This window comes from Lactuca virosa, chromosome 4 (genome assembly GCF_052849685.1).
Source record: "Lactuca virosa cultivar CGN04683 chromosome 4, Lactuca_virosa_CGN04683_v6, whole genome shotgun sequence".
Classification (NCBI taxonomy): Eukaryota; Viridiplantae; Streptophyta; class Magnoliopsida; order Asterales; family Asteraceae; genus Lactuca; species Lactuca virosa.
The window spans coordinates 35,257,917-35,330,005 of NC_136429.1; the positions used below are offsets into that span (position 1 = coordinate 35,257,917).

The 72,089-nt window shown below is 36.5% G+C and overlaps 4 protein-coding genes and 1 long non-coding RNA gene across 9 annotated transcripts; 4 read left to right on the plus strand and 1 right to left on the minus strand.

The window, feature by feature from the left end:
- Positions 1-33,592: 33,592 nt before the first annotated feature.
- LOC145103884 (Endosomal targeting BRO1-like domain-containing protein) lies at positions 33,593-35,889 on the plus strand. 2 transcript variants are annotated; one of them, XM_079041156.1, is made up of 7 exons: positions 33,593-33,796; positions 33,922-33,995; positions 34,242-34,406; positions 34,500-34,761; positions 34,830-34,996; positions 35,084-35,233; positions 35,316-35,889. In XM_079041156.1, the coding sequence occupies exons 2-7, from the start codon at positions 33,954-33,956 to the stop codon at positions 35,667-35,669; spliced, it is 1,140 nt and encodes a 379-aa protein (XP_078897282.1). In that variant the 5' UTR covers positions 33,593-33,796; positions 33,922-33,953; the 3' UTR covers positions 35,670-35,889. The 2 variants fall into 2 exon arrangements, with proteins under 2 accessions (XP_078897282.1, XP_078897283.1); XM_079041157.1 differs by having other exon boundaries at positions 33,593-33,727.
- A 247-nt stretch (positions 35,890-36,136) lies between these two features.
- On the plus strand, positions 36,137-38,312 carry LOC145103886 (uncharacterized). The gene is made up of 8 exons (XM_079041158.1): positions 36,137-36,486; positions 36,688-36,784; positions 36,890-37,015; positions 37,109-37,267; positions 37,349-37,467; positions 37,555-37,746; positions 37,969-38,059; positions 38,154-38,312. Exons 1-8 carry the CDS (start codon positions 36,323-36,325, stop codon positions 38,232-38,234), a joined length of 1,029 nt encoding a protein of 342 aa, XP_078897284.1. The 5' UTR covers positions 36,137-36,322; the 3' UTR covers positions 38,235-38,312.
- Positions 38,313-41,382: 3,070 nt separating this feature from the next.
- LOC145104283 (uncharacterized) lies at positions 41,383-43,255 on the plus strand (the record flags this gene model as incomplete). The annotated part of the gene is made up of 8 exons (XM_079041547.1): positions 41,383-41,429; positions 41,631-41,727; positions 41,833-41,958; positions 42,052-42,210; positions 42,292-42,410; positions 42,498-42,689; positions 42,912-43,002; positions 43,097-43,255. Coding segments are annotated over 8 exons (912 nt in total), but the record flags the coding sequence as incomplete, so codon positions are not given.
- Positions 43,256-46,328: 3,073 nt separating this feature from the next.
- Positions 46,329-48,201, plus strand: LOC145104284 (uncharacterized; the record flags this gene model as incomplete). The annotated part of the gene is made up of 8 exons (XM_079041548.1): positions 46,329-46,375; positions 46,577-46,673; positions 46,779-46,904; positions 46,998-47,156; positions 47,238-47,356; positions 47,444-47,635; positions 47,858-47,948; positions 48,043-48,201. Coding segments are annotated over 8 exons (912 nt in total), but the record flags the coding sequence as incomplete, so codon positions are not given.
- A 21,162-nt stretch (positions 48,202-69,363) lies between these two features.
- Positions 69,364-71,418, minus strand: LOC145109671 (uncharacterized). 4 transcript variants are annotated; one of them, XR_013709129.1, is made up of 7 exons: positions 71,146-71,418; positions 70,980-71,083; positions 70,634-70,697; positions 70,364-70,529; positions 70,095-70,213; positions 69,954-69,993; positions 69,364-69,846 (listed from the first exon to the last, which is right to left on the minus strand). It is a non-coding gene; the product is annotated as an uncharacterized LOC145109671 (long non-coding RNA). The 4 variants fall into 4 exon arrangements; XR_013709131.1 differs by lacking the exons at positions 70,980-71,083; positions 71,146-71,418 and having other exon boundaries at positions 70,095-70,196; positions 70,634-70,967; XR_013709130.1 differs by lacking the exons at positions 70,980-71,083; positions 71,146-71,418 and having other exon boundaries at positions 69,364-69,723; positions 70,634-70,967.
- Between the last annotated feature and the right edge of the window lie 671 nt (positions 71,419-72,089).

Sequence of the window (72,089 nt, forward strand, 5' to 3'; positions counted from 1 at the left end):
GATTGGTCAATTGAGCTCAGGAACCTGTAATGCTCTGCTCACGAAGTGTATTGTAAATTGCTTCTTTTCTCTCTAAACGACTAGCACTGATGATATGGCTTCGCCGGATGCTGCCAAGTATATCTGCAAAGTTTCTCCTGGCAGGGGGCTCGCCATGGCCGAGAGCTGGTGCAAAGCTTCTTTCAGATGTTGTAGGGCATTTTCGGCCTCTGATGTCAATTTGAATTGGTTTTTATCTATACATCCTTTCAAATTTTGGAAGAGTGTGAGAGCTTTCTCGGCCGACTTAGTGATAAATATGTCGAGTGTTGTTAACCTTCCATTGATCTCTTACACTCCCTTGAGGCTGTGAGAGGTTTTAAAGTTGAGAAACTCCTATATTTTTTCCTGGTTTGGCAATATTCCTTCATTGGTTATTTGATAACCTAGGAACTGGCCTTCCTCCACCCCTAAAGTGCACTTGCCTAGGTTTAGCTTCGTCTACGCCCTCATCAAAGTTTGAAAGGTTTCTTCGATGTCGTGGAGCAACATTGCCTCGCCATGGCTTTTGATGACCATATCATCGACATATACCTCGACATTCCTATCGATCTTGTTTGCAAACACTTTGTCCATCAGGCGTTGGTATGTTGCTCCGACGTTCTTGAGACTGAATGGCATCTTCCGGTAGCAATAGGTACCACGATCGATATGAAAGGCCGTTTTATCCTCATCTTCTTTTCTCATATGGACCTGGTGATAGCCCTTGTAGGCATCAAGAGAGCACTTGGACTGAAATCCTTCCAAGGACTCGACCTTTTGATCTATCTTTGGGAGGGGCTAATGATCCTTTGGGCAAGCATTGTTCAAATCGAAGTAGTCAATGCACATCCACCATGATCCATCGTGCTTTTTCACCATCACTGAGTTCTCTATCCAAGTAGGGAAAATTGCCTCCCGAAGGATGCCTGCATCTACCAGCTTTTCCACCTCTGTATTAATTGCCTTGTTTCTATCACCAGCTCCCCTCCCCCCCTCTTTTTTTGCTTATTAGGGGTGCTCCCCAGGATAATGTTCAAGCTATGCTTAATGACCTCGCGGTAGACCTTTGTTATATATGCAGGTTTCCATATGAAGACCTTGGAGTGTTGCATCAAGAGGGAAACTAACTTTAGTTTTGGTTCTTCCAATAGGTTGTCGCATATTCGGATTGTTTACTCTGGGTCATGTAGATGAATGATGTGCTTTTCTGTGTGACAATCTTCCTTTGACTTTTTTGATGCTCGCACCAGCTCTGGTGCGGCAATGACTTGATGGCAGTGGTGTGCTCGTAGGTTAATGACAACTATAGCGGCTGACCTAGCGCGTGTGCTAAACTTGACAATACCATGGATTGTTAATGGTATGGTCTATAGCTGAAAGAGTGTCTGTCGCCCGATCATGATATTATGCTCTGTTGGGAGACACATCACTGAGAATTCGATCGTTCGTGTGATATTATCCCTCCCATCATGACTGAACAAGGTGAGCAACAGATGTATGGTGCCCGGTGGCCATAGGCTATGCCCTGTAAATCCTATTAACAGCCCACCTATAGGAGGCTTTAGTCCCTCCTTCTAAGAGGTGGGCAACTGCCTAAAGCAATATTCATACAGTATGTCAGTACTGCTACCATTGTCTATGTGGGCACGATAAACTTGCGTTTGGTGTATGTAGGCAGTGATCAGGAGTGGATCCCTGGGATCCCAATTTGGTGGCCTTGGGTCATCTATCGAGAATCTTATATGGAGTATGTTGCTAGATAATACCTTATTGCCATCCTTTGCTTTTTGGGGTTCGGCTCTTTTGCGGGGGGCGACGATGGCGAAGATGCCGCTCTCTTTGTCTTGGCGTTTGCTCGCGTCTTTTTGAGCTCGGTCGTTTTTCTGATCGGCATCGAACTTGGATCTCAGGTCCTTGGCGATATCAGAGAGGTTTTCCCTTTAGCTGTTTTTCTTCAATTTCTTTCTTCAGCACCGTGTACTCGCCAGTATCGTGAGTTTTGCTTTTGTGAAACTCACATTACTTGCCCTTTTCTTTTTCCGCCTTCGAAGGGCTTTTCTCGATGGCGTGGACATTGCTTCGGTGGTTCCAGTGTTCGTCTTTGCCAAATAGATGGTATCTCCGGGATAAATGTTGTGAGTGTCGGTTATCCTAGTCATGGCCCCCGTCCTGGCACTCTCGATGGCCAGTGTTGGGCGAGAAAGTGCTTCTTCCTGTTTTATGTATGCATTATCTCTTCACCTTCGATATGTCTAAGATATTTTTTGACTTTGTGCTTGAGCTCGTCCCTCGACTGGAGTACCGTCCCCTACATCTTCTTCGATAGAGGGCCATGGAGTAATACTTGGGCGAAGGCGTCAATGACAAGGAATTCCTCATGGCCCGAGACGTTTAGCATTGCCAGAGTGAATCTGTCGTAATAAGATCTTATCTACTTTCCCTCCTTTTTTGTCATGTCATTATTGAGTTCGCATATCCCTTACCTTTCTTTAATTGCATGAAATTATTGAGGAAAAGGTCATAACTTCTCAAACTCGAGATGCTGCTAGGTCATAGTGCCTTGAACCATTTTCCCGCATTTCTTGATAGTGTAACAGGTAAATACGTGCATGTGAACCGTTTATCCATCCTCAATGACGTCATCGTCCATTCATAATGTAACACCGTAAATTTTCAAGTAAATTTTTCGTTTCAAATAACACTAAAACACATGTCACATTTTCTCAAAATCATAAGTAACAATTTAACAACACATTTTAAAACTGTTTATTCACAAAACCAGGACCCTCTAAGATAACTCTTTCTCTTGTGTGTACATCGAGTCGGCGCCTTCCCGTGATCCTAAGAACAATCTGAAACACATAACACATAACACGGTAAGCACGAAGCTTAGTGAGTTTCCCAAAATACCACATACAATATATTAGCCACTCGAGGCTATACTCTGTAAGACCTTCTGGTCAATGTGTCTCAGTGGGACCCTCCAGTCCCACAGCTCGTTGGACCCTCCGGTCCGGTCTAAGTGAGAACCTTCCGGTCTCACTACTCGTTGGACCCTCCGGTCCGGTCTAAGTGAGGACCCTCCGGTCTCGTACTCTGATGGACCCTCCGGTCCTAACTCTGATGGCTCTGAGTAATATACAACATAAATCACAAAGAAATAATGCAGGATATCACAATACATAATATAACACATAAGACATCTCAGTCACACAAAATACCACTCATGGTAAGTATAGTGAGAAGACTCACCTTGAAGCAAGAAAGCACTAATCCTCGTACTCAAATCTCGAACCATCCACCGCCTAACACATAGGGCAAACATCTCTCATTAATACGCTACTCATACTAAAATATACCAAAGGTTGCTCTTCCTCTCTCTATAATCTCCTGGAATGGTAAAAGACCATTTTACCTCTCCAGGGTCTCTATTTCTCATGTTGACCAAACCCTAAAGTCAACAGAATCAAACTCGATTCAACAGCCCATATTTGACTTGACTCGCCGAGTGCACCCGTGTGACTCGTCGAGTCCCACCGATTTCCTCCGAAGTCTCATGAAGGTTGACTCAGCTCTTCGAGTTGACTCCCAACTCATCGAGTTATTACATGGCCATACACATCGGGACAAACCCTAGCTGACTCGTCGAGTCAGCTCATGGACTCGGCGAGTTCACTCGACCTAATTTCTCATTCACACATCCAAGGTCAGATCTACCACACCAGACTCTAGATCCAGCCCTTAAAGGCACAAAAGTCACATAAAGTCTCGACCTTCACGTTCATGCATGGCATATATGCCCAAAAATGTCAATTCAAGGTCTTATAAAGGGTTAGGTGCTCAAAGTCTACTCTTTAGCTCAACAAAGCTCAGGTCCTTGGGCTCACAAGACCTCTTACACTCCAGATCTGAGGTTTCAACCTCAAATCGTACACATAAGGCTCAATAACTCTAAACAATGGGAGAAAACCCAAGAAAACTCCGATATCAAGATCTCCTTAGAAGATGAGCAAATCAGCATGTTTACCTCAAGCAAGCACTGCTGAATTTGTGGATTCAAAGCCTCCTCTTGTCCCAATCCTCAATACTCTTCTCTTCTTCTTCAAAGAATGCACCAACAACCACCATTTTAGCTCCTCACTCATCCTCTAGCTCTAATGGCGATTAGGGTTTGCTCTCAGGGGTGTAGGGTAACAAGTGAGGCGGAAAATGGGGCATAAGCTCCCTTAAATAGGCCACAGACCCGAAGGTTTAGGGTTTCCTTTAGCAGCGCTGACTCGGCGAGTCGACTCACAGACTCGTCGAGTCAGCTCATTAATCCACGTCACCCAACGCGACCCTACTCGACGAGTTGAGGCACCAACTCGTCGAGTCACCCATGCAAACTCATTATTACATATAGAAATGGGATATCCTGGAACCAGGATGTTACAATTCTCCCCCACTCAATTTGGTTTCGCCCTCGAAATCATTCTTTAGAATCACACAGATCAAAACCCAATTGTCCGGGAAGCACCACCAAAGAGGATTTCATACCACACAACTATCTTCCTCCATAGACATCTGAATTCAGACTCCCAAACACAGAAAAGGACAGACCCATCTGCCGCTACGATACCCCTTCTGGCTCTCCAGAATCTGGAAACTCTAGTGGCTTGCCTCACTGCCAGACCGCCTTCTCAAGATATCACCATGTTATTCGCTGCTCAAATAATAGACCCCTAACTTACTGCCCCTATGACTCTCTCGTTGCGACTGATAGAAACAAGTCGAAGCCCCAAAAAAAATTGCCACCGATCACTCACACCACACATACTAAGCGTTCCATATCATACTCCAAGGAGCGAAAGGGTCACATTACACCAGAGACCCATCTATTGTACTGCAATCGAAATGCTATCTGAACAAAGAACTCTTAACACCCTGTCCTCAGTCCCAAGAAAATGATCATGCTCGCTCAGAAGTGTCCTCTGACATCTAAAATCATAAGCCCCAACTTCCTGTCCAATATCCCTTTCAGCACTGAGTACCAGGTCAACCCCCGACCCCATAGTTGAACCCCCAAAGGTTACCCATTACATGTCCCACCATGTCTCAGTGAATTTCTTTTCTCAATAACTATTTCGACCCATTGACACACACCAGTCACGAAGTTCGCTTTACCCAGGCGAATACTACAATCCCAACTGAAATCGTCTCACCCTCGACCTCTGCCGTCAACTACCCATTAGTTTCATGTGTCTCGTGGTTTTCCCATACCAACGTACTGACCCACTCAGGTCTAATACACCAGATGAGAAACAATACCCCTCCCATAATGAAATCCATTTCTAAATCCGGAATCTCATTCTGCCAACTCAAAACCCCACTAGAATCAAACTCAACTCGAGAGTCTAGTCCAGCACATAATTGGAACCAATCGTCCCAACGAAATACTCAACTCGCGACCCATGACACGCAACCCACGCGTACATCACTTCTCTGATTCCTTCCGATTGCCTAACTCAGAATAAAATGATCCCCGACCATTTTGGAGACCTCCGTATCTTTCCCGGTCTGGCCACCGGGTTCCCGAAAACCCAATCCAATAAGGCTACTCAAGCATAAGAACTCTCCTGCGTCATGATCTGACTAACGAATAACACGGCTCCCCGCAGCCCACGATACTTTCTAACTGGCTATTGAGTGCTACGGCTCCCCGCAGTACCACAACACCCTCTCGCTGACTAGTGAGTACCACGGCTCCCCGCTACTCATAACACCCTCTCGCTGACTAGTGAGTACTACGGCTCCCCGCAGTATCACAACACCCTCTCGCTGACTAGTGAGTACAACGGCTCCTCGCAGTATCACAACACCCTCTCGCTGACTAGTGAGTACTATGGCTCTCCGCAGTATCACAACACCCTCTCTCATATCCCCACAATCTCATCCTCAGGTCATTACTTCACTGCGTTGACTAATTCACGCTTCGCGGCCCAATCATAGATAGGTACACACACCCACCCAGGCTAAGCATCACTACTCCTGACAACCACCATCGGGACAAACACTTTTTCCCGCTGCAATTTGCATTCTCAGATAATCTCGCTTGATGTCAATTAGCTGAAAGGGCTCCCACTAGAACCGTAGACACCTGATACACCACTCGCCATCTCGTAACTCAAGTCTCAAAATAATCCGAAATTCAGGGCATTATACTCGGATACCTCGGTAATCCATCGCAGAACCTCACGATGTCTTGCCTCAGCAACTGATCTCCTACTTACGGCGTCATACTCAGATATAGCCACACATCCTTTCAGAATCTCACACAACTCGAAACTTCGGAGTATCCCAACTCTCAATTGAAACACGGAGGAATCGTCAATGACTCAGAACACGTTGACGACCATCCGAAACTCCCTCCTCTATTGCCCAAAACCCATGCAAGAATACACATACCGACCCTGAAGTTGGTTGCCCAGTCAACTTCTACCCTTCCCAGAGTGCATATAACAACCCATACATTGAACCAAAAATTCTCAACCACCGGGACTATCCTTACGAGCCAACCACCTCGAATTTGCCATTACGACCTCGAAGAATTCGTATCCACCACAAGGTCTCTGACCAACGCCCACCTGCCGTGAGGACACTCGTCCCTTCCTGAACACGTACAACATGCGCTATCTCGCTCTGCACCTCGCCTCGACCACCAATAATCCTGGTCTCATGTAACCGTACTGCAGGTCACCATATCCAGTCCTCTAACCGCTGTTGAACAAATCTCCGATATCCTCAATAAAATACCCAATTCTCCCCCACTCAGGGCTCGAACCATCTCCATTTGGCACACCAGCCATCCATTCTACAGACTGTTTCACCCGATACATCACACCTACTCTTGGAAAATACCACAAAACACCCGATGATCTTCCCGATAGGGACAAAGCAACTCCAAACATCCCGGATCTCAGATAAAATCCTCGAAAACTTCCCAATGTGATTGCCCCTAGTCATGTTGAATGCTTCAGACCGACACACCGCCGGATACTCCGACTGTCCCGACACAGTCCTGACTCTCACTCTGGAAATAATGCACTATTACACACCTCGTTCTGATTCCTCGACCAGTCTCCCAACGTCATTCAAATCTCATACTAACACACTACCAGACATCTCAACTGTCATGTAGTAGTCATAACTCTTAGTCTGAAATTTAATGAACTATCACACTCCTCATCTTCGACACCCCATCCAACGCACCATCATGAGAATTATTAAGAGAGCAGAAACCTTACTCGCACACTCAATATCCATCATAGAAAATGAGGGTCACCGCCCCAATATACTCCTCTTGATCACCCGACACTTTTGCTAACATATGCCCTACTATCCTCAAATAAGGTATATCCTTGACCTTGGCCATCTTAGTCATCACTAATGACCCTCTCATACTATAATATTACCTTGCGGCAGACATACTGCCCAGATACTCGGGTGAAAGATCACAACCCATGCTACCCCACAGGGTTACGTCCAAGCTCAAAAACCAAAAGTCCCAATATCTCTTCTGCTTCTCACGGAAAAAGGAAATAGCACAACTCTGGTCACAGAAAGTGACATCTCCTCTATCGGCCGATTGCTCAATTCATACCGGAATCCTCCATAAATCACCATCTTCTACTCACCCCTGAGTCTTGTGACTCCAACTGGCAATCTCACCAAAACTCCCTCGGAAACTAACTCGATTTCCCTCTCAAGGTAAGCTCCATTGAAACTCGTTCAACATGGCCCTCTGGCCTCATACTTTTTCATATCCGATCTCAGTCTAACCAATCACATCAGAATAACTGGTAAAACCATAAGCACTAACCGCCACGAGTAATGGTATTCGAACCATGTGGCCACCTCTCGATCTGCTATGAATCATGGTACCCGACCCATGTTATCTCTTCTCATTCCGCTACGAATTATGGTACTCGAACCATGTTCTCTCTTCTCAATCCGCTACGAATCATGGTACTCGAACCATGTTCTCTCTTCTCAGTCCGCTACTTAGAACTTCTAGAATTCTCCCTGTTTCGAGTATGGGTCCCCTTCTTTCAGTAGTACGTGCCCATACTACCTGCCACATCTACCCATACTTTCCACACAGATCGTCCCAGATTTCCTAAGTAGTTGTTCCACCTTCTCGATCACCAATCCTGATATGAAAGTTCGCCCTTCAGCGAATACTCTCCTCCGTCAGCATACTCATCTGACTAAGTTCACTCCCTAGGCTCTTCCTAGGTTCTCTCACTTCTCTGCCATCAGCTGCTGATGAACCCCTTATGATGCCAGCCATCTACCTTCTGAATATCGTCATATCCACTTAGTAGCTGACTCCCGTCATCAAGAGTTCCACAAAGCACGAAGCAAGCAACATTCGGGCATCGAATGATCTCTACCAACACGTACAACCACTCTAGGTTACAACTCCACTTGCTATGCTCATACTCAAAAGGATATCACCGAACTCAAGCAACTTTACCCCACGCAGCATCTGACTACTCTCTCAGTAGACTCCTCAAATGCTCATCTAGGTATCTCTCCTAGATTACTCCTCTACTCCAATCCCTCTCTAAAAAGGATTCATGTTGGATACTCTTACTCCGCACATACTCAAAAGCAAATCACAGATAGCACCATTCCTAGGCTAAGGCATCACAAATCAGGCCACTCTAGTCCTAAATTATGAAATACCGAGCCCACCTCTAGCATGCATAACATCTCATAAAATATCTCATAAATATCTCATAACACAAAGATAAGGGTATTTTGGGAAATCACCGTTCGGGCTCTGGCTGATTGTACACACTGCTCCAACTTGTTTTCTCTTAAACTCTTTCTCATTTTTAGAAAAATTTATCTCTTTTGAAAATCCTTCTCAAATCCTCAGTTTGAATTCAAACACACTCGGAGGTGCATCCAAATCCCTCAAACCAAGGCTCTGATACCAACTTGTAGCACCGTAAATTTTCAAGTAAATTTTTCGTTTCAAATCACACTAAAACACATGTCACATTTTCTCAAAATCATAAGTAACAATTTGACAACACATTTCCAGGATCCTCCAAGATAACTCTTTCTCTTGAGTGTACAATCGAGTGGGCGCCTTCCCGTGATCCTAAGAACAACCTGAAACACATAACACATAACACGGTAAGCACGAAGCTTAGTGAGTTCCCCAAAATACCACATACAACATATTAGCCACTCGAGGCTATAACTCTGTAAGACCTTCCGGTCAATGTGTCTCAGTGGGACCCTCCAGTCCCACAGCTCGTTGGACCCTCCGGTCCGGTCTAAGTGAGAACCTTCCGGTCTCACTACTCGTTGGACCCCCCGTTCCGGTCTAAGTGAGGACCCTCCGGTCTCGTACTCTGATGGACCCTCCAGTCCTAACTCTGATGGCTCTGAGTAATATACAACATAAATCACAAAGAAATAATGCAGGATATCACAATACATAATATAACACATAAGACATCTCAGTCACACAAAATACCACTCATGGTAAGTATAGTGAGAAGACTCACCTTGAAGCAAGCAAGCACTAATCCTCGTACTCAAATCTCGAACCAGCTACCGCCTAACACATAGGGCAAACATCTCTCATAAATACTCTACGCATACTAAAATATACCAAAGGTTGCTCTTCCTCTCTCTATAATCTCCTGGAATGGTAAAAGACCATTTTACCTCTCCAGGGTCTCCATTTCTCATGTTGACCAAACCCTAAAGTCAACAGAATCAAACTCGATTCAACAGCCCATATTTGACCTGACTCGCCGAGTGCACCCGTGTGACTCGTCGAGTCCCACCGATTTCCTCCGAAGTCTCATGAAGGTTGACTCAGCTCGTCGAGTTGACTCCCAACTCGTCGAGTTATTGCATGGTCATACACATCGGGATAAACCCTAGCTGACTCGTCGAGTCAGCTCATGGACTCGGCGAGTTCACTCGGCCTAATTTCTCATTCAGACATCCAAGGTCAGATCTACCATACCAGACTCTAGATCCAGCCCTTAAAGGCACAAAAGTCACATAAAGTCTCGACCTTCACGTTCATGCATGGCATATATGCCCAAAAATGTCAATTAAAGGTCTTACAAAGGGTTAGGTGCTCAAAGTCTACTCTTTAGCTCAACAAAGCTCAGGTCCTTGGGCTCACAAGACCTCATACACTCCAGATCTGAGGTTTCAACCTCAAATCGTACACATAAGGCTCAATAACTCTAAACAATGGGAGAAAACCCTAGAAAACTCCCATATCAAGATCTCCTTAGAAAATGAACAAATCAGCATGTTTACCTCAAGCAAGCACCGCTGAATCTGTGGATACAAAGCCTCCTCTTGTCCCAATCCTCAATACTTTTCTCTTCTTCTTCAAAGAATGTACCAACAACCACCATTTTAGCTCCTCACTCATCCTCTAGCTCTAATGGCGATTAGGGTTTGCTCTCAGGGGTGTAGGGTAACAGGTGAGGCGGAAAATGGGGCATAAGCTCCCTTAAATAGGCCACAGACCTGAAGGTTTAGGGTTTCCTTTAGCAGCACTGACTCAGCGAGTCGACTCACGGACTCGTCGAGTCAGCTCATTAATCCACGTCACCCAACGCGACCCTACTCGACGAGTTGAGGCACCAACTCGTCGAGTCACCCATGCAAACTCATTATTACATATAGAAATGGTATACCCTGGAACCAGGATGTTACACATAAGTGTCGACGTTTTAGTTTGGATCATTGGTACCGTCATACTTTGGAATGTTTGGTATCATCACCGAGTGTGGAATCTCATACTGCAGGAGTTCCTGGCAGAAAGCAGAGGTGATACTCCTTACCGGGCTTTCCGTGTGTGGATCTGGAAACCCACCGTACATCATGAATTGTTGACCATAATACAAGTTTCCATACACCTAATTGTACACCGCTTATTGCGAGATGTACGGTTGCTGTTGTGAGCTCGTTTGTGTGCCTTGATGCATCTGTGAGTTTGCTCCCAACTATTGGAGTATGTACAAGTCCGACCCCTGCGACTGCTGAGTGTGGGGATTGAGCTGTTGTGGTGACGACGAGTGAGGGTTAGACTCTTACGTCGAAATCATGCGAGAGTTGGATCCCTGAAATGGTGGCACTTGGGGAATAGATCCTTGTAATTCTTGGATGTAAGGGTTGAACACCAGTGGTTGTTGTGAAAATAGCAGAATATGCGACATGCCCACTATGGGAGAGAACTGATAGTTCGACATTGGATGTTGTGCAGAAAACAATATGGTTCCTGGGGACCAAGTGTTCGTCCCTACCTGTTGCAGTAGTGATTATGGCTGAGAAACCGGTTGTGACTATTGAGTTGGTGGTTGTGACTGTTGGGTCACCGTTATCTGTGGCACTACAGTTGTGGTTGTAACCAGATGCTCAGTTGTGACAGGTAACGGTCACCATAGGGCGACTATTACTTCCGATTCGGTTTCCGTCGTGGATCTTGGTGCTTGTGTTGTTGGCGTTTGGGTGGAGGCTTGTCCCTCTGATGCAGATGCTTGCGTTCCGTCAAGCGACAACATGGATTTGAGTGGGCTTGTTTCTCCTCTGTCGAACTCCATAGGTCCTTTACCCTTCATCGTCGATGTCTAGAGTCGTATCAAGGTTGTGTGACTCTGAGTACACGCTCGGATGACACCAAATGTTGTGATAAATGTTTGGGACTTGACACCGTCACTTGATGATCTTGGCTTGATAGAGTCTTGTAATCATAGAAATGAAGAGATAACGTCAGTCGACGTCCGGGAGGGGGTCCCAAGACGAAGATCTGACGGTCTAGTTAGTATGTGTATAAGAATATAATGATTAGGGTTTTGGAGAATATATAGGCGATCCCTTCTTCTGGTGAAGAAGGGTTCCTTTTATAAATGTTGTTCATGTACATGACCCTAATGGTGTCTTTTGTCTCGTCTGGGCTGACAGGACATGGAGGAGTCCCGTTGGAGGATCGTGCACCACTAGTGGTCATATGCTATTGGTGCGGGATAAACAGAGGACAACGCCCTGAGCGCTAAAATTGTCGCTCTGGAAAATGACCAACTGTGTTTTGGCTTATTACAAACTGGTGATTGTCTTTGGGAATTGGGCCTATGCACGAGGGCCCGAGTCTGGCGCTAGGACGGGCTGCGACTGTTGGTTAGTCCATCCTAAAGATAGCGGTTCTATTATCTTTAACGTATTACTAGAGAGATACGTTAACACATATAAATGGGACCAACCCAACATATATAAATGGGCCTAGCCCAACACACATAATAATAGGCCCAACCCAACATACCAATGGGCCTAACCCAACATACATAATAATGGATCCACCCCAACATATATAATAATGGGCCCAACCCAACATACATAAAAATAGGCCCAACCCAACATACATAATAATGGGCCCAACCTAACATACATAATAATGGGCCCAACCCAACATATAAATATATATGTCCAGCCCAACATAAACATGCAAGAGTCACAAAGACAACTAGCACAATCTAGTGGGTCGGCATTGGTGCCTTTGACCCACGAGTATAGTGAGAAGAATCACCTCAATATGAAGAAAGACAATACACACACCCGAACTTCCGACGCTAGAACTCCTCACACTAACCAAATTAACAATAAAACCCTAATCAAAATTAAGATTCTAATCCACCTTCGGGTCTTGGTTCATAATTATCTTACTTAGATAAAAGACCATTTTACCCTTCTGTGGCTAGAATCCACCCTACTTGACCTTAAAGTGTAACACCCAATTCAAGGTACTTTTCATTTTGACCCTTAGTGTGTAAATAGTTTGCAAATTTGGTCCCGAGGGGGCATTGTTGCCATTTTCGGAAAAATAGTAGTACGTTGGGTGTACTTCTCGTAAGCATGGTGTACGCAATCAGGGGATAAACCCTAATTTTAGGGTTTGGACCCTATTTAAGCAACATTATGATGTATGATCCTCTCATTTCCCAACCTCCATTACCCTTTGAGCCTCATTTTGAAACGCTAACCCATCTATAGAAGATTTGACCTCTTTGTGTGTGTTTTAGTGTGTGTTGGTGAACCTTGAGGAAGAAGAAACTTGAAGAAGGAGCTTTTATCAAGGGAGATCTTGTAGATCCAGATTCCACTCATCATTTCCAGCTTCATTAAGGTATAAAGCTTGGAACTTGCTCATTGTATGCTTAGATCTAGTTATTATGGAGTTTTGTTCACTTTTTAGTCCCATTAATCAGATCTAGTGGGATTCTTCCACTCCACAAGTTAGGAGTTACTTCTCTTGATGTTTCTGAGGTCCCAAGTCCATAAAGTTTGCATCTTGATGGTTAAGGATCAACCATGCATGTGTTTATGTCCATTTGGTGAAAGTAGGATGCTAAATCTATGGTTTGAGTTCATTTGAGCCATGCAAAGTCTGCAAGTTAGTAACTTTATGGATTAAGACGTTCCCCAAGGCTTGGATCTGAAGTTTGGACGTCTGGTTGTAAGCATTAAGTGCTAAATGGAAAAAAAATGCTTAATGGGTGTGTATGTTGGGCGTACACAAGCGTACGCTGCGCGTACGCGTTCGAGTCCCCGATCAGGCAAGCCACCCAATACGTCGGGCGTACTTCTGGTACCCGTAGCGTACCAGGTCTGGTCATGGGCTTTTGTGGTTTGGGCCATATTTGGATTATTAGAGTTTTGGGCTTTGTTGGGCCACTAGCCTTTCTAACTTTGGGCCATTGTTAGGCTTTGGGCCTTCTTGGATTTGGGCCCATATTGGCCTTTGGATGTCCTTTAGGAATTGGGCCACTATTGGGCTTTTATTGCTATTGAGTTTGGGCCTTGGTTATTGGGCGAAGTGAGGGAAGGGTAAAATGGTCTTTTACCCTGGATGTTGGACAAATGAACTGGATTCCCGGTTATGGTTTATGGCCCAATTATTAATTGGGGTTTTATTTGATTAGTTAGCGTGGGGATTCTCTGCTTCTGCAGCCCGAGCATCTGTGTGGCTGACAGCAGACTGAGGTGAGTTTGCTCAATATACTGTAGGACACTAGGGATTATATGTGCTTGTAGTCTTTGTGACTCCTGTTGTATGCGTTGTATGCCTGTGTGCTTGTTTGCTATATATATATATATATATATATATATATATATATATATATATATATGGGGTGAAATAGATCCGGGGGTGAAATAGTCCTGGTACAGCCTTGTGCCGACACATGAGTTGAAATGGACTCGGGGGTGAAGTAGACCCGGGGTGAAATAGACCTGGTACGGCCTTAGACCAACACATGAGTTGAAATAGACCCGGGGGTGAAATACACCCGACATAGCCTTGAGCTGGCATATATGTATGGTATGCGGTATTTTGGGGAACTCACTAAGCTTCGTGCTTACGGTTTTTAGCATATGTTTCAGGTACTTCCGGATCGAAGGGGAAGAGCTCGGGATGATCGCATCGCATACACCATGACTTCACTTATTTGACTCTGATGTATTTTGGATGATTTTGAACACACTATGATTTCCCTTTGGTTATGATAAACACGTTTGATTGATTTTTTATTTGACATAAAAACAAAAAAATTGGTTTTGAGTTTTTGGGACGTTACATAAACCTATTTTGACTAAAAATCAACTTCTGGGGCTACACCATGCGTACCATGCTCTACGCCCAACATAAAGCCTTCTGATGGAAAACGGGGCACAATCAGGTTGTGCCCTGCGTAGCCAAAATTACACCCTGCGTAATTACTCTGTTTTGCCAACTTATTATTAATTCCTTAATACATAAAGACCAAACACCTAAATATCATATATGGTCTTAAAGAACGTCCTAAGTGATAAAGTCTTTAACTTTATGCCTTTGCATGGCTTATAAGGACACAAGGCCAAACCCTAACCTACCAAACACTCCAATGCTCAATAACTTATGCATGGAAGGATGGGAGTGATCAAACTCCCATTTTTATCACTCTACAACCTCATAAATGATAGAAAATTCCACTCATGGGGTCTAGAGTAGATCATGCTCACTAGAACCAAGGTCAAGGGACAAAATGTTCATAAAAAAACCCATAACTAACTAGATCTATCAAAGGAATCATCAAGGTTCAAGCTTTGTACCTCCTGGACAATGTTGGAGAAGAACAAATTCTGGATCTACAAGCTATGGACTCCCAAGTATTGCTTTAATGACCTCCTTCTTCACAAAACACACAAAGAATCACTCAAATGCTTCAAATTTCACACTAAGGGGCTATGGTTTCGAGGTGAATGAGTGGAAGGGTGGAGGCTGAGTATGGAGAGAGTATTAAGGAGTTAAGGCCCTTAAATAGGGCTCGTAACCCCACAATTAGGGTTTAAACCCTATGCACCTACGCCCTGCGTAGATATATACGCCCTGTGTAGGGCATTAAACCCTCACAAAGACTTTTTGACCTACACCATGCGTAGGTGACTATCATACGCCCCATGTAGGACCAAACTGCAAAAAAAAATTAAAACTTTAATAATACAAGAAATGTACCTGAGGAAACATGTGTTACAGGAGAACTGCACTAAACAACGCTTACTAACCTTAACAACATTGCCTTTTTTTAGCTAAGCAAGTTAGTAGGGTTCTGGGTGATCTTCCTCCTCCAGCCTGAGTTTCTGCACCATGTGGGTTGAAACCACATTCTCACAACTTCCAGTATCAATGATCATGCTACACACATTGCCCTTGGTAGTACACTTGGTGCGAAAGATATTGTTCCTTTACTACAAATCATCATTAACGGACTTGGAAACAACAACATTCAGAACTTGTTGGATCACCAACGATTCTCCATGATCATGTTCAATTACTTCGGATTCCTCGTAGGCAATCTCATCCCCTTCAGTATCGTATTTTGGAACTGGCTCCTCTTCGGTTAAAGTCACCAACTAATGGTTCGGACAGTCGCGAGCAATATGCCATCTGCCTTGACATTTGTAACATCGCGGGAGTCGGTTATTGATACTGCCTGGGACACTAGGCGTAGGGGCATGTGCGTTTTGGACATGAGTGTTGGGTTTTAGTATACTACAACGTCCTATGGTGCACATACAACCCTAAATACCTTGGATCTATGTTTTCTCTATTATACATGCAAATGGTTTCCAAGGCATTAAACCTATAACTAGCATGCATTTGACATAAACCATATAATATACTAGTTAGGGAAACATACCTTTTATGTGGCTTGAAGTCTTGATGTATTTGGCCTTAAGAGCTTAGCACCAATAGTATGAAATGCCTCAAATGGAATCACAACACACCTAGGACAAAGGTGGCTCTTGAGAGAGAATTCCATGCACCAAAACACCTCCATATTTCTCTAAGAAAAGAAGTGGTGATTTTGGCTATGGAGTAACCTATTTATATGTAGGATTCCAAGGGTCATGGGTATAACCATAATCCATACCCATGGGTTTTATGATCCATGGTTCATGTGGCCCAACTCTTTATGTATACATACATAAACCTGGTCCAACATGGATCATAAGCCCAACACATATAAATATAACTAATTATCATAATTAGTCCCCATAGATTTAATTAGTCTCTTTTGATCACTAAATTAATTCCAAATTAATTCTTGATCGATACTAATTAAAACATATGATTTCATATTAATATATTATAACTTATAATATATTAATAAACCATAAATAACCTTCTCTCAAAAGTCCATCCTAACAAATTGTCCTGATGATATGCAACCCAAATGGACCATGCTACTCTCGGGTCAAGTACATACCAATAATAGTTATGGGCTTAGACATCTAATCCAACAGTCTCCCACTTGGATAAGTCTAAAACTATTATTGCAAGTACGACTTCATAACCCGACTAGCAATCGTAGCTCTTAAAGCTGTTGTCGAACTCTGAACAAATCAATGACGCACCCATTAGATAAGGGATCATATATTCCTCCATTCTAGATATCATATGGACTGAGACATGGATTATAATAATTCTCTCTGTCTATTTGTTGTTTCCCGATTTTCGATTTATGATGACTGACTGATTGAACAAATCAAATCAGTCCTGGCTTGGCCAAGCACTCACATGTGTCATCGCTAAATCATCGAGGGGCCCACAGATATCGCTTTTATCCCGAAGGTAAAAGGAATGGATAAACTTCGACTCATATGTCTTGTTCTACTACTTGTTGAATCATACACAAAGGCACGTTTTATAACATCGAGTTACCAAATGCGTTTTCGTGCAATCAATGTATAACCAACTCATGGTAACAACTCATATCTCTAGGTTTGAAGAATATAAGATATTATCGTCTCATGATCACTCGTGATAAAATCCATGAAGTGATTCAAATGAGCGCGGGTTGAATCCAATACTCAGAACTTATGAGCACTCATGAGTGTTGTAGCACCACTTTGTCCACCAACTTGGACCTCTACAAACCAACCCATGACAGTCTTGATTCATATCTACTTCCAACATATGACCAACTGTGGATGGTTTGAATAACTTAATCATTCAGGAAGAGCGACTTAGTTATTCTGGAAGTCAAAACATGCAAAGTGAAACACAAGAATAAATGAATCAAATATGGTATCAAACCCTATGAATATAAATAAACACTTTTATTTATCACCATACTGATTACTCATTATTCATTGTTTCGGTTTTATCAACTTTATACTTGAATTAAAAACACTAGTTGTCCCATGCTCCAAGCATGTACACTATGTTTTTCTTAAACAATAGCTTTGCCATACACCAAGTATGCACTCTATGTTTGTCTATGATCCTTACTTTGTGAAATAAACCAACTGGACATAATTTCAATTATTCTAATTTCACACTCCCAAATCCTTATCGAAAAATGTGAGAATTTCAAATTCCTATCATTTATCGAAATCTGTTTAGATTTTAAACTTATATGCACTGACCCTCCTTTAATGAATATGTACAAAGTCACAAAGACTTATCAACAGTCATTATAAGGTATTCCAATGGAGATCAACTCCATGGAAACTAAGTCTCATATTCAAAGTACATTGCTTTGGACATGCTTCTTGCATTAAGTTTTCTAATCTTACACAGATAACTTCCACCTATGGAGACAACTCCATATTCTCATTTTGACTATCACTTCTGAATAAGAGATGCCTCTTTTCAGAATATGTCAATATGGTCCTTCCAAAATTAGCACTATACTTCCAACTGTCCCTGAGCAACCAATATTTGGTAAACCTCAGATTGTCCTCGACAATTGCTTAATCATTTTAGTCATATCCAATTCTAGACCTTTTCCCTTCTTAATGCCTCTGGGCATTTGGAAAAATTTAGAAATGACAAATATTATAGCACATGCAATCGATCCTGTACCCAAAGCAAATGGTACACGATTCATGATGTCTCACATAAAGACATGATTCTAGACCAGTCTTTTGCTACAATATTTTTATTTGCCATGTTTTCAAAATTTGACTATGAAGAGGGATGCCGTAATCATAATCGAATTTTGAGAACACAATATATAGAATTTCCTTAAGTTGAACCAATCCAACATGAAATTTATATATATATATATTCTTGACTAAAGATGATTAAGGTCTCAATCTAAGCCTTTAGAACTGAAATGAAGTATATCCTCTCCCTTAATTATAGCAAAACAACTTTTTCAATCCCTACAGCCTCACGAATTGAAACTTTTGTTTTCTGTAATTAACATTGCTAACTTGCAACACTAACAATAATTATCATGCTCCCACTAACATGATGATTATTAGCATAACACTTATGCTCCCACTAGCTTTGACATGTACTCAGAAATCAGCTGGACTTCTAGAAATCAATACTTTATTGACTTTCTTACCAAAGTTCAGATTTCTGATACGAGATGCTTTGATAAAACTTTATCAAAATCATACACCTTTCCTTAGATAGCATGCATGTGTGTCTAAACAATTGCAGAACTATGAAAAGGGATGTCGTAATCATAGTCTCAATTGTTTAGACCTTTTGCCATCTGCTTCAAATCTACTTGGTGGAAGTGTTTCCTCACCATCATTTTCATGAATCGGAGAGAAACCTTATGACCCTTAGATTTTATGGTGTATGTGTTCTTATCCATGTGAATCGTCAAAACCATAGTCACAAGATAAGGATAATGACAAATCCAAACTCATATGGACTGAACTTATGCAATCTTAACTTCTTGCCACTTGGCAGTACAAGGTCTGCCATTGCTTCCAAGTTGTTATGCAATCAATTGAGAACTTTCAGAACTCCTATGCAAAGCCAACTTTAACTGGAATGGGCACAGAATATGTCAACACGATAGGTTATAAACCTCAAGTCGTGTGCTAGTGAAGAACCTCAGGTTTTATTCTTGATTAGTTCTTGAAATTCTTTTTAGGATCTTTAAGACTCCCACTATCCTCTTGACATATAAGACTATCTTGCCAAATATTCAAGAGATAGTGCAGATTCTTTATCAAGACAAACACTTCACACAATTGGCCTTAGTTGGTCTTTGTTTTATCCAAAACATCACAACTTACTAATTTCAAATGTACAAGAGTAGGACACTTTTACTCTTACATTTGACAAGTGTTTTAAACCTTTCTTTAAGATATGTCACTCAAGTTACAATCTTGGAGTATGACTCTAAGAATTGTTTTGGAACGAAGTATGACTTATCTTCCTGATCTAACCATTTCAACAATTCATGACTCCTCTTCTTAGTCATAAGAATGCACTAAGATGACCTTTAGAGGACTAATTGTGATATGATTTCTAAATCATTAAGATGATCACAAACATGATACTAAAGTACTCTCCCATCTTTTCAGATTTGAGAAACTTTTATCTTTCTGCCTAATTTGATTCTTCCCATTCGTTCTGCCATACATTGAGACTTTTCCAATTTTTCAGAATTATACTTAAACTTGTAAGTATAACCATATTTACTAAACTTTAGTAAATCAAATAGTCTTAACGAGCTTTGTGGTGGACATGACCAGTGCACAAGAATGTGTACTCGATCCCTTTAATCCTTCACTTGACTCACACATCCATGTGAACAAGTAATTAGTCTTGATTTTCCAATGCTTGAAAGTTCTCATTCATCATACTATTCAACTTGCATGATTCCAAGTTTCGGTCCAATTGAAACTTGGGTAATGAGGAACTTTCCTGATTTGGTAAATTTAGACACTACCACAAATGAAAGAATCAAATCCATTTTCCAATATTGCTGTCAGTGGAATCATATAAGCAACAATTTTCCACAAATGTCATTGTAAGGATACTTCAAATAAATAAAATTAAACAATTTTCTTTTATTTTAAAACTTTGCGGAAAAACTTATCCTTACAATCCACATGGAAAATTGTTGTTATCTATTCCTTAGCAATATATCATAACTTCTTAAGCAACTGCTCAAAATTCTGATGCGATCGAAATCCACCTTCGCGATTAGAATCAGCATATACTTCCTTTAAGATTTCTCTCTATTCTTTGATTCTTAAAACATCAACATGTGACCCAGTCACATCATGTAATGAGGATCTCAGAATAGAACTTAACAGAGTTAGATAATGAGCTCTACCTGATGTAGAGTCAAACTTATTGACTTTAACATCCTTAGGTAAATTTGGCAGCTTTGCAATCAACGCCCCTTCCTTTGGCAAAATAAACATATGGACCCTTTGGTAATGGGACTATCTCAGACTTAGCCTTTCTCTTTACCATTTGGTCAACCGGGTTGACTATGACCAATCCCTTTCCATTGGGAAGAGAATGCTTTTTCTGGATTTCCAGTGTCACCATTGTCACTGTCCATAAATTTTTTTTGGAAGTTGATCTTCTAATCAAATTTGCTTTACTATCGTTCCAAATCATTGCTGATTCAGCAGCACCAAGCAAATAGATATGATCATTAAGGTTCATGTCATAGTCTGTTTCATAGTAGTCCCAAAGGAACTCACTATGTGACTTAGAAAGTGATTGAACATACAACTTTCTCAAGACTTTGACACCCAACTCTCCCGGCTTGTCAATATGTGACTTCATCTCTAAGATGTGATCACACATAGACCTTGCTTGCCATTAGGGCTTGAGTGACCTTGAACTTGTGGGTTAGGGAGAATAGTTGGAGGAGGTGGAGGAAGAGAAGTATGACTTCCATGAGCCAAAATCGGGAAGTCATATTCATTAGGAAAGCTTGGTTTGGGAAGATCATTGTTGTCTAAACCAGACATCAACAATGGGAGAAATTCACGTAAAGTTGGTTTAAGTCCTTAATATAACACCCAATATGATATATTAAGGCTAGGACCCAACAAACTATTTTATAACTTGGAAGAGGGATGCCGTAATCCAAGCTATAAAATATTTGAAGGTAGGTGAATGACGATTCACCAATTTCCACCAAGATAAACGAAATGTATTATTAGGTTTTAATTGGTTTTGAAACTCCTAGATTCTTTTGAGATTCATTGAACTTTTTAATGGCATGTTTCAATCTCGAGTGTGCCCTTCAGGTTTTGTGACTGGGATGCCGAGGATCACAAAACAAGGTGTGAAGTAACCATGCAAATATACTTGGTACCCTTAATATTTACCCCTCAATCGATGTGCCGGTTAACCACACACGCTCCAACGATACTATGATAAACATTAAGTTACCCTTTGCCTACCTTGTTAAGTCCAGGTTAGTGTGCCGGTTAACCACACACACTCCACTAACAGCTTAAACAAAGTGCAAAGTGTAATTTCATGGATTAGCACCTTATGCACATTTTCCTAAGTAACTAAGATTGGGAATTTATAAGTGTTTAGTTACTTAGTATTTATCATTATACTTATAATGAAGGGAGAATTATAGTCCTTGTCCTACCTGTTCGGCTAACAACCCTCCACCGGTCAAGGAAGCGGTGAGTGAGAGTGGACACCCATTAAACTGCCATTTTATAGGCAGTAACCTTATACCCCCTTATAGACCGGCTTCGTGAATGAGGCCTACTAATGGTAAGACGACTTTATCTTATACATATCTATATAATTAAAATTATAATAATAGTATAAGGGTTGAATTTTAAACTTTTAAAATTCTAAGGTCTAGTTTGGAATTAAAGTATACATGGGGGGTAACTTTACAAATTCCAAAACTTGAGGACAAGTTTTGAAACCTTTCAAAACTCTTGGATTTTTCATAACTTATGAGTTTAATTAAGGTTTAATGGAAAAAAAAAATTTCAAGTTCCATAACTTGAGGACAAGTTATGGAAGACATTAAATCATTTAATGATGACATTAAAAATAGTGACTCTTCTATTTTCATAACCTATGAGACTTAATGACACTTTAAAAAGAAAAACTCTTCACTTTCCATAACTTGAGGACAAGTTATGGAGTTCATAAAAACCATTAAGATCAAATATTCCAATTAACACAATAATCAAATAATTTTTCTATGATCTAGATTAAACTCATAAGTAAAGATAATTCACATCAACAATTTTCAAGAAATTAGATAATCATATAAACTAATACAAATCTTGAAACTTTGACAATTATCCTTTGAAGACTCTTGGAATTCATAACCTAAAGAGTTAATAAATGAGACATTTCACATCCATAACTTATGGAAGTTTCAAAACTCTTAAGATCATAACTTTAAAAAAAACTTTTGAGTTCCAAAATTTTATGACAAAATTTGTAACTCCTTAAAACCATTTAGATCAAACTTTTAAAACAAATAAAATAATCATACCATTCTATCTTTTAATAAATTGACCTAATTCAACTCTTGTAGTAAAGTGACTCAAATTTTATAAATAATTAGTTTTTCATAAAATCAAGTAATTATCATAAAATTTGACAAACTTCATGTTTTTTTTTCTTTTTTTTTTCCTTCAACTTGAAAAAAAAAATACATTTGCATCAAATATAATAGAAAACAACCCATGGCTCTGATACCACTATTGGGTTTTAGTATACTACAACATCCTATGGTGCACATACAACCCTAAATACCTTGGATCTATGTTTTCTCTATTATACATGCAAATGGTTTCCAAGGCATTAAACCTATAACTAGCATGCATTTGACATAAACCATATAATATACTAGTTAGGGAACATACCTTTTATGTGGCTTGAAGTCTTGATGTATTTGGCCTTAAGAGCTTAGCACCAATAGTATGAAATGCTTCAAATGGAATCACAACACACCTAGGACAAAGGTGGCTCTTGAGAGAGAATTCCATGCACCAAAACACCTCCATATTTCTCTAAGAAAAGAAGTGGTGATTTTGGCTATGGAGTAACCTATTTATATGTAGGATTCCAAGGGTCATGGGTATAACCCATAATCCATACCCATGGGTTTTATGATCCATGGTTCATGTGGCCCAACTCTTTATGTATACATACATAAACCTGGTCCAACATGGATCATAAGCCCAACACATATAAATATAACTAATTATCATAATTAGTCCCCATAGATTTAATTAGTCTCTTTTGATCACTAAATTAATTCCAAATTAATTCTTGATCGATACTAATTAAAACATATGATTTCATATTAATATATTATAACTTATAATATATTAATAAACCATAAATAACCTTCTCTCAAAAGTCCATCCTAACAAATTGTCCTGATGATATGCAACCCAAATGGACCATGCTACTCTCGGGTCAAGTACATACCAATAATAGTTATGGGCTTAGACATCTAATCCAACAGTCTCCCACTTGGATAAGTCTAAAACTATTATTGCAAGTACGACTTCATAACCCGACTAGCAATCGTAGCTCTTAAAGCTGCTGTCGAACTCTGAACAAATCAATGACGCGCCCATTAGATAAGGGATCATATATTCCTCCATTCTAGATATCATATGGACTGAGACATGGATTATAATAATTCTCTCTGTCTATTTGTTGTTTCCCGATTTTCGATTTATGATGACTGACTGATTGAACAAATCAAATCAGTCCTGGCTTGGCCAAGCACTCACATGTGTCATCGCTAAATCATCGAGGGGCCCACAGATATCGCTTTTATCCCGAAGGTAAAAGGAATGGATAAACTTCGACTCATATGTCTTGTTCTACTACTTGTTGAATCATACACAAAGGCACGTTTTATAACATCGAGTTACCAAATGCGTTTTCGTGCAATCAATGTATAACCAACTCATGGTAACAACTCATATCTCTAGGTTTGAAGAATATAAGATATTATCGTCTCATGATCACTCGTGATAAAATCCATGAAGTGATTCAAATGAGCGCGGGTTGAATCCAATACTCAGAACTTATGAGCACTCATGAGTGTTGTAGCACCACTTTGTCCACCAACTTGGACCTCTACAAACCAACCCATGACAGTCTTGATTCATATCTACTTCCAACATATGACCAACTGTGGATGGTTTGAATAACTTAATCATTCAGGAAGAGCGACTTAGTTATTCTGGAAGTCAAAACATGCAAAGTGAAACACAAGAATAAATGAATCAAATATGGTATCAAACCCTATGAATATAAATAAACACTTTTATTTATCACCATACTGATTACTCATTATTCATTGTTTCGGTTTTATCAACTTTATACTTGAATTAAAAACACTAGTTGTCCCATGCTCCAAGCATGTACACTATGTTTTTCTTAAACAATAGCTTTGCCATACACCAAGTATGCACTCTATGTTTGTCTATGATCCTTACTTTGTGAAATAAACCAACTGGACATAATTTCAATTATTCTAATTTCACACTCCCAAATCCTTATCGAAAAATGTGAGAATTTCAAATTCCTATCATTTATCGAAATCTGTTTAGATTTTAAACTTATATGCACTGACCCTCCTTTAATGAATATGTACAAAGTCACAAAGACTTATCAACAGTCATTATAAGGTATTCCAATGGAGATCAACTCCATGGAAACTAAGTCTCATATTCAAAGTACATTGCTTTGGACATGCTTCTTGCATTAAGTTTTCTAATCTTACACAGATAACTTCCACCTATGGAGACAACTCCATATTCTCATTTTGACTATCACTTCTGAATAAGAGATGCCTCTTTTCAGAATATGTCAATATGGTCCTTCCAAAATTAGCACTATACTTCCAACTGTCCCTGAGCAACCAATATTTGGTAAACCTCAGATTGTCCTCGACAATTGCTTAATCATTTTAGTCATATCCAATTCTAGACCTTTTCCCTTCTTAATGCCTCTGGGCATTTGGAAAAATTTAGAAATGACAAATATTATAGCACATGCAATCGATCCTGTACCCAAAGCAAATGGTACACGATTCATGATGTCTCACATAAAGACATGATTCTAGACCAGTCTTTTGCTACAATATTTTTATTTGCCATGTTTTCAAAATTTGACTATGAAGAGGGATGCCGTAATCATAATCGAATTTTGAGAACACAATATATAGAATTTCCTTAAGTTGAACCAATCCAACATGAAATTTATATATATATATATTCTTGACTAAAGATGATTAAGGTCTCAATCTAAGCCTTTAGAACTGAAATGAAGTATATCCTCTCCCTTAATTATAGCAAAACAACTTTTTCAATCCCTGCAGCCTCACGAATTGAAACTTTTGTTTTCTGTAATTAACATTGCTAACTTGCAACACTAACAATAATTATCATGCTCCCACTAACATGATGATTATTAGCATAACACTTATGCTCCCACTAGCTTTGACATGTACTCAGAAATCAGCTGGACTTCTAGAAATCAATACTTTATTGACTTTCTTACCAAAGTTCAGATTTCTGATACGAGATGCTTTGATAAAACTTTATCAAAATCATACACCTTTCCTTAGATAGCATGCATGTGTGTCTAAACAATTGCAGAACTATGAAAAGGGATGTCGTAATCATAGTCTCAATTGTTTAGACCTTTTGCCATCTGCTTCAAATCTACTTGGTGGAAGTGTTTCCTCACCATCATTTTCATGAATCGGAGAGAAACCTTATGACCCTTAGATTTTATGGTGTATGTGTTCTTATCCATGTGAATCGTCAAAACCATAGTCACAAGATAAGGATAATGACAAATCCAAACTCATATGGACTGAACTTATGCAATCTTAACTTCTTGCCACTTGGCAGTACAAGGTCTGCCATTGCTTCCAAGTTGTTATGCAACCAATTGAGAACTTTCAGAACTCCTATGCAAAGCCAACTTTAACTGGAATGGGCACAGAATATGTCAACACGATAGGTTATAAACCTCAAGTCGTGTGCTAGTGAAGAACCTCAGGTTTTATTCTTGATTAGTTCTTGAAATTCTTTTTAGGATCTTTAAGACTCCCACTATCCTCTTGACATATAAGACTATCTTGCCAAATATTCAAGAGATAGTGCAGATTCTTTATCAAGACAAACACTTCACACAATTGGCCTTAGTTGGTCTTTGTTTTATCCAAAACATCACAACTTACTAATTTCAAATGTACAAGAGTAGGACACTTTTACTCTTACATTTGACAAGTGTTTTAAACCTTTCTTTAAGATATGTCACTCAAGTTACAATCTTGGAGTATGACTCTAAGAATTGTTTTGGAACGAAGTATGACTTATCTTCCTGATCTAACCATTTCAACAATTCATGACTCCTCTTCTTAGTCATAAGAATGCACTAAGATGACCTTTAGAGGACTAATTGTGATATGATTTCTAAATCATTAAGATGATCACAAACATGATACTAAAGTACTCTCCCATCTTTTCAGATTTGAGAAACTTTTATCTTTCTGCCTAATTTGATTCTTCCCATTCGTTCTGCCATACATTGAGACTTTTCCAATTTTTCAGAATTATACTTAAACTTGTAAGTATAACCATATTTACTAAACTTTAGTAAATCAAATAGTCTTAACGAGCTTTGTGGTGGACATGACCAGTGCACAAGAATGTGTACTCGATCCCTTTAATCCTTCACTTGACTCACACATCCATGTGAACAAGTAATTAGTCTTGATTTTCCAATGCTTGAAAGTTCTCATTCATCATACTATTCAACTTGCATGATTCCAAGTTTCGGTCCAATTGAAACTTGGGTAATGAGGAACTTTCCTGATTTGGTAAATTTAGACACTACCACAAATGAAAGAATCAAATCCATTTTCCAATATTGCTGTCAGTGGAATCATATAAGCAACAATTTTCCACAAATGTCATTGTAAGGATACTTCAAATAAATAAAATTAAACAATTTTCTTTTATTTTAAAACTTTGCGGAAAAACTTATCCTTACAATCCACATGGAAAATTGTTGTTATCTATTCCTTAGCAATATATCATAACTTCTTAAGCAACTGCTCAAAATTCTGATGCGATCGAAATCCACCTTCGCGATTAGAATCAGCATATACTTCCTTTAAGATTTCTCTCTATTCTTTGATTCTTAAAACATCAACATGTGACCCAGTCACATCATGTAATGAGGATCTCAGAATAGAACTTAACAGAGTTAGATAATGAGCTCTACCTGATGTAGAGTCAAACTTATTGACTTTAACATCCTTAGGTAAATTTGGCAGCTTTGCAATCAACGCCCCTTCCTTTGGCAAAATAAACATATGGACCCTTTGGTAATGGGACTATCTCAGACTTAGCCTTTCTCTTTACCATTTGGTCAACCGGGTTGACTATGACCAATCCCTTTCCATTGGGAAGAGAATGCTTTTTCTGGATTTCCAGTGTCACCATTGTCACTGTCCATAAATTTTTTTTGGAAGTTGATCTTCTAATCAAATTTGCTTTACTATCGTTCCAAATCATTGCTGATTCAGCAGCACCAAGCAAATAGATATGATCATTAAGGTTCATGTCATAGTCTGTTTCATAGTAGTCCCAAAGGAACTCACTATGTGACTTAGAAAGTGATTGAACATACAACTTTCTCAAGACTTTGACACCCAACTCTCCCGGCTTGTCAATATGTGACTTCATCTCTAAGATGTGATCACACATAGACCTTGCTTGCCATTAGGGCTTGAGTGACCTTGAACTTGTGGGTTAGGGAGAATAGTTGGAGGAGGTGGAGGAAGAGAAGTATGACTTCCATGAGCCAAAATCGGGAAGTCATATTCATTAGGAAAGCTTGGTTTGGGAAGATCATTGTTGTCTAAACCAGACATCAACAATGGGAGAAATTCACGTAAAGTTGGTTTAAGTCCTTAATATAACACCCAATATGATATATTAAGGCTAGGACCCAACAAACTATTTTATAACTTGGAAGAGGGATGCCGTAATCCAAGCTATAAAATATTTGAAGGTAGGTGAATGACGATTCACCAATTTCCACCAAGATAAACGAAATGTATTATTAGGTTTTAATTGGTTTTGAAACTCCTAGATTCTTTTGAGATTCATTGAACTTTTTAATGGCATGTTTCAATCTCGAGTGTGCCCTTCAGGTTTTGTGACTGGGATGCCGAGGATCACAAAACAAGGTGTGAAGTAACCATGCAAATATACTTGGTACCCTTAATATTTACCCCTCAATCGATGTGCCGGTTAACCACACACGCTCCAACGATACTATGATAAACATTAAGTTACCCTTTGCCTACCTTGTTAAGTCCAGGTTAGTGTGCCGGTTAACCACACACACTCCACTAACAGCTTAAACAAAGTGCAAAGTGTAATTTCATGGATTAGCACCTTATGCACATTTTCCTAAGTAACTAAGATTGGGAATTTATAAGTGTTTAGTTACTTAGTATTTATCATTATACTTATAATGAAGGGAGAATTATAGTCCTTGTCCTACCTGTTCGGCTAACAACCCTCCACCGGTCAAGGAAGCGGTGAGTGAGAGTGGACACCCATTAAACTGCCATTTTATAGGCAGTAACCTTATACCCCCTTATAGACCGGCTTCGTGAATGAGGCCTACTAATGGTAAGACGACTTTATCTTATACATATCTATATAATTAAAATTATAATAATAGTATAAGGGTTGAATTTTAAACTTTTAAAATTCTAAGGTCTAGTTTGGAATTAAAGTATACATGGGGGGTAACTTTACAAATTCCAAAACTTGAGGACAAGTTTTGAAACCTTTCAAAACTCTTGGATTTTTCATAACTTATGAGTTTAATTAAGGTTTAATGGAAAAAAAAAATTTCAAGTTCCATAACTTGAGGACAAGTTATGGAAGACATTAAATCATTTAATGATGACATTAAAAATAGTGACTCTTCTATTTTCATAACCTATGAGACTTAATGACACTTTAAAAAGAAAAACTCTTCACTTTCCATAACTTGAGGACAAGTTATGGAGTTCATAAAAACCATTAAGATCAAATATTCCAATTAACACAATAATCAAATAATTTTTCTATGATCTAGATTAAACTCATAAGTAAAGATAATTCACATCAACAATTTTCAAGAAATTAGATAATCATATAAACTAATACAAATCTTGAAACTTTGACAATTATCCTTTGAAGACTCTTGGAATTCATAACCTAAAGAGTTAATAAATGAGACATTTCACATCCATAACTTATGGAAGTTTCAAAACTCTTAAGATCATAACTTTAAAAAAAACTTTTGAGTTCCAAAATTTTATGACAAAATTTGTAACTCCTTAAAACCATTTAGATCAAACTTTTAAAACAAATAAAATAATCATACCATTCTATCTTTTAATAAATTGACCTAATTCAACTCTTGTAGTAAAGTGACTCAAATTTTATAAATAATTAGTTTTTCATAAAATCAAGTAATTATCATAAAATTTGACAAACTTCATGTTTTTTTTTCTTTTTTTTTTCCTTCAACTTGAAAAAAAAAATACATTTGCATCAAATATAATAGAAAACAACCCATGGCTCTGATACCACTATTGGGTTTTAGTATACTACAACATCCTATGGTGCACATACAACCCTAAATACCTTGGATCTATGTTTTCTCTATTATACATGCAAATGGTTTCCAAGGCATTAAACCTATAACTAGCATGCATTTGACATAAACCATATAATATACTAGTTAGGGAACATACCTTTTATGTGGCTTGAAGTCTTGATGTATTTGGCCTTAAGAGCTTAGCACCAATAGTATGAAATGCTTCAAATGGAATCACAACACACCTAGGACAAAGGTGGCTCTTGAGAGAGAATTCCATGCACCAAAACACCTCCATATTTCTCTAAGAAAAGAAGTGGTGATTTTGGCTATGGAGTAACCTATTTATATGTAGGATTCCAAGGGTCATGGGTATAACCCATAATCCATACCCATGGGTTTTATGATCCATGGTTCATGTGGCCCAACTCTTTATGTATCCATACATAAACTTGGTCCAACATGGATCATAAGCCCAACACATATAAATATAACTAATTATCATAATTAGTCCCCATAGATTTAATTAGTCTCTTTTGATCACTAAATTAATTCCAAATTAATTCTTGATCGATACTAATTAAAACATATGATTTCATATTAATATATTATAACTTATAATATATTAATAAACCATAAATAACCTTCTCTCAAAAGTCCATCCTAACAAATTGTCCTGATGATATGCAACCCAAATGGACCATGCTACTCTCGGGTCAAGTACATACCAATAATAGTTATGGGCTTAGACATCTAATCCAACAGTCTCCCACTTGGATAAGTCTAAAACTATTATTGCAAGTACGACTTCATAACCCGACTAGCAATCGTAGCTCTTAAAGCTGCTGTCGAACTCTGAACAAATCAATGACGCGCCCATTAGATAAGGGATCATATATTCCTCCATTCTAGATATCATATGGACTGAGACATGGATTATAATAATTCTCTCTGTCTATTTGTTGTTTCCCGATTTTCGATTTATGATGACTGACTGATTGAACAAATCAAATCAGTCCTGGCTTGGCCAAGCACTCACATGTGTCATCGCTAAATCATCGAGGGGCCCACAGATATCGCTTTTATCCCGAAGGTAAAAGGAATGGATAAACTTCGACTCATATGTCTTGTTCTACTACTTGTTGAATCATACACAAAGGCACGTTTTATAACATCGAGTTACCAAATGCGTTTTCGTGCAATCAATGTATAACCAACTCATGGTAACAACTCATATCTCTAGGTTTGAAGAATATAAGATATTATCGTCTCATGATCACTCGTGATAAAATCCATGAAGTGATTCAAATGAGCGCGGGTTGAATCCAATACTCAGAACTTATGAGCACTCATGAGTGTTGTAGCACCACTTTGTCCACCAACTTGGACCTCTACAAACCAACCCATGACAGTCTTGATTCATATCTACTTCCAACATATGACCAACTGTGGATGGTTTGAATAACTTAATCATTCAGGAAGAGCGACTTAGTTATTCTGGAAGTCAAAACATGCAAAGTGAAACACAAGAATAAATGAATCAAATATGGTATCAAACCCTATGAATATAAATAAACACTTTTATTTATCACCATACTGATTACTCATTATTCATTGTTTCGGTTTTATCAACTTTATACTTGAATTAAAAACACTAGTTGTCCCATGCTCCAAGCATGTACACTATGTTTTTCTTAAACAATAGCTTTGCCATACACCAAGTATGCACTCTATGTTTGTCTATGATCCTTACTTTGTGAAATAAACCAACTGGACATAATTTCAATTATTCTAATTTCACACTCCCAAATCCTTATCGAAAAATGTGAGAATTTCAATTATTCTGATGATATGCAACCCAAATGGACTATGCTACTCTCGGGTCAAGTACATACCAATAATAGTTATGGGCTTAGACATCTAATCCAACAATGAGCAGCCTTAGGGCCAGTGGGGGTCGTGGTCTTATTTACAGGGACAAATCGGTTGCTCATTATGCGAGCCTTACTCTTAAGTTGTTTCTCCCCTTTTAAGGCAAGTTGACACACATCTTAATATGTACAATAGGGTTGGAGACTCACCACATCCGAGATCTCGGGTTCCAACACCCCCAAAAATCGAGCAATAACTTGTTCTTCTTCTTCTACCACGTCACACCGCATCCGAAGTCGGTCAAACTCATGGATGACTTCCTGTACCGCCATGGTTTTCTGGGACAAATTATGGTACTCTAAGAAACCTGCAAGTTTCCGTTGTTTCTTCACGTGATCCCACCAAAGAGAGGCGTGTTTCCTCAATCGGATGACCACCACCTTCACTTTCAACTATTCTGAGATGTCTCGCAGATCAAACACCTGCTCAACGGTGCTTAACCATTCATTGAGCTCACCAAGATGAGCATGTCCCGTGAACTCGGGAATCTCAACCTTCACACCAATACTCCTTAACTGATCATCACGATATCCTCCTTCGCGACGATCTCAATTTGCCCTGACAAAAGGATTGACCACCTTGTCACCATCTACCCAGATGCTCGATTCTGATTCAGTCTCTTCGTCCGATGAGTCGTGATGCAACAAATCGAGTTCTTGGATCCGTCGTTGCAAACGTTCAATCTCTATGTCACATGGATCTCGTAAATCGACTCTGTCATTCCGTGGAACACGTCCACCACCGCGATGACCACAAGCTCCTCCACGACCACAAACCATTTGTTCAACCATTCGTTCGTTTTCTCTGATACCAAATGATGCACATACGATCGGATTGAATGACAAACTACAAACAACAGGGACACAAAAAAAAATAACTCCAAAGTTGGATTCTTTATTAATTACCAATTGGAAAAAAACCGACCTCAAAACAATGAAAACGAGATCCTTATATGGAGGATAAGATAAACATAAGCTTCATAACCCTCGGAGATCATAATTGATTAGGAAAAGATCCGCAATCAATTATCTAAATCAAAACTCAAAATAAAAAGTTGCCGCAAATAAAAAAAACAGAAAAAACGCGTTTTGAGGCCCAAAACGATTTTGAATGACCGAAAAACACCACACGTCACGGCAAAGCGTTGAGTTTTTTTAATCGGCCCATTTTACATCTCGTGTGCGAATTTCGTCTAATTCCGACCTGTTGGATCACTTCGGCAGATTTGACGTTGATGCCATCATACTTTTATTCCTACTAGTGCTGACATCATCTAGCCATGCATCAACAGTTGTACCACTTGCATCAAAAGAATTTTGGTAAAGTGCTTCAAGTTTAATTTGCTAGGTCCGGTTCGGGCCGGTTCCAACCGGGTCGGTTCCTTTGCTCATCCCTAATGAAAATTATGGATTAAAATGTATTCAAATATTGTTTTCATGCATTAGCTTGTATTTGATAACGATAATTCTTTATTATTATTTGTATTTAACATTGTTTACATTTTCTTACAGTATATGTTAATAAAATAAAATTTAAATTTTAGATTTAATAATAAAATAAAGTTTATAAATTTGAGATATAATAATAAATAAATATTTTAAATAGTTGATTAAAACCATATATTGATAGATCCATGATCTTTTTACGCCCGTTCGGACCATTTCAGCCCCAAATCGAAACGGGCATGGGCATGGGAAGTTTCTGGATTCGCGGGAACCCATCCTTACGATCCGATTGCCATCAAATCCCAAAATCTTAGCAGGGAAGAAACAGAAATTTAATGGATAGACTTTTGGGGTAAACATCGCCATCAAAACTCAAAACCCTCAATTATTGTGAAAAACTGTAAATACATCTCAATTTCATGTGAGGAACTTTTCAAACCCTAATTCACTTCATGTAACCATCGAAATTTGTTCAAATCCCCTTTATCATATTCAAGAACTTCCAAGAAGCATCCACGAAACTTAACTCGTTGGATTTTGTAACAGGAAGGCTTGATCCTAGTTGATTCGAGTTAGCCATGCTGCATTTCAAAGATCCTTCAAAGCTCAGAACCAAAAAGGTAATCTTCGTACATGCAACACTGTGATTATAAGTTCTCGCTAGGAAATTACAACAAACATCGTTAGTTTTTGCCCGATTATAGATTGTTTGGCGTATGGGTTCTCTATACTTGTATCCATGTATAAATTGGTGCGAGTTGTGTGCATAATTGGTGTAGTTTCTGAACTTATGGTATTGATGTAAGATATAAACAATCGATTTAGTGATGAATTATCGAGTATAAACTTAATCTCGACTTCAACAGATTGTTTTTGAAGATGTATACTGTGCTCAAGATTCAGGCACTCTCGAACAACTGAAAGAGTTGAGCTCCAAGCGTGTGAATGTTGAATCCATCAACGAAAACAACTCCATTACAAATGCCATTGCCAGGGAAATGTCAGGGGGATTAACTTCTCAGTATGAACAGGTTGATATATTTACCCTATCATTCTCTTACCTTACCCCATAAGATTGTTTTGTATCTTATTTTAGAATGGTGATAATGTTGTTCTTATTCCAGGATATTCAAAAGCTAGAACTTTATGTGCCATTATTGGAGAACTTGATTCAACATGTTGAAGTAATTGGTGATCATACAAAAGTGATTCGTTGGACATCAGATCTTAAGATAAGGTGGACAAGTCCTCTTAGTTCTTCATCTTTCTTCAACCTCATGGGTCCAAGATTTTTTCAGATTGATAAGCTGCAGTTTGAGCTTGGAATGGTTTTGTTCTTTTATGGTGCAATGCTTCGTGAATGGGCTTCCCATGTTTTAAAAACAGGTACAACTTAATCCTTTTTTCTTGAATTCTTTGTATAGTTATTGATGATTCTTTTGTTTTTATCATAGATTTAGTGCAATCCACAACCCTGTTCAGAAAAGCTGCAGGGGTTTATCATTATTTGGCTCATGAAATTCTTCCATCTTTACAACCAGCACTTACACCCGAAGCACCACCAGAAGCTTCTTCATCTGTTTCTTCAATTATGAGCTTCATCTGCTTAGCAGAGGCTCAGGTTAGGGTTCATGTTTCATCTCTTATTTCCTTTTTAGTTGTTTCAAGAAACATATTCATTATTTCCTTGAAAAAAAAAAATGCACAGATAGTAACTATAATGAAGGCTGAGGAGAAACAAATAGCTGTTGGGCTTTTAGCAAAGCTACACTATGGTGTAGTACAGTTATTTGATGAAGCCAAAAATTGTTTCTTGAAATCAGTCAAAGAATGCAAAGATTTGTCACCAAGTTTGATGGTATGCATGGGTTTTTGATTATTATTATAATAGAATAAAATACACAAATAAATAAAAGTAGGTTGATATTTGATGTATGCAGGAGTACATAACATGTAGTAAAGTGGTGCATGAGTTGAGAAGTTACAAATACATGGCACAGAGTCTGAAAGGGGAAGGGGAAATAGGGAATGCAATTGGGGTGCTTAAAAGGGTGTTGGAATGGAATAATAATAATAATGTTGTTGGAGGAATGGAATCATGGAGGGTGGTTATAAAGGAAGAGATTGAGTGTGTGAGGGAATTGGTGAGAAAATATACACATGAGAATGAGTTTGTGTGGCATGAAAAAATTCCTTATGAGGATGATTTGCCATTTGCCCAAGGGAGAAAGATTGCAACTTGCATAGATTATCATCCTCAAAGATGGGAAAGAAATCTTGCACTCAAGATTTAATACACCATAATTTCTTTTGAGCTATCAACAATTGTTGGGTCTTTTTATTTTTTTTAAAGAAAAGGTTAACAAACAGTATATAGATAGATATCTTTGTTTGAGGACCTATGTATAGATTTATGCGATGTTTTGCTTTGTGTTTGCTTTTTTTGTTTTTGTGAGATATATAGGATTTTGTCCTTTTTGAATGATATATAGTTGGAGATGCCTTTGTGTTATAGTTGGGTTCTGAAATTGGCCCAATTGAAAGTCCACACTCATTATTTTTGTACTAGAAATTTAAAAATAAATAAAAAAATTTCGGTCTACCGAAATAAAATAAAACAGGTAAGCCCTTCAAAAAAAATCAAAATATGATAATGACTTTGAAATAAATATAAAAAAACGAGTAAACATATAAATTCTTTTGTAAATAATGGTTTTGTTACATCAAATTCTCTCATGGTCTACGATAAGAATAATATGAGCCGCACAATTGGATGGGTAGAACTCATGAAGAAATTGGCGCCCGAATTCCAGTGGTGGATCTCAACAATCCACATCTACCCATCAACAAAAAGGCTACGACTTTTGAAAACCCTCGTAAAATCTAACAAGATCATACGCAAATTCCCCAATTTTTATTCAGCACCCAATTATTCTTCTTCAAGATTATGATGGCTGTTCAATGTAATCCACTACCCCAATTGCTCTACAGATTAAACAAAACAACAGCAAGGCAACAGTTCACACCATTAATTTCCAACACCCGTCTCCTCTCGACTCGAAAAAATCCAGCGTTCGTCACATCCTACACCCCGAAGCTCTCCAACAGCAGGTGTGTCCCAAATCCCAATTCTAAATTACATGAATTTTGGAAATACTTTTTGAATGTTTTGTCAGCTACTGGTTTACGTCATACGTATTATTGCAAATAGGGAAAGTGTTTATTACTAGTATAATAATTTATAGCATGATATTGTGCTAAAATTGACGTTAGAAATCAAAATTCTAAGTTCATCTCTTTTTTTGGGGATAGAGGGAGTAATAGGGTCGTTTCTGCTTTAATTTCCGAAGAGAAAGTTGCTGAATCGAGTTTTTCCGGCATTGATGCATTCCAGCTAACTTACTTGGAGGTGCGCTTTTGTAATTCTCTGATTCTCACATAGTATTTGAAAGTGATGAGATATAGTCGTATCTGTGGTCTTTAATTAGCACATTGTTGGACGTTTTTGATTTAGGGCAATAGCTGGTTATGGGAAGTGGGTGGAGTGAAGATTCTAGTTGATCCAATATTGGTGGGTAATTTGGATTTCGGAATACCTTTTCTTTATGATGCTAGCAAGAAATATTTGAAGAATTTCAAGGTACATTCGTTGTAGCCTCAAGGGAAACCTAGAAGTTTGAATCTCTAAGGAATTTTGTCACACATGTTCTAACAAATTGTAGCTTTATTTCAGCTTACCGATCTTCCTGAAATCGATTGCATATTAATTACACAAAGCCTTGATGACCATTGCCATTTGAAGACATTAAATCCTCTCTCTCAAAAATTACCAAATCTTAAAGTAATCGCCACTCCAAATGCAAAAACACTCTTGGATCCTCTTTTCACCAATGTAAGTTAATATAATTTCTCAAAACATCACGTTTTATATAATTCTAATAATTTATTACAAATATTATTTTATAAATTTCAGGTCATATACTTAGAACCCGGCCAAGATTCTAAAATTGAAACAAAAAACGGTTCTCATGTCAAAATACGGGCAACTGCGGGGCCGGTTCTCGGTCCTCCTTGGCAACGCCCCGAAAATGGGTACATAATTTTATTTTTTATTTTTTATTTTTTCAAAAATGAGCGAATCATGTATTGTTAATATCTATATAATATATGGTATTATAGGTACATTGTGACATCTCTACAAGGGCAATTGAGTCTTTACTATGAACCACATTGTGTCTATGACAAGGAGATTATTGGAAAGGAGAAGGCCGATATCGTCATTACACCCGTTATCAAGCAACTTTTACCAAGTTTTACTTTGGTTTCTGGACAAGAAGACGCCGTTCGTCTTGCAAAATTGCTTCATTCCAAGTAGTCTAACTTCAATCTTGATCTTGTCTTTTGAACTGACACGACAGGACAGGACAGGAAAGGTTGTGCAACGTTTGGTGTGCATTGAACTGTGACTTATGGGACAAAAGTTGCAATTTTTTATCCCCGCCAAAAAGATGCAAAAGACATAAATGCCCTTAATGTCCAGTCCCGTGGAAAATTAATATTGCATTTTCGTGATTGTTTTTTATTTATTTACAGATTTGTGGTGCCAATGAAAAACGGAGATCTTGATAGTAAAGGTGTTCTTGCAAGTCTAGTTAGGTCAGAGGGAACCATAGAATCATTCAAGGTTTATTGATATTTCTTGAATTTTACAACTTATTATAATTAATTAATATAAGTGAAAATTAAATCTGGTTAATTTTTTTGTAATACAATTACAGGGTCTTTTATTAAAGGAATTACCAAATGTAAAGGTACTAGAGCCTGTGCCTGGTGTACCCCTTAATATATCAGCATCTTAATCATTTTCATTAATTGGTTTTGTAAATAGATTTTATTCATAATCAATTATATCAAGTGCACAAACTATATTTTCTATAGATGTAAACTTTAATGTATGTATGCTGAAAATTAGGGTTCTATGACAGAATATTTGAACCACAAAATACGTATCGATCACATCTATCCCCTATTAATTTGATTTTGGAAAGTTATGGTTTGGTTTGGTTTTGTTTCAAGATAATTCTCAAAAGCATATTGGTTTGATTTGATTAAGCAAAATTGAAAACGAATATATATGGCTTGGCTATGTGGTTCAAATTGAAAACCACAACAAACTCAGTTGTGGTTTTATTGGGATTTGGAATTGAAATATATATATATTTCAATTAGTTAGGCCAAACAGAGGGCAGCGGGAAAGCTATGCGAGAAACGAACCTGCACCTCAGAACACAACACTGAGGCTGCAGGAACGGGTGAGATTTCCCATGTTCTCTCTTCTATTCTTACTGGCCAAAATTTTTTTTTCTTTCAAACGGTTGGATATATATATATATATATATATATATATATATATATATATATATATATATATATATATATATATATATATTCTAACAGCTAAATTTCAATATATCGGTTGATTCCGAGAATTTGGAGGACGTGTGCAATTTAGTTAAAAAGAGCCTTAAATCTTGAAAATTAAAAAAAAAAAGATAAAATTTCATACCAAATGGTAAAAAAAAACTCATTTCTACTTATAAATTATGAGATCGTTACCAAGAATCAAATTGTTTCCCACCATCAATTGCTTTATCTTCTCGACGTACAACTAAAAACGAAGCAATATCAAAGTTGATTTTAATCATGATCCCGCATTCAATTTTGATTCTCTTTGATTTAAAAGAATACCTCAATTATTCCTACACTCTTTCCACTTAACCCTACCACATAATAATTACATTTTATTTTTTTTCTTTAAATAACTAATGATTATTTAATTATTATGTTTTTTTTATTTTCTTCTAATATATACTAGTTTATTTTTTTTATTAATCTTGTTTTTTTATTTAATTTATTTATATACCTTTGTTTTTATGATTTAAAAATATTTTTTTTGACATTTTGTTTGAAGACATTGTTTAACGTAAAAAAACATGTTTGACGTTTTGTTCTTTTATTTTTTTGACATTTTGTTTGAATATTAGTATACTACTTTAAATCCCCTCACGTTTATAGGAATAGTCATGTGAGGCTACTTCACAAATTGACCACGTATGTTGCTGTTTCATATTTTTGGCATAATTGTTTCATTTTTTTTAATCTTTAACGTTTTGCTCAAATACATATTTTTAAGTTTTGTTTGTTTGTATTTATTCCAAAATTTTATTTTTAAAACTTATTCTTGTTTCGAACGACGAATTTAAAAAAATATGACTTTTTGTTTTAAAAAAAATATATGACGTTTTGTTTGTTTGTATAACCAAAAAATGTTTGACGTTTGAATATATTTTTAATGTTTTATTAGTTTATATTTATGACGTCGTTATAAAAAAATCTAAAATATTATATAATGTTTTAATTCTATTTAATAAAACATTTTATTAAAGTTATGTTATATAAAATATTATAAAGCATTTCTAATATTTTTTTTGATGTTTTTATTCATTTATTTTTTTTGGCATTTTGTTCAAATAACTTATTGTTATTATTTTTAGCTTTTTATTCTATTTTTATTCTTTTTCATAATCTGATTTTTTTTTAACTTTGAATTTATTCTAATAAAATACATAGTTATTAAAATCTTTAAAAAATCGAATGAATACTTTTGATAAAAAGTCATTTTTAATCGGATAGATATATCTTGACTTTTTAAAACTTATTTTTGTTTATGCATATGTATACAAAACAAAAAAAAAAGTAAAAAGAAAACGTTATTAGGTAACGGATTCAAACAAAATGTAATAGAAAATGACACTTATTTATCTTTGTTTGTGTAATCTATAATATCTTTTTATAAAGAGCGGATTTTTTAAGAAAAAAAATGTTTGAGATTTTGTTTTAAAAAAATGTTTGACGTTTTATAATAATAATAACACAACAACAACAACAATGATGATGTTGATGATGATGATAATAATAATAATAATAATAATTATTATTATTATTATTATTAATCCGGGCAACATCACCCCTGCAATTATTATTTTTTAGTCAGCTAACAGATTATCCAAATTTCCGGCATTAATGAACCTAATAATCATAAAAGGGTAAAAACCAAATATTTGTTGAAAACTTAAGGGTTTTATGGCATTAACCCAAAAAAATAATGATTGATTTGTACGGAATACTATGTCTAGGTTTTTGTTATCTAACTAAAAAGTAATAATTGCAGGGGTAGGATTATAAAATCTGGGGTAGGTATAACCGGTGACGGAGCTTGGACATTTATTTTGGGGGGACGAAAGTATAATATATATGAAAATCAAAGAGCAGGGGGGTCACAATATAAATTTTATATTTTTAGGCTAAATATATATAAAATCTAAAGAGTAAGGACTATTTGTGACAAAAAAAAATCAGGGGGGCCACAACCCCCTTGCCCTAAGCAAGCTCCGTCTATGGGTATAACAACACCCTAAAAGAAAACGTGTTTTGGTTTTCCGTGAAGACTAGAAGCTGATTAGTAACCTAAACAGAAAGGGGGGCACCTAACGGATTTACTACTATGTAAGGATAAACATTGGGCCTATGGTGAATGATGAGTCATGTTCATTGGCACCTCCTGAACTTGCATTGGGCCGACCCTATAAATACCTAGTCAACCAAACTTTATTTTATACCATTTCTACATATTCTTTAAAAAACCACTAAAACACAATGTCATTATTTTCGTCCTCCGATTTGACGACTCTAAGTAGAGACATTATTTTTAATTTTGTTTGTTTTTATGTATATTTTTATGTAATTTTTATTTGAGTTAATGAAGTGTTTTTAATTTTAATTAAATTTTATGTTTATTAATTATTTTTAAAAAAATATGTTAATTTTTTTAATTATAAATCTTAAAAATCAATTATTGTTATTTAAAAAAAATGAAAGTGAAATATTACCATTTCCTGTGTTTTGGTGAGGGAAAAAAGAGTGAGGGAAAAACTGACGTCATGAAAAAATCCAGCGTTCGTCACATCCTACACCCCGAAGCTCTCCAACAGCAGGTGTGTCCCAAATCCCAATTCTAAATTACATGAATTTTGGAAATACTTTTTGAATGTTTTGTCAGCTACTGGTTTACGTCATACGTATTATTGCAAATAGGGAAAGTGTTTATTACTAGTATAATAATTTATAGCATGATATTGTGCTAAAATTGACGTTAGAAATCAAAATTCTAAGTTCATCTCTTTTTTTGGGGATAGAGGGAGTAATAGGGTCGTTTCTGCTTTAATTTCCGAAGAGAAAGTTGCTGAATCGAGTTTTTCCGGCATTGATGCATTCCAGCTAACTTACTTGGAGGTGCGCTTTTGTAATTCTCTGATTCTCACATAGTATTTGAAAGTGATGAGATATAGTCGTATCTGTGGTCTTTAATTAGCACATTGTTGGACGTTTTTGATTTAGGGCAATAGCTGGTTATGGGAAGTGGGTGGAGTGAAGATTCTAGTTGATCCAATATTGGTGGGTAATTTGGATTTCGGAATACCTTTTCTTTATGATGCTAGCAAGAAATATTTGAAGAATTTCAAGGTACATTCGTTGTAGCCTCAAGGGAAACCTAGAAGTTTGAATCTCTAAGGAATTTTGTCACACATGTTCTAACAAATTGTAGCTTTATTTCAGCTTACCGATCTTCCTGAAATCGATTGCATATTAATTACACAAAGCCTTGATGACCATTGCCATTTGAAGACATTAAATCCTCTCTCTCAAAAATTACCAAATCTTAAAGTAATCGCCACTCCAAATGCAAAAACACTCTTGGATCCTCTTTTCACCAATGTAAGTTAATATAATTTCTCAAAACATCACGTTTTATATAATTCTAATAATTTATTACAAATATTATTTTATAAATTTCAGGTCATATACTTAGAACCCGGCCAAGATTCTAAAATTGAAACAAAAAACGGTTCTCATGTCAAAATACGGGCAACTGCGGGGCCGGTTCTCGGTCCTCCTTGGCAACGCCCCGAAAATGGGTACATAATTTTATTTTTTATTTTTTATTTTTTCAAAAATGAGCGAATCATGTATTGTTAATATCTATATAATATATGGTATTATAGGTACATTGTGACATCTCTACAAGGGCAATTGAGTCTTTACTATGAACCACATTGTGTCTATGACAAGGAGATTATTGGAAAGGAGAAGGCCGATATCGTCATTACACCCGTTATCAAGCAACTTTTACCAAGTTTTACTTTGGTTTCTGGACAAGAAGACGCCGTTCGTCTTGCAAAATTGCTTCATTCCAAGTAGTCTAACTTCAATCTTGATCTTGTCTTTTGAACTGACACGACAGGACAGGACAGGAAAGGTTGTGCAACGTTTGGTGTGCATTGAACTGTGACTTATGGGACAAAAGTTGCAATTTTTTATCCCCGCCAAAAAGATGCAAAAGACATAAATGCCCTTAATGTCCAGTCCTGTGGAAAATTAATATTGCATTTTCGTGATTGTTTTTTATTTATTTACAGATTTGTGGTGCCAATGAAAAACGGAGATCTTGATAGTAAAGGTGTTCTTGCAAGTCTAGTTAGGTCAGAGGGAACCATAGAATCATTCAAGGTTTATTGATATTTCTTGAATTTTACAACTTATTATAATTAATTAATATAAGTGAAAATTAAATCTGGTTAATTTTTTTGTAATACAATTACAGGGTCTTTTATTAAAGGAATTACCAAATGTAAAGGTACTAGAGCCTGTGCCTGGTGTACCCCTTAATATATCAGCATCTTAATCATTTTCATTAATTGGTTTTGTAAATAGATTTTATTCATAATCAATTATATCAAGTGCACAAACTATATTTTCTATAGATGTAAACTTTAATGTATGTATGCTGAAAATTAGGGTTCTATGACAGAATATTTGAACCACAAAATACGTATCGATCACATCTATCCCCTATTAATTTGATTTTGGAAAGTTATGGTTTGGTTTGGTTTTGTTTCAAGATAATTCTCAAAAGCATATTGGTTTGATTTGATTAAGCAAAATTGAAAACGAATATATATGGCTTGGCTATGTGGTTCAAATTGAAAACCACAACAAACTCAGTTGTGGTTTTATTGGGATTTGGAATTGAAATATATATATATTTCAATTAGTTAGGCTAAACAGAGGGCAGCGGGAAAGCTATGCGAGAAACGAACCTGCACCTCAGAACACAACACTGAGGCTGCAGGAACGGGTGAGGGGAAGATTTCCCATGTTCTCTCTTCTATTCTTACTGGCCAAATTTTTTTTTTCTTTCAAACGGTTGGATATATATATATATATATATATATATATATATATATATATATATATATATATATATTCTAACAGCTAAATTTCAATATATCGGTTGATTCCGAGAATTTGGAGGACGTGTGCAATTTAGTTAAAAAGAGCCTTAAATCTTGAAAATTAAAAAAAAAAAGATAAAATTTCATACCAAATGGTAAAAAAAAACTCATTTCTACTTATAAATTATGAGATCGTTACCAAGAATCAAATTGTTTCCCACCATCAATTGCTTTATCTTCTCGACGTACAACTAAAAACGAAGCAATATCAAAGTTGATTTTAATCATGATCCCGCATTCAATTTTGATTCTCTTTGATTTAAAAGAATACCTCAATTATTCCTACACTCTTTCCACTTAACCCTACCACATAATAATTACATTTTATTTTTTTTCTTTAAATAACTAATGATTATTTAATTATTATGTTTTTTTTATTTTCTTCTAATATATACTAGTTTATTTTTTTTATTAATCTTGTTTTTTTATTTAATTTATTTATATACCTTTGTTTTTATGATTTAAAAATATTTTTTTTGACATTTTGTTTGAAGACATTGTTTAACGTAAAAAAACATGTTTGACGTTTTGTTCTTTTATTTTTTTGACATTTTGTTTGAATATTAGTATACTACTTTAAATCCCCTCACGTTTATAGGAATAGTCATGTGAGGCTACTTCACAAATTGACCACGTATGTTGCTGTTTCATATTTTTGGCATAATTGTTTCATTTTTTTTAATCTTTAACGTTTTGCTCAAATACATATTTTTAAGTTTTGTTTGTTTGTATTTATTCCAAAATTTTATTTTTAAAACTTATTCTTGTTTCGAACGACGAATTTAAAAAAATATGACTTTTTGTTTTAAAAAAAATATATGACGTTTTGTTTGTTTGTATAACCAAAAAATGTTTGACGTTTGAATATATTTTTAATGTTTTATTAGTTTATATTTATGATGTCGTTATAAAAAAATCTAAAATATTATATAATGTTTTAATTCTATTTAATAAAACATTTTATTAAAGTTATGTTATATAAAATATTATAAAGCATTTCTAATATTTTTTTGATGTTTTTATTCATTTATTTTTTTTGGCATTTTGTTCAAATAACTTATTGTTATTATTTTTAGCTTTTTATTCTATTTTTATTCTTTTTCATAATCTGATTTTTTTTTAACTTTGAATTTATTCTAATAAAATACATAGTTATTAAAATCTTTAAAAAATCGAATGAATACTTTTGATAAAAAGTCATTTTTAATCGGATAGATATATCTTGACTTTTTAAAACTTATTTTTGTTTATGCATATGTATACAAAACAAAAAAAAAAGTAAAAAGAAAACGTTATTAGGTAACGGATTCAAACAAAATGTAATAGAAAATGACACTTATTTATCTTTGTTTGTGTAATCTATAATATCTTTTTATAAAGAGCGGATTTTTTAAGAAAAAAAATGTTTGAGATTTTGTTTTAAAAAAATGTTTGACGTTTTATAATAATAATAACACAACAACAACAACAATGATGATGTTGATGATGATGATAATAATAATAATAATAATAATAATAATAATAATTATTATTATTATTATTATTAATCCGGGCAACATCACCCCTGCAATTATTATTTTTTAGTCAGCTAACAGATTATCCAAATTTCCGGCATTAATGAACCTAATAATCATAAAAGGGTAAAAACCAAATATTTGTTGAAAACTTAAGGGTTTTATGGCATTAACCCAAAAAAATAATGATTGATTTGTACGGAATACTATGTCTAGGTTTTTGTTATCTAACTAAAAAGTAATAATTGCAGGGGTAGGATTATAAAATCTGGGGTAGGTATAACCGGTGACGGAGCTTGGACATTTATTTTGGGGGGACGAAAGTATAATATATATGAAAATCAAAGAGCAGGGGGGTCACAATATAAATTTTATATTTTTAGGCTAAATATATATAAAATCTAAAGAGTAAGGACTATTTGTGACAAAAAAAAATCAGGGGGGCCACAACCCCCTTGCCCTAAGCAAGCTCCGTCTATGGGTATAACAACACCCTAAAAGAAAACGTGTTTTGGTTTTCCGTGAAGACTAGAAGCTGATTAGTAACCTAAACAGAAAGGGGGGCACCTAACGGATTTACTACTATGTAAGGATAAACATTGGGCCTATGGTGAATGATGAGTCATGTTCATTGGCACCTCCTGAACTTGCATTGGGCCGACCCTATAAATACCTAGTCAACCAAACTTTATTTTATACCATTTCTACATATTCTTTAAAAAACCAGTAAAACACAATGTCATTATTTTCGTCCTCCGATTTGACGACTCTAAGTAGAGACATTATTTTTAATTTTGTTTGTTTTTATGTATATTTTTATGTAATTTTTATTTGAGTTAATGAAGTGTTTTTAATTTTAATTAAATTTTATGTTTATTAATTATTTTTAAAAAAATATGTTAATTTTTTTAATTATAAATCTTAAAAATCAATTATTGTTATTTAAAAAAAATGAAAGTGAAATATTACCATTTCCTGTGTTTTGGTGAGGGAAAAAAGAGTGAGGGAAAAACTGACGTCATGAAAAAATCCAGCGTTCGTCACATCCTACACCCCGAAGCTCTCCAACAGCAGGTGTGTCCCAAATCCCAATTCTAAATTACATGAATTTTGGAAATACTTTTTGAATGTTTTGTCAGCTACTGGTTTACGTCATACGTATTATTGCAAATAGGGAAAGTGTTTATTACTAGTATAATAATTTATAGCATGATATTGTGCTAAAATTGACGTTAGAAATCAAAATTCTAAGTTCATCTCTTTTTTTGGGGATAGAGGGAGTAATAGGGTCGTTTCTGCTTTAATTTCCGAAGAGAAAGTTGCTGAATCGAGTTTTTCCGGCATTGATGCATTCCAGCTAACTTACTTGGAGGTGCGCTTTTGTAATTCTCTGATTCTCACATAGTATTTGAAAGTGATGAGATATAGTCGTATCTGTGGTCTTTAATTAGCACATTGTTGGACGTTTTTTATTTAGGGCAATAGCTGGTTATGGGAAGTGGGTGGAGTGAAGATTCTAGTTGATCCAATATTGGTGGGTAATTTGGATTTCGGAATACCTTTTCTTTATGATGCTAGCAAGAAATATTTGAAGAATTTCAAGGTACATTCGTTGTAGCCTCAAGGGAAACCTAGAAGTTTGAATCTCTAAGGAATTTTGTCACACATGTTCTAACAAATTGTAGCTTTATTTCAGCTTACCGATCTTCCTGAAATCGATTGCATATTAATTACACAAAGCCTTGATGACCATTGCCATTTGAAGACATTAAATCCTCTCTCTCAAAAATTACCAAATCTTAAAGTAATCGCCACTCCAAATGCAAAAACACTCTTGGATCCTCTTTTCACCAATGTAAGTTAATATAATTTCTCAAAACATCACGTTTTATATAATTCTAATAATTTATTACAAATATTATTTTATAAATTTCAGGTCATATACTTAGAACCCGGCCAAGATTCTAAAATTGAAACAAAAAACGGTTCTCATGTCAAAATACGGGCAACTGCGGGGCCGGTTCTCGGTCCTCCTTGGCAACGCCCCGAAAATGGGTACATAATTTTATTTTTTATTTTTTATTTTTTCAAAAATGAGCGAATCATGTATTGTTAATATCTATATAATATATGGTATTATAGGTACATTGTGACATCTCTACAAGGGCAATTGAGTCTTTACTATGAACCACATTGTGTCTATAACAAGGAGATTATTGGAAAGGAGAAGGCCGATATCGTCATTACACCCGTTATCAAGCAACTTTTACCAAGTTTTACTTTGGTTTCTGGACAAGAAGACGCCGTTCGTCTTGCAAAATTGCTTCATTCCAAGTAGTCTAACTTCAATCTTGATCTTGTCTTTTGAACTGACACGACAGGACAGGACAGGAAAGGTTGTGCAACGTTTGGTGTGCATTGAACTGTGACTTATGGGACAAAAGTTGCAATTTTTTATCCCCGCCAAAAAGATGCAAAAGACATAAATGCCCTTAATGTCCAGTCCCGTGGAAAATTAATATTGCATTTTCGTGATTGTTTTTTATTTATTTACAGATTTGTGGTGCCAATGAAAAACGGAGATCTTGATAGTAAAGGTGTTCTTGCAAGTCTAGTTAGGTCAGAGGGAACCATAGAATCATTCAAGGTTTATTGATATTTCTTGAATTTTACAACTTATTATAATTAATTAATATAAGTGAAAATTAAATCTGGTTAATTTTTTTGTAATACAATTACAGGGTCTTTTATTAAAGGAATTACCAAATGTAAAGGTACTAGAGCCTGTGCCTGGTGTACCCCTTAATATATCAGCATCTTAATCATTTTCATTAATTGGTTTTGTAAATAGATTTTATTCATAATCAATTATATCAAGTGCACAAACTATATTTTCTATAGATGTAAACTTTAATGTATGTATGCTGAAAATTAGGGTTCTATGACAGAATATTTGAACCACAAAATACGTATCGATCACATCTATCCCCTATTAATTTGATTTTGGAAAGTTATGGTTTGGTTTGGTTTTGTTTCAAGATAATTCTCAAAAGCATATTGGTTTGATTTGATTAAGCAAAATTGAAAACGAATATATATGGCTTGGCTATGTGGTTCAAATTGAAAACCACAACAAACTCAGTTGTGGTTTTATTGGGATTTGGAATTGAAATATATATATATTTCAATTAGTTAGGCCAAACAGAGGGCAGCGGGAAAGCTATGCGAGAAACGAACCTGCACCTCAGAACACAACACTGAGGCTGCAGGAACGGGTGAGGGGAAGATTTCCCATGTTCTCTCTTCTATTCTTACTGGCCAAATTTTTTTTTTCTTTCAAACGGTTGGATATATATATATATATATATATATATATATATATATATATATATATATATATATATTCTAACAGCTAAATTTCAATATATCGGTTGATTCCGAGAATTTGGAGGACGTGTGCAATTTAGTTAAAAAGAGCCTTAAATCTTGAAAATTAAAAAAAAAAAGATAAAATTTCATACCAAATGGTAAAAAAAAACTCATTTCTACTTATAAATTATGAGATCGTTACCAAGAATCAAATTGTTTCCCACCATCAATTGCTTTATCTTCTCGACGTACAACTAAAAACGAAGCAATATCAAAGTTGATTTTAATCATGATCCCGCATTCAATTTTGATTCTCTTTGATTTAAAAGAATACCTCAATTATTCCTACACTCTTTCCACTTAACCCTACCACATAATAATTACATTTTATTTTTTTTCTTTAAATAACTAATGATTATTTAATTATTATGTTTTTTTTATTTTCTTCTAATATATACTAGTTTATTTTTTTTATTAATCTTGTTTTTTTATTTAATTTATTTATATACCTTTGTTTTTATGATTTAAAAATATTTTTTTTGACATTTTGTTTGAAGACATTGTTTAACGTAAAAAAACATGTTTGACGTTTTGTTCTTTTATTTTTTTGACATTTTGTTTGAATATTAGTATACTACTTTAAATCCCCTCACGTTTATAGGAATAGTCATGTGAGGCTACTTCACAAATTGACCACGTATGTTGCTGTTTCATATTTTTGGCATAATTGTTTCATTTTTTTTAATCTTTAACGTTTTGCTCAAATACATATTTTTAAGTTTTGTTTGTTTGTATTTATTCCAAAATTTTATTTTTAAAACTTATTCTTGTTTCGAACGACGAATTTAAAAAAATATGACTTTTTGTTTTAAAAAAAATATATGACGTTTTGTTTGTTTGTATAACCAAAAAATGTTTGACGTTTGAATATATTTTTAATGTTTTATTAGTTTATATTTATGACGTCGTTATAAAAAAATCTAAAATATTATATAATGTTTTAATTCTATTTAATAAAACATTTTATTAAAGTTATGTTATATAAAATATTATAAAGCATTTCTAATATTTTTTTTGATGTTTTTATTCATTTATTTTTTTTGGCATTTTGTTCAAATAACTTATTGTTATTATTTTTAGCTTTTTATTCTATTTTTATTCTTTTTCATAATCTGATTTTTTTTTAACTTTGAATTTATTCTAATAAAATACATAGTTATTAAAATCTTTAAAAAATCGAATGAATACTTTTGATAAAAAGTCATTTTTAATCGGATAGATATATCTTGACTTTTTAAAACTTATTTTTGTTTATGCATATGTATACAAAACAAAAAAAAAAGTAAAAAGAAAACGTTATTAGGTAACGGATTCAAACAAAATGTAATAGAAAATGACACTTATTTATCTTTGTTTGTGTAATCTATAATATCTTTTTATAAAGAGCGGATTTTTTAAGAAAAAAAATGTTTGAGATTTTGTTTTAAAAAAATGTTTGACGTTTTATAATAATAATAACACAACAACAACAACAATGATGATGTTGATGATGATGATAATAATAATAATAATAATAATAATAATAATAATTATTATTATTATTATTATTAATCCGGGCAACATCACCCCTGCAATTATTATTTTTTAGTCAGCTAACAGATTATCCAAATTTCCGGCATTAATGAACCTAATAATCATAAAAGGGTAAAAACCAAATATTTGTTGAAAACTTAAGGGTTTTATGGCATTAACCCAAAAAAATAATGATTGATTTGTACGGAATACTATGTCTAGGTTTTTGTTATCTAACTAAAAAGTAATAATTGCAGGGGTAGGATTATAAAATCTGGGGTAGGTATAACCGGTGACGGAGCTTGGACATTTATTTTGGGGGGACGAAAGTATAATATATATGAAAATCAAAGAGCAGGGGGGTCACAATATAAATTTTATATTTTTAGGCTAAATATATATAAAATCTAAAGAGTAAGGACTATTTGTGACAAAAAAAAATCAGGGGGGCCACAACCCCCTTGCCCTAAGCAAGCTCCGTCTATGGGTATAACAACACCCTAAAAGAAAACGTGTTTTGGTTTTCCGTGAAGACTAGAAGCTGATTAGTAACCTAAACAGAAAGGGGGGCACCTAACGGATTTACTACTATGTAAGGATAAACATTGGGCCTATGGTGAATGATGAGTCATGTTCATTGGCACCTCCTGAACTTGCATTGGGCCGACCCTATAAATACCTAGTCAACCAAACTTTATTTTATACCATTTCTACATATTCTTTAAAAAACCACTAAAACACAATGTCATTATTTTCGTCTTCCGATTTGACGACTCTAAGTAGAGACATTATTTTTAATTTTGTTTGTTTTTATGTATATTTTTATGTAATTTTTATTTGAGTTAATGAAGTGTTTTTAATTTTAATTAAATTTTATGTTTATTAATTATTTTTAAAAAAATATGTTAATTTTTTTAATTATAAATCTTAAAAATCAATTATTGTTATTTAAAAAAAATGAAAGTGAAATATTACCATTTCCTGTGTTTTGGTGAGGGAAAAAAGAGTGAGGGAAAAACTGACGTCACACTCAAAAGGTGAAAGATGTTTTGTAACATACACGTTATTAACCATGTATAATTATCGTGTTTTGTAAGCTTGATAGCTTAAAAGTGAATATTAATATATAATATATGAGTTTGAGCGTTGAGTTCTAACAAGATAGTTTTATGAGACTTGAAGTAAAACTATGTTTAGAATCATTCAAAAAATATTGGAAGTCTTATGAGATTCCGATCAAATGTCAACTATTAAAATTAACGAAAATATAAAGTTGGAAATAATTAAAAATGATGTTATTAAAAGTTGTAGATTATCTCGTTAGAAACATTTAGACGAAAACCTCATCGAAATCCGAGTTATAACGAAGAAGTTATGGCTCGTTAAAGTTTCGCAACAGAACCGACACGACGCTATATGACGTAAAAAGTGAGTTTTCAATAAACTAATTTTTAGATTTAGTGGTCTAAATGAAAGTCGTAGTATTCGTTAAACCGATAATTTTCATAAGAAGAACGTCCAAATCTGACTTCGTATGAGGAAATTATGATTTTTCTAAGATTCGGCATAGCAGTACACAGCCCGAAACTCGAAATAAAGATCGAGTGATTTTTAGCCGACACAACCTAAATGAGAATCGAAGATCTCGTCAATAGTAGTACAACGGTAAAAAGACAGACAAAAATGGACGTCGGATTAGGAAGTTATGAATTTTTAACAGACTTCTCCTGTCCCGGCCTGTTAAAAATATAATATTAAAAATGAAGTAAAAATTAGCCGACGGAATCTAAACGAAAGTTGTAGAGTATAATCTCACCTACTCGTGGATATAAAGAACGTAAAAAACGGAGATCGTATGCGAAAGATATGAAAATTTGAAGTTTATGGCACAAATTATGAGCCTGGACCAGAGAAGTACGCCCAACGTACTGTGAAGACACGTATCAGCTACCCAACGCCTTCGCATGATGGACGCATGTCCTAACCATGCCACGTACAAGGCCCGGGTTCCGATCAGAAGCCACGTCTCACTTTGCGCGCAGCGTACCGAGGAGTTACGCTTAACGTAGAGGATCAGAAGCCAGTACACCCAGCGTACCGAAGTACGCCCAGCGTAATGCGAGCCCTCGGACCACTATAAAAGGAAGCGAGGTTTTCCCAATTTTGTGTAGAATTTTGACTCTCTTTCACCCTCTACTTCCTTTCAAGCCACCCTAACACCCCCCCCAAGCCTAGGGAACTACCCCAACACCCGAAGCAAGTCCCGGCGCACCGAAGATCCTGAGAAAATAATATTTTTAGTCGAGACTCTGCCCACACAAAGCCCGGTTTTCAACTAAAATTCCCGGTTTCGTCAAAGAAAGTCATTTTTAGGAACGAAGTGCTGCCCAAATTATCATTTTATCATTCGGTTATTTCATGGTGAGTTCAATATAGGGACAATTGTATGTTATGTGTTATATGTTTAATGTGTTTTCCTGTGTTATCCTAGTTTTATACCGTTGATCATGTAGAGCATGTCTCGTATCACTTTTGGTATTGGCTTTGAGCCTTTGGCTATGTAGAGCATGTCTCGTATTATTCTAGTATCGGATTTATGCCTTTGGCCATGTAGAGCATGTCTCGTATCCCTTCCGGTATTGGCTTTGTGCCTTTGGCCATGTAGAGCATGACTCGTATCACTTTTGGTATTGGCATTGGGCTATGTAGGGCTGAAAGCCTGTATATTCTAGCAAAATGATAATCTGAAATTGTTTATTTTTTGTGCCACTTGGGCTGAAGTCTTATTGATGTATATCATGTTGAAATTGTTTGTATTTCATTGATTGTAAATCTTTGAATCAAATCATTGGTTGATATGGAAAGCCTGTCGTATGATACACATATGTCTTTATTGTTCTTTGTCCCTCTTTGCTCCTGTCATATTGATATATATATATATATATATATATATATATATATATATATATATATATATATATATATATGACATAGTGTTATATTGTACTTGTTATTGAACTCACTAAGCGTCACCCGCTTATCCCTCTCAGTGTTTAACTATTGCAGGTGATAAGCATCAAGAATAGTAATATACTGTAAAAAGATGTAGAATAGTTAATATTATCACTTTTGTACTTAGTGTATAAATTCCTGGGAAGTTATGTAATATATAAAACTTTGTAAAAATCTTAATAGTTGGTTTGTATCCACACTTTTGTAAATTATATCATGAATATGCATGTAGCATGTTTGGAGTAATAATATTGTATAGTTTAGAGAAAGGGGTTCTCACATTCATGGTATCAGAGCAGTAGTTTAAGCGAACTAAATCCCACAGATTGGTATTTAGACTTAAACTATTGAAAGTTCAATCTATGAACGGATTCAATGTAAGTATATGGATACAAACCATAGGAAAGACTTAAGTAAAATATTAGGTAATGATAAATCCTAATATTCTAAAATACTATATTACTCCAAATTTTCAGAACAATGGCTGAACAAGTGAGTAGCCATACACCAGATATGGGTGGAGATCCTCAACCTGATGAAGTAAATACTCCAGTATCCCCTCGTGAGGAGTGATTTGTGGATAAACTTACTGGTGTTATTCGAAAGACTCTCGAAGAACACAAAAAGGATAGTGATAAAGGAAAAGAGAAAGCCACCGGAGAATCTTCAAAAGGGGAGGCGAAACGTCCTTCATTCAAAACTTTCAAGAGTAATGGTGCTACAGAGTTTTCAGGTGTTCTTAATCCCATTGTTGTTCTTACATGGATCCAGAACATATAAAAAGTATTCTGTATCTCTCATGTGGTTAATGAAGACAAGGCTATTTATGCTTCTGCAATGCTCATCGGAGAAGCCTTAGTCTGGTGGGAAGCAACATTCGAAGCTCTCAACGAGTATGACCAGGATAATTTATCTTGGGAAATGTTCAAAACTCGCTTTCTAGGAAAGTATTGTCCTCTAGACATGAGGAGAAGATTGGAGAAAGAATTCCTCGAGCTTAAACAAGGAGGAATGACTATGAATGATTATGAAACTCAATTCAATCAAAAAGCACGGTTTGCTGCAAAGTATATTCCAACTGAAGACGATAAAATTCAATTATTCCTGGAAGGACTACGGTATGAAATCCGCGATTTCGTGGCTAATCGGGATGTTCTGTCATTTGATAAAGCTGTTGAGTATGCCCGAAAGCGCGACCATGACTTAGAAATACGTGGTGCCACTCATTCTGTTCCGAAACATCCACGTGTTGATCGAACTGTTCCTATTTCTTCTATTCCATCAACTCAATCCGCTCGATCGGATCCCAACAAACAAGTGCAATCTCATAACAGCTCTCGTGGCCGCGGTAGGTCACAATCTTTTTCTCTTCAGTCACCATCGTGTCGAAGATGTGGAAAGAATCATCAGGGCGAATGCAGATTAGAAAAAGGATCAGTGATTTGTTATGGACGTGGAGAAATAGGCCACATGAAGCCCGTTTGCCCGATGAAGAATGTTACTTGCTATGCTTGTGGTGTTACTGGCCGCAGGAAGCGCTTCTGTCCTACTCTTACTAGTCAAATGACAGGGAGTTAAGCTTCAGTTCAACAACCAAAGAATACTCCAACTAAAAAGGAGGAGGTGCCAAAAGCTAAAGGCCGTGCATTTCAGATTACCACAGAGGAGGCACACGAAGACCCGAATGTTGTGACCGGTACATTTCTCGTTAACTCTAGACCTGCTCACATATTATTTGATTCTGGTGCCTTAGATTCTTTTGTGTCTGATGAATTTGCGCGTTCTTTTCAAATTGCTTGCTATGCACTCGCTCAACTGTTTCATGTAGATACAGCGGGAAGTGTATCATTACTTGCCGATAAAGTCTATAGAGATTGTGTCATAGAAATTGAAGGTTATAATTTTCTTGCTAACCTGATTCCTATCTCCTTGCCCAACTTTGATATTATTCTCGGCATGGATTGGTTTTCAAAGAACCGCACAGAACTCTTGTGCTATGAAAAGATAGTACGCATTCCTATCGAAGGTAAGAATCCTATTTATGTCTACGGTGAACAAAGACTTAAAATCTTAAAAATAATCTCTTTCCAAAAAGCTCGTAAATTTATATCGAAGGGGTGTTCTACCTATCTGGCCTATACAGTTGATATCTCAAAAGAGGGGAAGAAAACTGTAAATGATATTTCCGTTGTTAACGAATATCCTGATGTTTTCCCCGACGATTTGCCTGGACTTCCTCCGGACAGGCAAGTAGAATTCCGAATCGACCTTATGTCTGGTGCTGCTCCGATTGCAAAGACTCTTTATCGTCTTGCACCAGCTGAGATGAAGGAAATGATGATTCAACTGCAGGAATTACTTGACAAAGGCTTTATCCGACCGAGTACCTCTCCTTGGGGTGCTCTAGTATTGTTTGTCAAGAAGAAGGACGGATCGATGCGAATGTGTATTGATTATCGCGAGCTAAATAAGGTAACTATCAAGAACAAGTATCCACTACTTCGTATAGATGACTTGTTTGATCAACTTCAGGGTGTTAGCTATTTCTCAAAGATTGATTTGAGGTCTGGCTATCATCAGTTGAAAGTACACGAGCATGATGTACCGAAGACTGCTTTTCGTACTCGTTATGGGCATTTCGAATTCCTTGTCATGCCATTCGGTTTGACAAATGCTCCTGCTATATTCATGGATATGATGAATCGGGTATGCCGTCCAATGCTCGATATATCTGTCATCGTATTCATTGACGATATTCTAATCTATTCCAAGTCTGAAGCTGATCATGCCATTCATATTCGTGAAATATTAGAACTTCTTCGAATGGAGAAATTATATGCTAAATTCTCAAAATGTGAATTTTGGCTTCGTCAAATTCAATTTCTCGACCATGTTATTTCTGGTTACGGTATATCAGTAGATCCTACCAAAATTGAAGCCATTCAGAATTGGGAAGCGCCTCGTAATGCTTCTGAAATTCACAGTTTCTTGGGTGTCGCGGGGTATTACTGGAGATTCATTAAGGACTTTTCACGCATAGATGTACCTATCACAAGTCTTACACGAAAGGAAGTAAAGTTCGAATGGGGTGAAGCCCAAGAAAAAGCTTTCTCAACTCTAAAAGATCTTTTGACTCATGCTCCAATCTTATCACTCCCAGAAGGTGATAATGATTTTTTCGTGTATAGCGATGCTTCAAGGTTGGGACTCGGTTGTGTGTTGATGCAGCGTGGTAGTAATAGCCTATGCCTCAAGACAACTGAAAGAGTATGAAAAGAATTATCCCACCCATGACCTCAAACTCGCTGCAGTAGTATTTTCCCTAAAACTATGGAGGCATTATCTTTTTGGTACAAAATGCCAATTGTTTATCGACCACAAAAGTCTCAAGTATATATTCAGTCAGCAAACATTGAATATGAGACAACAGTGAGCCATGGAGCTGATCAAAGACTATGACTGTGAAATCTTGTATCATCATGGAAAGGCCAATGTAGTTGCCGATGCACTTAGCAGGAAGGTTTATCATAATAGTGTGTGTTATGTTATTACCCACACTACCGTAAAGTTCACTATTCTTGGTGAACTAGAAAAATGGCAAGTTGAGGCCTTAAAGCCAGAAAATGTGAAGAAGGAAGGGATGATACATTATGCTGATATTTTACTTGATGATCCACGTGGACTAAAAGTATTTAAGAATCGGCTATGGATTCCAAAGATTGGTGGATTAAGACAGAAGATTTTAGATGAAGCCCATAAGTCTAAATTGTCAATACATCCTGGTACAAGTAAAATGTACTATGATGTACGAGCTGATTATTGGTGGCCTGGATTAAAGAGAGACATTGGAAGATACGTGCAGGAATGCTTAGTATGCTTACAAGTCAAAGCGGAACACCAAAAGCCATATGGTAGTCCAGAAGGTATTAATGTCCCCATGTGGAAATGGGAGGAGCTGTCCATGGATTTTATTACCAAATTGCCAAAGACTGTAAGACAGAATGATAGCATTTGGGTAATTGTCGACCGAATAACTAAGAGTGCACATTTTCTTGCCATGCGTGAAACAACTCCAATGGAGAAATACGCACAAGTATACTTGGATGAAATTATTGCGAGACATGGTGTGCCACTAAGATTATTTTCGATCGTGATACTCGCTTCACTTCTCATTTTTGGGCGAGTATGCAACATGAATTGGGATCTCGAGTTGCTCTCAACACAACTTATCATCCCCAGACAGATGGTCAGACGGAGAGAACAATCCAAACAGTAGAAGATATGCTTCGTGCATGCGTCTTGAAGTTCGGTGGTAACTGGGATAAGTACTTACCTCTTGTCGAATTTTCATATAATAACAGTTACCACACTTCAATCAAAATGCCACCATATGAAGCACTATATTGACGTAAATTTCGTACTCCATTATGTTGGCGCGATGTAGGACAGAAAATCCTTGGAGGCCCTAAAATGATTCAAGAAACCACTAATAAGATTCAAATTGTACGAGAAAGAATGAAAGCGGCCCAGGATCGATAGAAGTCCTATGAAGAAAAGAGGAGACGACCCATAGAATTCCAGGTAGGTGATTTCGTAATGTTGAAGGTATCCCCATGGAAAGGCATTATGCGATTTGGGAAGAAAGGAAAACTAAGTCCTAGATTTGTTGGTCCTTTCAAAATCATCCAGAGAGTTGGTAAACAAGCATACCGCTTGGAATTGCCTGAAGATTTGGCAGGTATTCATAATGTGCTTCATGTGAGTTATCTGCGTAAATGTTTAAGCATATATGATGAAATAGTTCCGTTATCCGAGGTGAAACTGGATGATAAATTAAGATATGTAGAAGAGCCCGAAGAGATTATAAACGAGAAAACGGTTGAATTACATAATAAAGAAGTGGAGTTGGTGTTTGTCAAGTGGAAACACCATCGAGGCCCAAATTATACTTGGGAAAATAAGAATGAGATAAGAGCGAAATATCCCCATTTGTTTAAATCGTTGTAATTTCGGGGACGAAATCCTCAAAAGAAGGAGTTATTTGTAACATACACGTTATTAAAAGTGAATATTATTATATAATATATGATTTTGAGTGTTGAGTTCTAACAAGATTTATGAGACTTGAAGTAAAACTATGTTTAGAATCATTCGGAAAATATTGGAAGTCTTATGAGATTCCAATCAAAAGTCAACTATTGAAATTAATGAAAATATAAAGTTGGAAATAATTAAAAATGATGTTACTGAAAGTTGTATATTATCTCGTTAGAAACATTTAGGCGAAAACCTCATCGAAATCCGAGTTATAACGAAGAAGTTATGACTCGTTAAAGTTTTGCGACAGAATTGACACGACGCTATATGACGTAAAAAGTGAGTTTTCAATAAACTACATTTTAGCTTTAGAGATCTAAATGAAAGTCGTAGTACTCGTTAAACCGAGAATTTTCATAAAAAACGTCCAAATCTGACTTCGTATGAGGAAGTTATGATTTTTCTAAGATTCGGCATAGCAATACACAGTCCGAAACTCGAAATAAAGATCGAGTGATTTTTAACCGACACAACCTAAACGAGAATCGAAGATCTTGTCAATAGTAGTACAATGGTAAAAAGACAGACGAAAACGGAAATCGGATGAAGAAGTTATCAATTTTTAACAGACTTTTCCTGTCCTGGCCTATTAAAAATATAATATTAAAAATGAAGTCAAAATTAGCCGACGGAATCTTGTGACAACCCGAAAATTTTATTCTTGTAAAATTTCGTCAAACTTATTCCTTCCATGATCTTAAATTAGATGGATTATTGGTTTATAAGTTTTGAAGCCTAGTTAACTAAGAGTGTTAAGGTTCGGAAGAGAAAAGCCTTAGGAATCAGGAACCTTCGCGTTGACCACAAAGCTTCGCACCCCGTAAAAGGAGCCAAGAACCTCGGACCGTGAACCTCGCAGCCATGAACGCGGCCGTGAACGGCTTCGGACCGTGAACATCTTCGGACCGTGAACTCCTCGGCCGCAATCACCTTCCTATATATAAGTGTATGATGCATTTTATCTTCATTTCTTCAGTTCTGTCCGTGATCTCTTCCATTCTCTCTCAAGTACCATCCTCAAGAACACCCTCTTCTTACATTAAACACTCCTTTTCTTTTACATCTCTTTGGTATACCACAAATGAAACGCCCGCAAATTCGGGCTAGTCAATTTAAAGACGATGAACATCAAAAATGATTTTTTTATGGAAGATTATTTAGAAGGAGTAATCTTAACAAAAGTTGTAGAATATTTCACAAGGGTTCCGTACATATAAAGAACGCCGAAATCCGAGTTATAACGAAGAAGTTATGGCCCGTCAAAGTTTCGCGACGAAACCGGCACGACACTACGCGATGTAAATAGTGAATTTATGATAGATGACTTTTTAGCCTTAGTAACCTAAACAAAAGTTGTAGTATACGTTAAACCGAGAGCGTGCATAAAAAGAACGCCCAAATCTGACTTCGTATGAGGAAGTTATGATTTTTTTAAGATTTTGCATAGCAGTGCGCAGGCCGAAACTCGAATTTTAGATCGAGCGGATTTTGGCCAACGCGACCTAAATGAGAATTGAATATCTCATTAATAGGAACTCAACGACAAAAATAAAGACGAAAACGGAGTCCGTATGAAGAAGTTACGAATTTTACGCGGACATTTAACAGTGTAATCTCCTCATACTGTTAGATTTAAGATCGGTCGAGAACTAGCCGTTAGAGTCAAAAGTAAAGTTGTAGATCTTATTTTTACCTACGCGTGGATATAAAGAACGTCGAAAACGGAGCTCGTATGCGAAAGTTACGAGGTTTAGAAGTTTGTAGGGTGCTGCTGCAAAAGGGGTGACGTGGCACAATCTTGGCCATTGCTTTCTCCCCAAGGCTTGCCACTAGATGGTGACATCTGGCACCAACTTCAGCCATACTTCACCCTATAAATACAACCCCTTCCACCCTCATTTCTTCACACCTCCACCCTTCTCTCTCTACTCTCTCTCTAAATCTCCCAAAACTCCCCTAGCGCTAGAAGAAAGCCCCGGAGCGCTCGACGGCTCCGAGAAGAAGAACTTTCGGCTCGGAAGTTCTGCCCCTGCAGAGCACGGCTTCTAGCCAAACCATCTCGTAGGTAAGATACGCCTACCTAATTTTTAATATAGCTTTGATTTAAATATAGTAACGTTATTAGGACCTTATAATAATTATTTGAGCTATTATTATGGGTTATATAAGTGTCGTTATAATATCTTTTTAACCACTCGCGGTACGGGGAATCCGGTTTGAAGGGCCGCCTGGGTTGTTGGATTTCAAAAGTGCTATATGCCAAAATGATCCTGTCCTCCGGTGTTTTATGTTTGGCCCCTGTCTGTACATAGTGGTTGGAAAATATTGTTTAAACGCTTATATAATAATAATAATAATAAGACTAATAATTAGTCACGGTAAATATTAGACTAAAATCTAGTGGTAATAATACTAGGTTTCGTCGAAGGAAATTATTTTAAAGTAAACGAAGCGCTGTCCGAGTACCGAGTCACCACCTTATCAAGTGAGTGCATAGTCCCTTTCATGAACATGATTTTAATACAAGTATTGATTGAAATATTAATTATATGTTTATGTGCGAGTTAATTGATGTTGCTTGAAATACGTGTTAAAGAACATACCTGATTATATATGATGATTTAGGATAAAGAGTAAACCTAAATTAATTATGAGGAATATTGGGTAGTATTTTCTTACGAGTACAAGTGAGTTATACTCAGAGAATAGAACTTTAGTATATGACATTGATCCGGGAGCATGGATTAGACATAGTCATTGTCCCTAGTCCGAGAGTATGGATTGGACATAGTCAACTGTCATTAATCCAGGAGTATGGATTAATACATAGTCAGTTGTCCTTAGTCCGGGAGTATGGATTAAGACATAGTCAGTCGTCCTCAGTCCGGGAGTATGGATAGGACTAGGGGTGAGCAAAAACCAAACCGATAAAAGAAAAACCGCAAAAACCGCAATAAACCGTAACCGAAAAACCAAAACCGACGCAAAAACCGATTGTGCGGATTTTATTTTTTTGAAAAACCGAATTTATTGGTGCGGTGCGGTTTTTTATCTAGAAACTAGACCACCAAAACCGAACCGCACCGCAAGCTTATTAACAATAAAATAAATCACTAATTTATATTATACAATTATACATATTATTTAAAAAACTAATAAATTCTAATTTATACATATATTATATATTGAACTTGACGGTAATTAGTAATTAGCTATTAGGTTTAATATGTGAGTTTTTCACTTTGTGTTTATGACTTAATGATTATGTGTAAAGTATAAATACTATGTGGGCTACAACTTGCAAGCTTGTAACTTCTAAGCACAAATTGAATAAATAAATGAGTTTGGGAATATGGGTTGCAAATGAAGTGATCAAGTAAACAACATAAAAAAACTCAAAATTACAGCTTCTAAATGTGAAGAAACGAAATGACAACATGTGATACAATCATAAATCTTCACATGAACACCACGGTTAAAAAAATCGTACCGGTGAACATAAAAAGCCGCACCATATCTTTGACTCGGTTTAAAACCGACACCGAACCGGTACAAACCGAAACCGCACTCAAAAACCGCAAAACCGAACCATTGAAAAACCGCACCCAACGGTTTCTAGAATTCAAAAACCACACCTTGCGGTTTGCGGTTCGGTTTGGGCCTAAAACCGCACCATGCTCACCCCTAGATAGGACATAGTCATTCGTCGTTAATCCGGGAGAATGGATTTACACATAGACACTTGTCCCTAATCCGAGAGTATGGAATGAGCACAATTATTGATCCGAGAGCATGAATTAGATCCGAGAGTATGGGTTAAGTAACAGGTAAAATTTAAGGTCCGAGAGTATGGATAGTCTCGTTGTAAGGATTAACGAGGTGGGGTAAGAGTTGCTTATATATATGGTGAAATTGTATATTTTGTGAGTTCTAAATTATATATATGATATAACATTGTGGGATTGAAATCCCTGTGTACTCACCAGGTTTCCCAACCTGACCCACTCAATCTTATTTGTATCACAGGTGTCGATATGAAGTTACATTACACTGAGAGATTAAAGAGATGTAGATCATTAGTGTAAATGAATGTAAGTTCTGTTTATGCTTATGTTTCTGTATTGACGATGACATCCCAAATGTTTTAAAATGAATAAACATACATTTCTTCGGAAATGTTTTGATAACGTATTTATCATGTTTTACTGGGAACAAATTCCGCAACATTTTCACTAAAAGAGGTACTCTGATTTTTATAAAGCATAAACAAAATCGGTCTTTTCTGGCCGTGAAAATGGGGATGTCACAGTTGGTATCAGAGCATTAGTTTAAGCGAACTAGGAATATGGATTTATTTCTAGACTTAAACTTAGAATGCTAAGAAATGATTGTGAGGAGTGCGTCTAATAAAATTTAGGTAATACACCTGAATAGACACAAGCACTAACTTATTTAGGGAAAATACCTAACATGCTTTTATGTGCTAAATGATTTATGATATGCATTATATGATCGTATCTATGGTCTGTTGCCGACCGGATCTGGAAACTTTATGTGTTCAGGTTTCTAAACGTTTAATTACGGTATTAGAACTGACATATAACTTTTCGAAGTGATAGGGAGATTTACACGTCAATCGTAAATAAAATCTTTCCTATCTTAATTATCGTCATTACACACTGAACGTCTGAATTGGTGTATAGATCGAAATGGCAAGAACCCGAAGTGGAGTTGGGAACGCGAACGGAAATAGGAATCAACCTCCAGTGATTGAGCAAATACCTGTTGTGGTAGCCACTCCTGAGCCCATCACGATGGCCGGAGTACAGGCGATGATCCAAAGGATATTGGATCGTCAAATGGAGGAAACCAGACGTTTGCTTCATCAGAATCGAGAGGAAGCTACAATACCAATCGAACAACCCGAACTGAATGATGGGCAGTCGGTAGGAGGGAACTACAGTGGGACCGTTGGTCAAGCCAACCCACCAATAGTTCGGCGAAACAACCAAGATGACGGAGACGAGAGGAACGGATGCAAGTACAAGGATTTTCTAACTTGCAAGCCATCGACTTTCACAGGAAAGGAAGATCCGATCGAAGTTATGGATTGGATATCGGAGATGGAGTTGGCCTTCATGATGTGTGGATGCAGAGGCAAGTTACAGACCACATTTGCAGTACGTCAGTTCCGAGGAGGTGCTGTGCGCTGGTGGAACACCCTGGGGAAGACTCTAAGCCCCAATGAGCCCCTGCAACTGACTTGGGCAGAGTTTTTGGTGCATTTCTAGCGCAAGTATTGCTCAGCCCAAAACCTGCTCGAGCTAGAGAACCAATTCCTAACTTTGAAGAAAGGGAGCATGTCCATCGATGAATACACCAACAACTTCACGGGAAAAAAAGGAGTTTGCTTTGCGCCTTGTCCCAGACGAGCTGACAAAAGTCGACAAGTACACAAAGGGACTTCCCTGGGAGTATGCGGTGTTGGTACGTCAGGCACCTACTCTAGAGGCAGCTATCTGGGCTGCCAAGTCTGTTGAAGATATGATCAAGGGAAGAGCCGCCAGCAAGGTTGAAGTTGGCGATAAGAGAAAGTTTGAAGGATCCACAAGGTCCGACGAGAAGAGAAAATTCTCAAAGTCTGGAGAAGGAGCACAATGGTGTGACAAGTGCAGAAGGAAGAACATTGGGAGACGCTCTAAAGAGATGACCTGCTTCAAATGCGGGAAGACTGGTCATTATGTCAGCGAATGCACAACCAAGAGAGAAGTTTTCTTTAGGTGTGGTGAAGAAGAACACTACAAGAAAAACTGCCCAAGGAGAGAAGAAGCTGTAAAGCCAAATGTGCCGCCAAAACCGAAGGCAAGAGCATTCCATATGATCCTAGACGAAGCAGCTGACAATGCAAGGAATCAGGAGTGAGGATGGATATCCGAAGATCAAGTTATAGTATCTTAAGATGTATCCTATTAGAGGCATAATATAGGATGAACTTGAACACCCATGTAATCGTTTCAAGGAATAATATAAAACCTTCGTTTTACTATCTAATGTGTTAAGCTGTTGTGTGATTTTCTTGTATGATGACTTGGAAAACTGCGAGACAATACTTGGGACGAGTATGAGTAGGTGTGAATGGTAGTAGAGGCCTATACTACCGGAAGCACAGGAACTCGCACTTGGATCATGGAAAGTCACAAGGTTACCAAGAAGCTAGTAATTGATTCCGTTTTATTCAAGTATGTCGTTACCATCGTTTCGGTAATGACTAAGAAGATGATTGTTATTCCGACCCTAGTGGTCATATCAAATCGAGTCCGACAAAGACGAGTATGTTACGTGGTTCAGAGAACCAAGTTCGATGTAGCATCTGACTTAAACCAGAAGAATGAAATCAAAGCGATCAATAGAAGTATCGCACTCGTTGTTAAAGAAGTTGGTACCTAGAAATGCTACATGTTAAAATGTGATTATATCACATTAGAACATGAAGGAAGTATATTCCATTCCGTAATTTGACTCTAAGAGACCTGAGTCTAAGCGTTGCAACATACGATGAGAGGTCATTAGAACGTGACCCATCGGTCTATTGTGGAAATCAAACAACTTATTTTAATTTTGTTAAGAAGAAGGGGTCTCTGATAAAGATCGATATTGTGACATGAAGGTCATGATTTAAAATTCTAACATGAGATAGATCGAGCACCGCCTACCATCAAGAAGTCCAAGAGTTAGATACTCATTCAAAGGAACATAAAAGTTACGATTAGTACCTAGGATGAAGAGATAACATATGGAGTCATTATACAACCCTGTTTCGTTGATGATTCCGGAACGTAATCATCCTAAGGGGGAGATAATTGTAACGCCCGCAAATTCGGGCTAGTCAATTTAGAGACGATGAGCATCAAAAATGAGTTTTTGATGGAAGATTATTTAGAATGAGTAATCTTAACCAAGTTGTAGAATATGTCACAAGGGTTCCGTACATATAAAGAACGCCGAAATCCAAGTTATAACGAACAAGTTATGGCCCGTCGAAGTTTCGCGACAGAACCAGCACGACACTGCGCGATGTAAATAGTGAATTTACGATAGAGGACTTTTTAGCCTTATTAACCTAAACAAAAGCTGTAGTATACGTTAAACCAAGAGCGTCCATAAAAAGAACGCCCAAATCTGACTTCGTATGAGGAAGTTATGATTTTTCTAAGATTTGGCATAACAGTACACGACCTGAAACTCGAATTTTAGATCGAGCGGTTTTTGGCCAACATGACCTAAATGGGAACTGAAGATCTCATTAATAGGAACTCAAATACAAAAAGACAGACGAAAAAGGAGTCTGTATGAAGAAGTTACGAATTTTACGCGGTCATTTAACAGTGTAATCTCCTCATACTGTTAAATTTAGGATCGGTCGAGAATTAGCCAATAGAGTCAAAAGTAAAGTTGTAGATCTTATTTTTACCTACGCGTGGATATAAAGAACGTCGAAAACGGAGCTCGTATGCGAAAGTTACGAGGTTTAGAAGTCGGCAGGGTGCTGCTACAAAAGGGGTGACGTGGCACAATCTTGGCCATTGCTTTCTCCCCAAGGCTTGCCACTAGATGGTGACATCTGGCACCAACTTCAGCCATACTTCACCCTATAAATACAACCCCTTCCACCCTCATTTCTTCACACCTCCACCTTTCTCTCTCTACTCTCTCTCTAAACCTCCCAAAACTCCCCTAGCGCTACAAGAAAGCCCCGAAGCGCTCGACGGCTCCGAGAAGAAGAGCTTTCGGCTCGGAAGTTCTGCCCCTGCAGAGCACGGCTTCTAGCCAAACCCTCTCGTAGGTAAGATACGCCTACCTAATTTTTAATATAGCTTTTATTTAAATATAGTAACGTTATTAGGACCTTATAATAATTATTTGAGCTATTATTATGGGTTATATAAGTGTCGTTATAATATCTTTTTAACCACTCGCGGTACGGGAATCCGGTTTGAAGGTCCGCCTCGGTTGTTGGATTTCAAAAGTGTTATATGGCAAAATAATCCTACCCTCCGGTGTTTTATATCTGGCCCGTGTCTGTACATAGTGGTTGGAAAATATTGTTTAAACGCTTATATAATAATAATAATAAGACTAATAATTAGTCACGGTAAATATTAGACTAAAATCTAGTGGTAATAATACTAGGTTTCGTCGAAGGAAATTATTTTAAAGTAAACGAAGCGCTGTCCGAGTACCGAGTCACCACCTTATCAAGTGAGTGCATAGTCCCTTTCATTAACATGATTTTAATACAAGTATTGATTGAAGTATTAATTATATGTTTATGTGCGAGTTAATTGATGTTGCTTGAAATACGTGTTAAAGAACATACCTGATTATATATGATGATTTAGGATAAAGAGTAAACCTAAATTAATTATGAGGAATATTGGGTAGTATTTTCTTACGAGTACGAGTGAGTTATACTCAGAGAATAGAACTTTAGCATATGTCACTGATCCGGGAGCATGGATTAGACGTAGTCATTGTCCCTAGTCCGAGAGTATGGATTGGACATAGTCAACTGTCATTAATCCAGGAGTATGGATTAGGACATAGTCAGTTGTCCTTAGTCTGGGAGTATGGATTAAGACATAGTCAGTCGTCCTCAGTCCGGGAGTATGGATAGGACATAGTCATTCGTCGTTAATCCGGGGGAATGGATTTACACATAGACACTTGTCCCTAATCCGAGAGTATGGAATGGTCATAATTATTGATCCGAGAGCATGAATTAGATCCGAGAGTATGGGTTAAGTAACAGGTAAAATTTAAGGTCCGAGAGTATGGATAGTCTCGTTGTAAGGATTAACGGGGTGGGGTAAGAGTTGCTTATATATATATATATATATATATATATATATATATATATATATATATATATATATATATATATATATATATATGGTGAAATTGTATATTTTGTGAGTTCTAAATTATATATATGATATAACATTGTGGGATTGAAATCCCTGTGTACTCACCAGGTTTCCCAACCTGACCCACTCAAGCTTATTTGTATCACAGGTGTCGATACGAAGTTACATTACACTGAGGGATTAAAGAGATGTAGATCATTAGTGTAAATGAATGTAAGTTCTGTTTATGCTTATGTTTCTGCATTGACGATGACATCCCAAGTGTTTTAAAATGAATAAAAATACATTTCTTCGGAAATGTTTTGATAACGTATTTAAAATGTTTTACTGGGAACAAATTCCGCAACATTTTCACTACAAGAGGTACTCTGATTTTTATAAAGCATAAACAAAATCGGTCTTTTCTGGCCGTGAAAATGGGGATGTCACAACAAAAGGCCTTCAAACATTCACCAAAACACCAAGATCTTCAAGTGTTCTTCATCTTTGGGCCGTGGACCCTTCATAGGGCCGTGAACCATTCAAGTTGGGCCGTGAGCACCTCAAGCCCAGCCGTGAACTCCATTTCAGCCTTCTAACTTGCTTCTAGCACTCTTTTGGTGAGTTATTATTGCATCCTAGGTTGTTTCCCAATCATCTTTATAGTTAGATTCACTAATTTCATGCCAATATGTATCATTATATGTCATTTAGGACTCGTTTGTGCCTCGAGACTTCATTCGTGGAACTTATCATCCTTACTCGAATCTTCAATTGAATCACCCACATAAGGTGAGTTCATACCTCTACAAATATACTTTTAAATGCTTTTTTTTTTGTGGGGGGGGGGGGGGGGGATACAAGTAGAACACAATGAAATTGTGTTAACCATTTACATGTGAAAACAACATCCAAAAGGATTTCTTATACTCAAAACTTGTCAAAACTCTTTTAAATCTTTTATAAACTTCTTTTATATCAAATCATATTCGTTTATCTATTTACGTATAAGTGTGTTTTAACAGACTTCGGACTACTGCTAGATACCTTGACTCATGTTCCTTGTTTGGTTGTGGGCTTGGGGTGGGATCACTAGTCCGAATGTTGGTTAAATCATAGTTATACTTATTAAATACACTAGTCATTAAAGCAGCGGCGGAAAACAGTTTCTGATAGTGATTAATTCATTTTGGTGAATAGTTCGTTAAAAAAAAATAGTTTATCTCTTGCTTAATGTTGGGCTAGTTCTTTTTTATGATTCTCGTCAAATACATAACACGCGCATTAGGATCAGCAAATTTTTATAACCAACTTGCTTTCTATGATTGCTACATAAAACATGTATTGTTGATCGATATGGACAATATGTGTTTGCGTGCCATTGGATTTAACCAAAATTTGACCTCGACAAATTTTCACCAGCCACACAAAGCATCCACAAGAGATTAGGATCAGCAATGAGTAAATAATAGAATTCATGTGAGAAAAATAAGTTGTTAATAATATTGTATAACAATCATAAGGTCATGCCTTAACCAACTTATAACACAGCTAAAACTCCCCGAAAAGATGGCGACTTTCAGTGTGGGTAGCACTACATAGTACATAACCTACTCACATTTTATGTTTCCTTACTCTGTTGTGGATCTGCTTTCCATATTTCACAACTCCATCTTCTTGTATCAAAGCATCAACAACTAACTACAAGAAAAAAAAATAAAGAAACCAACGAAAAAAATTGTGGCAAAATACATACACACTCACTATTTCAGTTCCTCACGCATCTCGAATTTTGTGGACTCCTCTTACCACATGAGAATAATATATATTATGGATAATTATAATACAATTTTGTTATTCAATCTTTTTCAAATTACAATCCAAAAAAATAATTATTTATATCGAATGAAAAAACATTTAAGAGTACAAAAAGAGAACTTTGGAATCAAAAATTTGGACAGAGGAATTATAATTGACATTTTCATATAATTTCACCTTTTATTCTTCTCATCAGCATACATTCTACTCATATAAGCCATAGACATAATATTTTATTAAAAAATTAATGATATAATCAAATGTACAAACACGTAGACAAAATGATATCTTTCTAAAATGTATTTCATATATATAAAGGTACCTTTACAGATAAATAGTATCAAAACATTCCAAATATATTAATAATAATAACATTAGTATCAATTATCAAATCATCTCACTTTTGCACATATCAATTCAACCTACCTTAATATGTTTATAATGATGACCTTTGTAAGCATGAGAATGGTAGGGTAGACGGACTCACCACCACATGAAAACTCCTACTACTGTAGAACCAACACCTGATGAGTTTCATAATCCTAGAAACTTCATTTCATAAAAGATTCGGTCAAGAATCATGCATCATATTTTTCATACCTCTTTTTTCTTTTCAGTTTGCTTCCTTTCGCCATATCTCATGCACACCGACTGCATATATAACATTTCTTGATTATCAAAATTGAGTCCCGTACATAAGGGGACCAGTGCCAAGTTCTATGGTGGAGTCCATGAAGGAAGCCATCCATAACCAACCCATGTTACCAAGTCTAACTATAATAAAACTCCCAACAAAGAATAAGCGCATGAAAAAGATTCTAATTAACCATATAATGCATGCCAAAGATTCTTATATGAGCTAAAAAGGGATATAAGCGAACCTTGATTTCAAATTTTGAATCCAATCCACCTCAAATTTTCCTAGAAATCCGCAAAGCAACAAAAATGGTTACATAAAATATATAGAGAGAATTAATCTTTTATAATAACATGTAAAACCAAAACTGATGTAATTATGAAACCTTTATAGAACAAGGATGCAAGCAAATAAGGATTTATTAAAGTTTGTTAGTGAAACTTTGTTTCCCTCCAACGCCAAGGCATAAAATTAAGCTTTCAGTTCCCTTTATTTAAAATTTAACTGTTAGACAAACACACAGTGAAAAATACACATTAAACAGATCATATATATACACATAGATTAAATAAAGCTTATACATGGAAATCAAATTCATGTGTTCCAACCACCATTTGAAACATCATGAACCAAAATTTTGAAATAAAACTATACCTGCAAATGGAATCAAAGCACACAAATCTTTCCTTTCATGGTTCCATTTATAGATCATAAAAAAGAGGGTAAAAGATCGAAGAAAAATGAAGTATCAGATCTTCGTTAATCGTCTTGTTCACCTTCATCCTTTAGATTTCTAGTCTTGCACCTCCATTCAGCTCACCTTCCCCAAAAACAAACGATTAGTAACTAAAAAAAATATAGATCTTAGTTGGCAAACGGGAAATCAAAGAAAAAACGATTGAGGTGGGAGGTTGAATGTTGTACCACTATTTCTGATGAAGAGGGAAAAGAGAGAAGAGGCAAAATCATCCCAGATAGGCAAGGAACGCTATCATAAGGAGCACCAACAACTCATACCGTTAAACCAATTCTTTTTTTATAAAGATTAAGTAAAAGAAAGAAATTATATAAATTTAGAACAACCAAAAAAATGAACTCATTCTTTGCAACCAGATCCTAATGGTTAGTTAAAACCCTAAAAAACACAAATCTTTCAAACAAACAAATTCCAAAACAGAAATAGAAACACAACTATAAAGAATAGATTGATGGTGAGAGGGAGAGGTTTTGATTAAAATGGGATAAAACTGAAATCGGAAAAAATAAACACCATAATTTTTGTTCTTGGTTATGCTCATCTTAATATCCTTGATTTTTGTTCCTGCGCCTCCCTTCACTCATATTTCTGTTTATCTCCACCCCGATTAAAACACCCTGCCATTCGGGAAAAAAAGCCTCAAAATTAAAACGATGAAACGATATAATTTAATACTTACGTTGTCGAGGGTGTGAGAATTCTTTCAAACTTGACGCTTTCGACTGTTCCAAGGCCAAGAGTATGATATTGTATACCATTCGACGATCATCGTTGCTTAATGGCGATGATTTGGTGGCGGTAAATGTTCGGTTATAGTGGTAAATGGTTGTCAGATAGAAGCGTTTAGGGTTTTTCTTAGAGAGAAACAGAGAGACGGAGGAGGGCAGTGAAACAGAGAGCGGAGAGGGAGAGACTGTATAACGGAGAAGATAACATAACACCAGATATCCGAGATATGGGCGATAAGGAGCCGCATTATAAGATGTTTGACTATCTATGCATTATTATTTGAAGGGGTGTGGTCAAAATCAAGCGATAATTAATGGTAAATCGGGGAATTAAAGAGCTAGGTCAAAATCATGCGAGAACTAAGGTTAGTATGCATTGATTAATTGTATTTTAAGCTTATACAATGGGACCTGCAGGTCTACGGGTGACAAATGTCATACCATTTTCGACGTCTTTAGATCGTCGTGTTTTATACTAGTCAAATCAAGCATGGTTATAACCTCATCACATTTTACCTTAATTTAACAAATTGGTTTTAAGGTAGTCAGTAGTTGTTTTATACAACACTACTGTATATCTTCGTTTTCCCATTACATTCATATAGTGATATTCTCACATCGAGTAATGTAATCTATTTCCTAGTAACATGAGCATTCAGTTAAAAGGGGGCCTATAATGCTAACTTTATGATTCCTTAGTTTATACATTAGGGTTATGTTTTAATCAGATCGGACAGGCAGTAGGATGTGTGCTTTCCGCTTCATTTCTTGTTCCTTGTTTGGTTGTGGGCTTAGAGCAGATTCACACAGTCTACTATCTATTCGATCTTAGTTAAATATATAACCCGTATACACCAAGTAATCATAGGGAGTAACAGGTATGAGTCAGTTCATA

Excerpts from the sequence above, each read along its gene's own strand:
- LOC145103884 (XM_079041156.1), top strand. The coding sequence starts at position 33,954 with ATGCTGCATTTCAAAGATCCTTCAAAGCTCAGAACCAAAAAG. Across the intron at positions 33,996-34,241 it reads CAAAGCTCAGAACCAAAAAG|ATTGTTTTTGAAGATGTATA; the intron begins GTAATCTTCGTA and ends CGACTTCAACAG. Across the intron at positions 34,407-34,499 it reads TAACTTCTCAGTATGAACAG|GATATTCAAAAGCTAGAACT; the intron begins GTTGATATATTT and ends TTCTTATTCCAG.
- LOC145103886 (XM_079041158.1), top strand. The coding sequence starts at position 36,323 with ATGATGGCTGTTCAATGTAATCCACTACCCCAATTGCTCTACAGATTA. Across the intron at positions 37,016-37,108 it reads AATATTTGAAGAATTTCAAG|CTTACCGATCTTCCTGAAAT; the intron begins GTACATTCGTTG and ends GCTTTATTTCAG. Across the intron at positions 37,747-37,968 it reads GCAAAATTGCTTCATTCCAA|ATTTGTGGTGCCAATGAAAA; the intron begins GTAGTCTAACTT and ends ATTTATTTACAG.